Genomic DNA, 68,865 nt, shown 5'->3' on the forward strand with positions numbered 1-68,865 from the left:
GAGGCTAAAAATGGAAGCAATTTTCTTCCAAGATTAGCCAGTGAGGAAACTAAGAAAAAAATTAGCTAATGAAGCTTTATGCCACTTAATGTACCCATTCAGTGGTTTGATTGTGGATTCTTTTGAAAGTCTTTCAGGATTTGATTAAAATTAAGGTTTGTAATTACTTTGCAAAAAAAAAAAAAAAAAAACAATAAAAGAGAGCACTACATATTGTTAGCCTAATTCAACTACAAGCCATTGAACATAAACTGATATTGTACAGATAAAACATTATTATAGGTTATTTATGTAGAAGTCGTTAGAAAGAACACATAAACAACTATGCTGTTGAAACACACATTGTTGACTAAAGAGAGCCATCTGCTGGAGAAACACCTCGACTGTATTTGAAACAAGAATGTGCCTGGTTGTATAAATAGATTATTGATGACTGAACTAAATGTCTCCACAGAAATATAATAATGTCATAAAACTATATTTCACCACAAGGGACAGAGCATACTGTCCTTGGCCATTTCCTCCTGTAGTTATCATCTGTGCACAGCCTGAAACATGTGGATAAGCAGTGTTGTGTTCTTGTGGGTCCATTACAGTAAGTACCCCACGATACCCTTGGCTCCTGGTTTTTCTAATAAAAAAAAAAAGAATGAAGGATCGGCAGTTTGCAGCAGCTGATGTGACAGCAAACAATAGCATGAAGGTCACTGTTAATAGAAATTTGTTGTCACACATTTAAGTTGTACATGGCACGCATCATTCAGTCCAAATAATGGCCACCTGTGTGTGATCTGTCAGTGTAGTAAGTGTTCACGTCGACACTCAGTGTACAGCTATGTGCGGCTCACATCCATACAGCCATTCAACAGCAGCCAAATGGATTCTCAACAGCCCTGCGTGGATGGAGATTGAAAGCTCAAGGCCTTAAAAACATCCAAGACATACGACAACACAGACTCCTTATGATACAATGTTCCGTGTCCACATCCCAGTTATTTGTCTCAATTCATTTGTGAGACACAAGAAACAATTCACTTCACGTTCCCTCAGTGCAGTTTACTCTTTCACCCTGGCTCGTTTCCACCGAATGATTTTGGATCTAGTGCCAATGCAGTCGGTGATGTGTTTGGGAAATAAAGGAATCTTTTTCAAGGTGACGATGACCCTCACAGAGAAAAGGGAAGGAAATGAAGGACTCTGAAATCCTATTACCCAGAGGCCTGGCTTATTTTATTGCCATCAGCAATGCTGGCCCATCAGCTGCACAGCAACTGTATCCAACAATTGCTCACACACTAATTCTATCCTCTGGTGCCAGACTTGCCCAGGGTGTGGATGTTGAACTCCAATTTAATCCGTGCTAGTAATTACATGATGGCTGGGAATCCAATTGAGCTGATGTGGGTGTGTCAGTCTAAATGGCATGAAAAAGACACCAAAAACGTGTCTGAATCCTTCATAAATCATGTAAATCCTGTCCTCATATATTTTAAGGCACAGTCATAACTTCTTTAAAAATAAGACTATAAGTTCAAAAGTATAAAATGTCATATAAAGGGTAAATGCATTAATAATACAAGAAAGAAAAAGTGCAATAACCATAAATACACTAAGACTACTCCTTTAGTAAGAGCGGTTTATAATAGTCCAGCAGTTTGGATCTGCTAATCGATGAATGCAGCAAAGTGGGAGGATGTGAAAGACGGTACAGAGTCTCCTTAAGGTGTCATGTGTAAAAAAAAAAAATCTTCTTTAATGGATTCCACTTCTCGACAAGCAATCCCTTCAATCGTCTTTCAAAAAAAATATGCACATGCGAGGTGACACTCAATAAAAAGAGACCATGAAATTTTTGCCCCGATTTAACAAACTCCAACAGGACAAGTCAGAAGTGTCTAAACGTGATGCTAGTGGAGAGGTGTGTGTGTGTGGGCGATAGTGTCGGGCAAGATGACAGACTGCCAAAACCTTCATCGAGTCGAAGCTTAAAAGAAAACACAGCATGTCCATTGCTACTTCGATTAAGGTCCAATCAACGGAAACATTACCGGCTGGAACTACTACTGTAAAAAAAAAGTGAATATTTATTTTGTATCATCAGAGACTCGAAACAACAGCGAGAGAGAGCGTGAAAAAAGCCAACAGCACGTCGGGTTCCTCCACTGCGCCCTGCAGGGCCTCACACCTCCAGGGCAGGGTGACGCTTCCTGACAGGGGAGCGTGCTGCGTCTGACAAACAGACTGGAGGCTTCTATGTTCCTGTGCAACATTTTCTTTTTGTTTTTATTGATTCAATGAGTGCCATCAAGGCAGTTATAGAGCTCTTCATTACATTATCATATGAGTCAAAAGAAAAAAAAAAGTGTCTGATTCCTTCCTATCATTTTATCTCACCTACATCAATGTAAACAGATTTTTTTTTTTTAAAAGGGTAATTAAATGTTTTGATCGATACCCTCCCCCATCAATACATGTTTATTTGTTATTAAAAAGGCTAAAGGAGTTTATTCAGTATTTATAGGCAAAGGTTGTGAAAAGAAATGGCTTCACTCAGCGAAGTATGTTTCTGAAGTGCAACTCTTTTTTTTACATTTATTCAAATTGAAAGTTCAATTAGTTGTATTATGAACTTTTAAAAGCGTTAAGTTAATCTGGTGGCAAAATATTTGACTTGAAAGAAGCTCTTGTCAGCCCTTATAGATAAAAATCTTCCAGAAATGCTGCAGCTTCAGTATTCTTGACCGAAGTATTTGTTGACTTTAAAAACAGCCACGTAAACATCTAAGCTTTTAAGTAACGTGCGCTTTTCTTCCTCCATCCACACAAGGGTCATCTTCACCTGACCGTCTGAGTCCTGATAGTGGATGAGGAAGTGCTCACCGTCATAGTCATAGGAGACGGGCGTCTTCTGAAGCTGCGTGGACACCAAGGAGCTGACGCACCAGAAGGGTTTCTTGAATTCATCCAGCAGGGTCAGATTCATGATGCAGCAATTCTGAAGAGAGCAGAGACGTGCAGGGTCAGTGCTGAGACTTTTTCTCCAGGGACGATCGTCATCATATACGATTCCATTTTAGACAGCTGCACAAAAAACGTATTTATCCAAGCATGCACTATATGTCAACCAGATGAGAAGTAACACAGAGAGGTTCAACTTTTCAACAGATGTAGGATTGAGTCTATGGAGCCTGAGAACTTCGATACATCGGCATTTCCTTTTGTTAAATTACAACACAGAGCGAGGGAGCGTGAAAGAAGCCAACAGCGCCTTCTGTACCTCAACTGCGCCCTGCAGGGCCTCACACCTCCAGGGCAGGGTGATGCTTCCTGACAGAGGTGTGTGCTGCGACAGGTCTGCGCTGCTAATGGCACTCAGCTGGATTAGACCATCACGGATCTGGGCTGTGCAAGAGACGACAACAAACGACAAGCAAGTCTGAACACAAAAATAAGACCTTTTCAGAATAAGACGTTGGGTTACTTGAGTTGTTAGCTTGGCTTATAGAGCTCTTTAAAATGCAATGAATTCAAGGTTTTTACTTTACACAAGCTCTGAAAAAAACTCAAGTGTTCAATGTACAGTCATATTTCGGATAAATAACAAAGCTAAGTGTAACCCACATGAATATGGAGTTACTAAATTGACATATCTCAGTTAGAGGTGTAATCTCACACCAGAACAGTGGGTGGCGCAACCACTCTCTAACTCTCTGTTAGCGCGCACTCTCAAGGTCTCTTCCTTTTTGGCTGAGACGTCGTCCTGAAAGGTCGTTCCGAACAAGGTTAAGACTTCCCGGTATGAAAACACGATATAAAAGACATATATCAATGAATAATATCCTCATATCAATCGCTGATAAGTTGTCTGTTTAATAGGACGTGATTTGTGTGTGTGAGAGAGTGAAGCTGAGGAGCCGCATCTTTCTTGTTGGTCCCCTCGTGAGCTCCGGTAAGCATAGCCCTATGTTGCTAATAGGCTAAGCCTCCGTGTTAGCTTGTTGAAACTAATTGACATCAAGATATCTTGTTCTGATACTTTTCTTAAAACCAATCGGAGTTATGGTATTGATGCCAAATGTTTAACACTACCGTGGTACAGACTGTATCACTGTAAATTGTGAGAATGTCCTTGAAAAAGATCGCTAATGGCGCTAGCCGCTATGCTAACGGCTATCGTTGTCAATGGAGTTTAATATGAATGCTAGTGCTGCAGTGATCGCAGCTAAGCTAATTTAATAGCACAGCAGTGATAGTGTGGTGCTGCATTGAAGGTGTATTGCACCTATTTCTTGTTTTCAGATCATTTTGTTGAAAGAGTATCCACTCAATATATTTGCATAAATGCAGTTTGAATTATTTCATTGTGGTTGTTAAAATGCAATTGGTATAAATTGAGATAAAGTTCATCTGATGTTTAACAGGTTAAATAGATTAAAAGGGTGTACATTTAAAGGAGTGTAAGTTATATGTAAAAACTGTTTAAAAAGATAAATAGTGCTTCAAAAGAGAAACCAATTCATTGTTATATTACATGGGAATTGTGATATGGAGTTCATGATGTATAATTCTCTCATAGCACTAAGATACTTATGTTGTGATGCATGTCAATTCATTTTACAAGGATTGAAATAATTTATAACCTGAGTAACTGGTTATATCTGATAAGATATTTGAATGATGGATATAAGCAATGAGGTTGAGTGATGAAGAGAAAGAGAAGATAGTAATTTGTACTTTCTGCACTGTGTGTGTAGATTGTTTTTTTTATTTGATCATAGATCTGGACTGGATCGTTCAGAATCTGAACCTTTGTGGGTTCAGTGGCGAGCTAACCCAAGAGACATCGACTGTGGACGGACCAGAACCCCGGTGTGGCCAGCCGTGGGTCCGCCCTCAGAGGACATCAGGACCATCCATTCATTTCATTCATTCAGGAACCAGATAAGAACTAACACATTCAAACTACCCGGGTAGTGTTAGGGACATTTACATAGTGTGCACACAACAAGTCGAGGAAAATCTCCTTTCTCTTAAAGGAGAACTGCAGCAAAAGGAAACCGAACTTGGACCGTCTGTTTTTCATTGTTTTATTTATTTTAGTGAAGATTCTTTTGATACTTTGGAAGAGTGTATTTTGTATGGTGATATCTGTTGTTCATTCACTTGCATTGCCATATGTTTGTTGCTGAGGCAATAAAGGTGGTCACTGTTCACTTCCACGTTTACTCTCTCCTAGTGAGTCAATTAAGTAATTCCAGGTATCTTTTCCCGAACCTAGATGAATGTTAGCGCTCTTAAGTTTAGTTATCAGTGTGGTAAGGCTAGAGGGCGCTACATAAAACTTGGCGAGCTAGCCAGGAGAAGTCTAAATCCTTGGTAGCGTGAAGGTTGAACAGTCTGACATTTTTATTGCACTCCATCTGTGAACACTGGTATCATCCAAATATGGATACAGTTACATCTGAAAATGTTAAGGTGCCAAATTCTCTTCTAGTAAGTGGCATGGGTAATAGTAAAGCAGATGCTGAAGTTCTTGAGCATTTGGGACAGTATGGTAAAATTGGAAGAGTAATTGAGATTACTAGCACTGAAGCTAAGTTCGAAGATGCAGCCATAGTGGAATATGAATCCGGTGGAGCTGTTGAGTTTATTCAGGATAGCTTACCTTGCGACAGACCTACCAGCATTCCAAATGTTATCCACCACATTCAGCTTCTGTCTGAACTATACACTGCTGACAGAGGTTCTACCTTAACTCAGACTTACTTAAATGAACTGAAGGATGTTGCTAAATTAAGTGGGGCAGATTTCGAGAAAGTTTTGATAGACGAGTTAGCTAGAATTCAAGCGTCTACCCAACCTAAGACGACTGAACCAGACACATCAAAGAATCCGGTATCTCAGCATACCAGTTCCCCACCCGCAACTGATCCAGCAGTTAATGGAAGTCCCCTGAGGATAGCTACAGACTTGATCCACTCCCATGAACGTGACTCACTTCTACTCGATGCAGGTGCAGAGGCATCATCCCTTCAAAGGAAACAGCCCCTGTACTTACCTTCTGAGCACCTAACCACTCCAGAGGTGCAAAAAGTAGTAGTCGAGCATGTGATTAAGAATAGTGACTTGCCTTCTCATTTTCATGGCAATACCAGACTCAGACCCTTCTCAGGGAAAATCCCCTGTCCACCTTCAGAGTCTGATTATGACACATGGCGCAGCAATGTTGAGTTCTACCTCGCAGACCCTGCCATGTCTGACAAACATACAACCAGGAAAATGGTTGATGGCCTTCTTCCACCTGCTGCCACTATAGTCAAGCATCTTGGGCCCAACTCTTCTCCTCATGAATATCTTGTTCTTCTTGACTCTGCTTATGGTATTATTGAAGATGGAGATGAACTTTTTGCAAAGTTTCTAAACATGAACCAAGACTCTGGTGAAAAGCCCTCTGGATATCTGCAACGCTTGCAGACGATCCTGAGTAAAGTCGTCAAACGAGGCGGCCTGGCTGCTCATGATTCAGATCGCCAACTGCTTAAGCAATTCTGCAGAGGCTGCTGGAACAATGGTTTAATTACCAGTCTCCAGCTTGAGCAAAAGAAAAACGATCCATCCTCCTTTGCTGAATTACTGCTCTCGATACGTTCTGAAGAGGACAGGCAAGCTGCTAAGTCCAGTCGAATGAAACAGCACTTTGGGATTACCAAAACAAAAGCCCAGTCAAATTCCCTCTCAGTGGAAGAATGTGTCCCCAAAATTGATGCAGCAACGCCTGCTTCCCATAACACACAAAAACTAGAAAAGCAAATGGCTCAATTACAAGCCCAAATAGCTTCTCTTAAGGCCTCCTTAAGTTCAAGCCAGGTGTCTGCTAAACCAAGTAAGAAAGCAAAGGCTAAACTCAAAACTCCTCCTGTAGAAGAAACGTTGTCCCCTACAGAGCTGAAACTCACAAAGAAACCCCGCCCATGGTATTGTTTCAAGTGTGGAGAGGATGGCCACATTGTGCCTTCCTGCAGCAATGAGGCAAACCCTGAGCTAGTTGAAAGGAAGCGCAAAGAGTTTAAACAAAGACAAGCAACATGGGAGGAAAGTTTAAACTGAATGCAGTTCCTGACGAGGGACTACCAGGAACTGGAACTGAAACTAAATGTCCCAAATCAAAAACTAAGACAAAAGTAAAGGCAAAACCTAAGATTAGAGCATTAATTCAATCCAACAATGTAGAACACCAAATTCAACTACCTAAAAAACTTGTAGGACAGAAATGTACAGCTAATGTTGGTGTGTCAGGAGTCAACACAGCATGTCTCCTTGACTCTGGGTCCCAAGTGACCACAGTAACTCACTCTTTCTATAACAGCCATCTGTCAGAGCACCCCATACAACCGCTTGATACCCTCGAGGTTGAAGGTGCTAATGGGCAGAATGTCCCATATTTAGGCTATGTCCCCATCAATCTCAAGTTTCCAAAAGAATTTGTCAAGACTGAGCCCGAAGTTTCTGCTTTAGCCTTAGTAGTCCCAGACCGGCGCAGTACCTGTAACTTACCTGTACTAATTGGGACAAACGCACTCGATCTCTTGTATGAAGAGTACTGCAGTGACAAAAACCCAAACAAGCTGTCCTCTGCTTATGGCTACAGGCAGATCATCCGTGTACTCAAGCTCAGGAACACATTGAATTCTATAGGAAAAGTAGGTTTAGCAACTCTCAAAGGCAAAGTGCAGCAAGTAATACCTGCGCAAGAGAGAGTCTGCCTTGAAAGCTACGTCAGAGCTGACACCACCAGCGAGTGTGCAATCGTTGAACAGCCTGAATCCTCTACCTTGCCTGGTGGAGTGTTTGTGGAGTGCTGCCTCGTCACCTTGCCCAAGCAGCGGCCTCACAAATTATCTGTGTGGGTGAGAAATGAAAATGACCATGATGTTACACTTCCGTCAAACTGTGTCATTGCTGAGCTCCATACTCCTGACGAGATCTATGACCACTCACCAGATCCAAACAAAAACACTGACACAGTGAAGTGTTGTTCTGCCACTCCTCAACCAGTCAATGAACCTGCCACGTCCAATCTCAAATTTGACTTTAGCGATTCCCCCCTCTCTAACAAGTGGAAGGACAGAATAACACAAAGTCTAACTGAGTATGGCGACGTGTTCGCACAAAGTGACTTGGATTTTGGACATGCAACTAAAGTAAAGCATCACATCAAGCTAAAAGACGAAACACCATTCAAGCAAAGGTCCCGACCAATCCACCCAAACGACTATGAAGCAGTGAGAAAACACCTACAAACGCTCCTTGATGCAGGAGTGATTCGGGAATCAGAATCCCCTTACGCTTCACCAATTGTAGTGGTTCGCAAAAAGAATGGAGAAGTCCGTCTTTGCATTGATTATCGCAAATTGAACGCACTAACGATCCGCGACGCCTATGCACTCCCCAACCTTGAAGAAGCCTTCTCGGCTCTTGCTGGATCCAGATGGTTCTCTGTCATGGACCTAAAATCTGGATATTACCAGATTGAGATGGAGGAGTGTGATAAGCCTAAGACAGCTTTTGTATGCCCCTTGGGGTTTTACGAGTTCAATCGTATGCCCCAGGGCATTACCAATGCCCCCAGTACTTTCCAACGATTGATGGAGAGAGTCATGGGTAGCATGAATCTGAAGGAAGTACTAGTTTTCTTAGATGATATCATTGTGTTCTCACACTCATTAGAGGAACACGAAACCAGGCTTAAGCATGTCCTTCAGCAACTGAGAGAACATGGCCTGAAACTTTCGCCAAAAAAGTGCCACTTCTTCCAAAGCTCAGTGAGGTATTTGGGCCACATTGTCTCGAGCAAAGGGGTAGAGACTGATCCTGACAAGGTCAGTGCTCTCCGCACTTGGCCTAGACCTCAAACCCTTGGCGAGCTCAAGTCTTTCTTAGGCTTTGCTGGGTATTACCGCCGCTTTGTCAGAGACTATTCGAAAATAGTCAGACCCTTGAATGACCTCACCAGCGGCTACCCACCCTGCAAGAAGGGCCAAAAAACATCTAGCCTGGGAGGGTACTTCAACCCCAAAGAGCCCTTTAATGAGCGATGGACACAGGAATGTCAAAAAGCCTTTGACACAATCATCGAAAAGCTTACCTCTGCACCTGTCCTAGGTTTTGCTGACCCAAAATTACCGTACGTCCTCCACACTGACGCAAGTACTTCAGGTTTAGGAGCTGCCCTGTACCAGGAGCAGGACGGTGAAATGCGTGTTATTGCCTATGCTAGCAGAGGGCTTTCACCCAGTGAAAAGCGATATCCAGCCCACAAGCTGGAGTTCCTAGCCTTGAAGTGGTCCATTGTAGAGAAGTTTCAAGATTACCTCTATGGAAACACATTCACCGTCATAACCGATAACAATCCGTTGACGTACATCCTGAAGTCAGCAAAACTCGACGCCGCCAGTTATCGGTGGCTGGCTGCTCTCTCCACCTTTGACTTTCACATCAAGTATCGTGCTGGAAAGAGCAACCAAGATGCAGATGGTCTCTCCCGACGGCCTCAAGATACTCTGGCCGACAACCAAGCTTCTCTCGAGGAAAGGGAGCGAATTAAACAATTCACCTCGCACCATCTCTCTTCCTTCCCTGACCAGCAGGACCTACCAGCTGACACAATTACTGCCTTGTGTCAACGCCATCTCTTAGGTAAGGGTGACAACCACATACCTTCCATCACCATTGTGGAATCACTTGCTATTCACTCTGATGCAGTGCCAGACACCTATGTAGATGAGGGAGTCCTAGGTTTTTCCACCATACCAACCTGCAGCCCAGCAGAACTCCAACAACATCAAAGGTCTGACCCCGTCATTGGACAGGTTCTCAAGGTCTTGGAAGCTGGAGGTGAAGTCAAACCCAACCTCACGTCTGACTCCGATGAGCTCAAGCTGATGTTCAAAGAGTGGAAAAAGTTGGAGGTGAAGGATGGCCTCCTGTACAGAACTCGTTGGTCAGGAGAGGATGTGACGTACCAGTTTGTTGCCCCCAAGTCCCTTAGACCCACCATTCTCACGTGCCTGCATGAAGATATGGGGCATATGGGTTTGGAAAGAACACTGGACTTGGTAAGAGCAAGGTTTTACTGGCCAAAAATGGCTGGGGACGTGGAGAAAAAGATCAAGTCATGCGGACGTTGTGTTAGGAGAAAAACGCAGCCAGAGAAATCAGCACCCCTTGTGAACATCCAGACAACTCGACCCATGGAACTGGTGTGCATAGACTACTTATCCCTAGAGCCTGACAGTCACAACACCAAAGACATCTTGGTAATAACCGATCATTTTACCAAGTACGCTGTTGCCATACCAACAAAAGATCAGAAAGCCACAACAGTTGCAAAGACTCTGTGGGAACAGTTCTTAGTGCACTACGGGTTTCCAGAACGGTTGCTAAGTGATCAGGGCAGGGATTTTGAATCTCAACTCATCAAAGAACTCTGCGCCCTTGCAGGTATCACTAAGGTGCGCACAAGTCCCTATCACCCAAGAGGAAACCCTGTAGAGCGGTTTAACCGCACACTTTTAGGCATGTTGGGAACCTTAAAAGACAAAGAGAAAGGCCACTGGCGAGACTATGTAAAACCTCTAACCCATGCCTATAATTGCACCAAGAACGACGTCACTGGGTTTAGCCCATACGAATTGATGTTTGGTCGCCAACCTAGGTTGCCAGTGGACATCGCGTTCCGTCTACCTGTAAAAGATGGCTCTCCTAAATCTCACTCCCAGTACGTCAAAAATCTGAAAGCACGCCTCGAGGAGAGTTATCAGATTGCCACCGGAAATTCACAAAAGGTTGCTGATCGGAACAAACGCCGTTTTGACAAAAAAGTGAGAGAATCAACACTAGAACCAGGTGATCAAGTTCTAGTGCGGAACCTGCGGCTGCGGAGCAAACACAAGCTTGCGGATAAGTGGGAGTCAACTGTGTACAAAGTTCTGGAAAGGATGGGAGACCTACCTGTGTATAAAGTACAGCCTACCAACGGAGATGGACCCATCCGAACTCTACATAGGGATCTCCTACTCCCTTGCGGTGACCTGTCAGAAGTGGAGGAAACTGAACCAGCCAGACCCAAGGTCCGCAGGCCGAGAACCAGACAGAGTCACCCTCAACTCTTAGAGGAACACTCAGAGTCTGAGGACGATTCACCTTTCTATCCCTCTGTTATTCCTGAGGAAAGGTTCATCCAAGTTTGTGAAATTCCAAGGAGACACCGTACAACTGTAACTCGAGCAGTAGAGGATAAACACTTACCATCCATACCAGCAAACCCTGCTGTATCCCATCCCCAGGATGAGCCCAATGACAGCAGCCTTCCTGCTGAACCTGTTGGAACACTTCCTGAGGTGGTTGAAAGTGAGGAGCTGGGGGTCATGTGTGAGCAAACCCCTACTGGAAAAGACATCACGCAACCGGATATGACAAATGAGAATGAAATTGAGACAAATGAGAATGAAATGGATAAGGTAAATGAAAATCAACCGGACATGACAAATGAAACTCCAGCTCTTGCTGATGAAGGAAAGAATGAGTCTTCTAGTGATATGGAGGATCCTGCAGATGGAGAAACAAATGACTCCACGCGGAGGTCAGAAAGATCACGACAACCCCCTGACCGCTTTCACTACGTTCAGTTGGGAAAACCCTTAATCTCTTTTGCACAGAGTCTCTTACAAAGCTTTAACCAAGCTCTTGACACAATAGGTAGCTATGATAGTTCACCTATGAACCACATAACAGCATGAAGAGACTCATGCACATTCAGGAGGGGAGGGTGTAACCCACATGAATATGGAGTTACTAAATTGACATATCTCAGTTAGAGGTGTAATCTCACACCAGAACAGTGGGTGGCGCAACCACTCTCTAACTCTCTGTTAGCGCGCACTCTCAAGGTCTCTTCCTTTTTGGCTGAGACGTCGTCCTGAAAGGTCGTTCCGAACAAGGTTAAGACTTCCCGGTATGAAAACACGATATAAAAGACATATATCAATGAATAATATCCTCATATCAATCGCTGATAAGTTGTCTGTTTAATAGGACGTGATTTGTGTGTGTGAGAGAGTGAAGCTGAGGAGCCGCATCTTTCTTGTTGGTCCCCTCGTGAGCTCCGGTAAGCATAGCCATATGTTGCTAATAGGCTAAGCCTCCGTGTTAGCTTGTTGAAACTAATTGACATCAAGATATCTTGTTCTGATACTTTTCTTAAAACCAATCGGAGTTATGGTATTGATGCCAAATGTTTAACACTACCGTGGTACAGACTGTATCACTGTAAATTGTGAGAATGTCCTTGAAAAAGATCGCTAATGGCGCTAGCCGCTATGCTAACGGCTATCGTTGTCAATGGAGTTTAATATGAATGCTAGTGCTGCAGTGATCGCAGCTAAGCTAATTTAATAGCACAGCAGTGATAGTGTGGTGCTGCATTGAAGGTGTATTGCACCTATTTCTTGTTTTCAGATCATTTTGTTGAAAGAGTATCCACTCAATATATTTGCATAAATGCAGTTTGAATTATTTCATTGTGGTTGTTAAAATGCAATTGGTATAAATTGAGATAAAGTTCATCTGATGTTTAACAGGTTAAATAGATTAAAAGGGTGTACATTTAAAGGAGTGTAAGTTATATGTAAAAACTGTTTAAAAAGATAAATAGTGCTTCAAAAGAGAAACCAATTCATTGTTATATTACATGGGAATGTGATATGGAGTTCATGATGTATAATTCTCTCATAGCACTAAGATACTTATGTTGTGATGCATGTCAATTCATTTTACAAGGATTGAAATAATTTATAACCTGAGTAACTGGTTATATCTGATAAGATATTTGAATGATGGATATAAGCAATGAGGTTGAGTGATGAAGAGAAAGAGAAGATAGTAATTTGTACTTTCTGCACTGTGTGTGTAGATTGGTTTTTTTATTTGATCATAGATCTGGACTGGATCGTTCAGAATCTGAACCTTTGTGGGTTCAGTGGCGAGCTAACCCAAGAGACATCGACTGTGGACGGACCAGAACCCCGGTGTGGCCAGCCGTGGGTCCGCCCTCAGAGGACATCAGGACCATCCATTCATTTCATTCATTCAGGAACCAGATAAGAACTAACACATTCAAACTACCCGGGTAGTGTTAGGGACATTTACATAGTGTGCACAACAAGTCGAGGAAAATCTCCTTTCTCTTAAAGGAGAACTGCAGCAAAAGGAAACCGAACTTGGACCGTCTGTTTTTCATTGTTTTATTTATTTTAGTGAAGATTCTTTTGATACTTTGGAAGAGTGTATTTTGTATGGTGATATCTGTTGTTCATTCACTTGCATTGCCATATGTTTGTTGCTGAGGCAATAAAGGTGGTCACTGTTCACTTCCACGTTTACTCTCTCCTAGTGAGTCAATTAAGTAATTCCAGGTATCTTTTCCCGAACCTAGATGAATGTTAGCGCTCTTAAGTTTAGTTATCAGTGTGGTAAGGCTAGAGGGCGCTACATAAGCAATTTCATTAGGCTTGCTATAATTTACCAAACATATCATCCCACAGACTTGTAGTGAAACAACAACATTTTTAAAAGGTTTTTAAAGCGTGTTTCTGTGTCACACACAGTACAGTACACAGTGAACACTGTCAGCATTATTAAACAGCGTGACTCAGTGTGCTTGAGTATAAATTACTTCTCCGGCAGAAGAGCTGGGAGAAGCTTCTGGACACGATCTCATTTACAGTGTTGTGGAGATCAATGTGGAGTTGGTAGCCATGGAGACCATACTCAGGGTCTATATCATCAAAAGGGCGGTTGAACCTTGGCTCCACATAGGGGCTGGGGAAAGAAAGCAAACGTGAAATGAAAATAAAACTAAGGCTGCAGTGAGTGAAGGAAACATTTAGAAAAAAATTAATTAATTAAAGAAAGTATTTTAGAGCTTTATGACTTGTAACCAGAGTGCTTTGTGACATTGTGCTCTCACAAGAAACCAGCAGAGGGGGCTAGGGCCACACTACGCTGCCACGCACTGTGTCACTACTCTTAAGACTAAAAGGTAACTCCAGGACTTTAATATCACATGGGCTTCTTTTTTTTGTTGCTTGGAAATAAAAATGTGAACACAGTTTGGTTTGTTCTCAACCTTGTTGATCTATGACCTTAAAATAACATCCTCCTTTTACTCGTATCATGGGGAAAGATGAGTATAGAATTTTCCCTCTCAGAGCGTAGTAAGTTTGCAGAGCTCAAGTAAATGACATAAAAAAAAACAACATTAAAGCTCAATTGATGATTTTACCTCGTGTGTGCCCACTGGTTTTGAATCAAATTAAGACAAACTAGGGCGGCAATTTTCTCCTGTTAATTACTGAACCTGTTTCTCAGTTTAAGTGAGTGAATTCAGCTGCTTATAATCAACACCTGCATTGCTTTGCTCCTGATGGCAGATATTTGCTGGAGTAACAGCACCTGACATACGATAACAATAAGATTCTACATATAAACACATGGAGTTCTTCCCCACACACACACACACACACACACACCACTGTGCTTCATAGAATGCTCACATCATGGAGCCTCAAATGAATCCTGTCACTTATCGCACCCTTTGAATTTGAGCTCTAACCATCTGATGGTGATACACAGCACGCGCCGTGAGCATGTGAATAAAAATGTGCCTGTTCCAGTGCAGCTTACCGAACAGAAGAGCCATAGACGCTTCTTTCCACCAGCATATGGAAGTGGAGGGTGAGCAGGATGAAGGCAACAGAGCCCTGGTCCTGCAAAGAGAGGCAATGAGTCATTTGAAGTACTTTTTTTTTTTAAAACGACAGAAAACAAACAAATACAAATGTGGTTACCTTCCATACTCCGATGACGATGCCAGGATGCAGCAGCTTCAGTTCAACCAGCCGGTCCTGACCGATGATCTGTGCGCTTTTAGTGTGAGCCTGCATGTCTACCTTCGCCATGAGGGACCTCCAGCCTGGTCTGACAGAGCAGAGCAAAGAGTCGGTCTCACTGAGAGAAACAGAGGGTACAGTCATGGTAGAGGAGAGAGCGGAATTGGACGCTGGCTGTCTTACTTCTTTAGGCCCGGGCAGTTGAGGGCTATCCTCCTGACGCCGTGCAGTTGAAGGGTGGAGATCTGCTGGTAGTCGGGAAGGCAGCCTCCTCCGCTCCAGCACAGAGTCACAGAAGTCTTGCAGAAGTGGGACCAGCTTGGCTCGTATGTGCCCTCCTGTCCTGACTTATCGGAGACAGTTAGCTCCCAGGTGACGTGCATGCTTCTAGAACAAGATAGCATGACACGGGATGAGAGCAATAAATGACACGGTGTATGGTTTGCAGTAAAAGTACAGTTGCTCACTTGCTGCTGGCTCATACAACATGCTTATAATTTAAAGAAGGGTATCTAATGATCTGCTTTAAATCTAAGTGGGGGAAAAAAACACTTTTCTGATATTTAGTAACAGTCAGAAAAAAACACAAGTGAACTTTATTTGGAGTTACTACAATAAAAAATAATTGGGTAGTGTTTTGGTTAGGTTTGACTCTGGGTTTAATAGCCGTTCTGTTTCCTTTGACAGCAGCCTGCAAGTATCATGACCGTGGTTAAGCTAATGAAGGGATGCAATTGGATAAAATGAACTGCATGTCTTGTGATGAATCTCTCGACCGTATTCTGTCTGAACTGTGATTCAGGGCTGGCCCCTCTGCCGCGTGTCGCCGAGGCGCCATCCGATATCAATGAAGTTGAGGAACAGGAGGGGGGGAGAGTCTGCACTGTCTGTATGTGCGATGCCTTGGGAGATGATTATTACCACGGTAAATTGCATGCTCCTCAGTGTCTCTAACAGACAAAAAAACCCCCATAGGGAATTATCTGAGCTTGTGTGAGGAGGGAGGAAGAAGAAGCATGTTTGTGTAGCTGTGTGTGTGTGTGTTTTTTTTGTGGTGGGGGCTCAGTAATTTATTTCAACAATTCAGACAGCCTCTGCTGGGAAGACAATTATTTCTACTTCCCCTCTGTAACACAGGGACTGCCACAGAACTCAAAAATTGAGTGCTGCACAGCTTCTAATCAGAGGTTATAAAAACACAGCAGAAACCACAGCGAAGTCGTTGAGGGAGCTCTCCCCTCCCCGTGTGCTGGCGTCCCCCTGAGCAGACGCGGCGTTCAGACAGAGACCTCCGCTCTCACCTTTAATAAGAAAGTGTCATCAAGTGCGATATGAAAAACAAGCCAAGCTTTGTTTTTGATTGCCCGCGGCTTCAACCGTCCTCTCGTTTCTACCCTTGAACTTTCTCGACAGTGAGGGTGGATCTGGAAAGTTTGACTGTTTGCTAACCGCTAATAGAGAAAGGGTTCCCATGATACCTCACAGAGCTGCTTCACACAGCTAAACACACTTTTAAGAGGGCAACTGTTAGAGTACGGCTAGCTAAGTATCATCAACAACAAAAATAAGGAGCAGCAAAGCCCAGAATACACAAAGATTCCTGAAAATAAAAGTGAGACTTTTTTTTTTTTTTTCACTGTCACGTTCTTAATAAATTATTGAGAAAAAAAAGTCCAGGACATTAAACAAAGCACACACCTCAGCTCTCGCTGTTTTCTTTATTTTACATAAAGTTGTTTTGCTGCCTCCCTCTGTGTCTTACCTGAGGACCTGCTCTGTTTGGCTCGGCAGCCCGGTGTGACAGCTGATGAGTCCGAGACGTCTTACCCACTTCATGTCACAAGCCGCCATCGTCCTGAAGTGGAGCCACTTCCAGTAGCCCAAGACTCCATCCTGCACCTCCTCTGTCCTCAGCAGCAGCTCGTCCACAGATTTAGCTTTGCACTTTTTATTCCTGCCAAACTCTACCATGTAAATCTTTTTCCACAGAGAGCTGCAATGACAGAGGTTCAAGAAGAACGCTCAATATACGGTACGCTGTTTCATAACACATCTGCCGATTGTGTGTGTGTGTGTGTGTGTCATTATGTGGAATTCATAAGCAAAATGATGCACAAGGTTTCACGACAAGAGAACTTTGGGAAGTTTTTCTCCGAGCTCCATGTGAGGTCAAATAACAGAAGATATTTTCCTTCAGTAGCAGGTGAACGATTTAGCATTCTTTTTTAACGTCAGGCTTCATTTTACCAATAGTTTAGGTTTGAATCTAAAATGATTTGGCTCATTTCCACCTCTCTAGATCAACATCATCATGAATATCTCTAATCCATCCTGTTTAGTTTGCACATACATAATCAAGCACAGCGCTACACCGAGGCTAGGGGGCGCTATAGCCCCATCACAAATCTATCTAGTCCCCGCAGGTATGTCTACTTTGATTTGGAGAAAAAAAAAAGAAGAGCGAATGTAGAAAGTAACTTTGATCAACTATTCAGAGCGCCCCAACATATTTCTCAAGCTCCCCCCTCAGCGACGGGGAGAAGACAAATCCTGGTGCCATCCCTGTGTGTGATCTACTGCACATTAAACCTGGACTGCACAAATCTTTTCCTGCAAATTTATTTCCCCACAATTCCCGCCTGAACTTGATCCATAAGTGAGTCAATCGCTGGAAGGAAGACAACATTTGTCAGATCAGACGATAAACAGTTTTTTGAACAAGAATTCAAGGAATGATCTTGTTGGGTTGTGTTTTTTTTGTTTTTTTTCTAAATGCGAGTTGAGTAGATGTTTTTGCCACATTGAATTGAATTGATTAATTAATTAAATAGGCACAACAGAGTATAACATAGTTTCAAAACACAGAAAGAAACTGATGTGCTCCAAGGAGAATTTAAAGCTATCGCTAATTTCCAACTATTTCCCCGAGGTGGGCCTTTGTTGTCTTGCATGACGCACAGAGGCGCTGCCTGCTAATAGGCAAAGCATGCAACAGCTTGGGGCCCCAGGGCCGATAGTGGGGCCCCCATAGCAGTGGCTAAAAAAAACAAAAAAAAAACGTGCTAGTTTTGCAGTGACAGTAGAAACTCTAAATGGGCTCCCATCAGACAACACTCGCTGTCCTTACGTCACATGCATGATTGCTGTGAAAACCAAAGTTTGTCAATGAAAGTCAGAGAAGGAAAAAATGAAGAGGAATTATCTGACTGGGAGTTTTAAAAAAAAAAAAAAAAGAGAGAGAAAAAAAGAGGAGTGTGTGCCAGGACGCTGACGGACACATTGTTGCCTAGAGCCTCGACAGATTGTAGGATTGCCACTGATCGTGCATTAACAACACCTGGATGACACTTACTTTTCATTTGCGAGCTGACAGAGGTGCTTACTGACGTGGCCCAGGACGAAGAGAGCAGAGGCATCTAGGTATGACAGAATCTTCATCAGGATCTCAGAAGGCAGTCTACAGGAAAGTTAATTAGACATCACTGCAAGGAAGGGAAAACAGTGTCTGAGTGCCACCTGTTGTTCTGCGTGCTGTGTTCGAGAGAATCACTTGATTATGAGAGAAAAGGGGTTTTTTTTGGACCGGCTACTTTTGCAATTTTGTCAAAAACTCATTGCAGAAACCTGATACGACCCATGCTGATGTTCCTAATGAGCAAAATCCAGTCAAATGTCATGTGTTTGTTTATTTTTGTCACATCTATCTTCTCAGTTAAGTATGCTAAAAACATTCAGCTCATTTTACATGCTTTTAAGACATGCTGCATATCTGTGATTTAAAAAATATCGATCGGGTTCTTGACGGCTCTGCAGTCCAATTAAACCACCTCGGTAAGTGAAGTATTCATGACATGTACTCATTACCTACCTGGTCAATCACAAGCACTCCCACAAACAGCCGCATGGAACGACTCGTGAGTGCAACGCTCTCTGAATAAATCAGCGCTAGTGCAATTTTTTAATGGGGGTAGCGATACATATTTTAGCTCGAACATCCAAAATACTTGAGTTAACCTCTCGCTGACATTTGGAGCTGTCAACATATAGCGACTCTGTTTGAGGTCCTTCTTGGCATTTTGAGAGTTTTGGGAAAAGAAGCAGATGGAAATGAGTCAGTCAAAGAGTCAGCATCCAAAACATTTCCTCTAAAGATGCACATGCAGACACGATGCATTAATGGACGAACAGAAAATCGATCAGCATTAATTGTAACATGTTTACTTCGCTGCTGCGGCGTGGTTTGCTGCTACTGGATGCTTGAATTTTCCTCATGATCAATAGAGTATCTATCTTTAAGTGTGTCTGTCTACCTGTCTGAGTTTTGGGTCCACTTGGATCTCTGTTTACATGCCAACATGCACATAATAATAAAAACTAACATGCTGATGGTTTGGCATGTCAGCAAGCTGGTGTTTGTTAATTAGCACTTAACACAAAGTACAGCAGCCTGAAACTGGCAGGCATGTCACATAGTTTTGTTCGAACCTTACAAAATGAGCAGATATCTCCTCCAGTTGAAATATCAAGGCCATCACTAGTCATCCTTATTAATAAAAATGAGTATCTGAAAGCTTCAAATTTCAATCAAAGTTATGATTAAAAATGTTTTTCAACCTCAACATAACTTTGACAAGGACGGAGTGATTTATCCTAAGGGGCATATGGATTTAGTTTTGAGAAATATTTCACTAATTACCAAAAATGGTACCAAAGGTAACTCTAGAAAAACGTATAAGTCTTTGGATATCACCCTGTTAATGATGACCATCTGTTTAAACTTTGTTGTGGTAAGCTCTCAAGTACAGGGCAATAATGCTTTGAGGTGACACAATGTGTGAACACTGCAAACACCAATCAACACGGTCACACTTTGAACGACAACATCCTGCTAAATGAATAACATGTTCTGATAGGTTGGGCCTACCTTTCTAGAAAGTTCCGAGTGGACGTTTGAGAGAATTTGTCTCCTCTTCTGAACGTCCTCACTGCCCGCAGACTTAAAGGAATTGCTTTCGGTGCTGCTGCTGCTGCCATTTGTTTTATTTGGCTTGACTTCTGTGAGACAGAAGATAGGCCAACGTGTTTCAGGAAGTTGAAGCTGTTAAGCTAAGCAGCGTGGTTGTGTGACTTTTGATTATAGACCGAAGAATATATTGCTACATGCAAAAAAAATGGGATAACGTCAATGGTAGACTCTCGAGGTAAACTTTGTTAATTCTTTCACATCCATGTCCAAAAACCGAAGTAATAACGTCAGTTTCTAGATTGTCTGCGTCCCGTCGCCATGGTGACGTTTAAGTTCCGGTCATGTGCAGTCAAGGCGAGTGGGGCATCCTGTGTCCACCACCAGAGGGCGCTAAGTGGATTGGAATTATGACCTTTTAATGTGCAACTCAAAGTTTTCTTAAGTTTTATTCTGCTTCTTATTATTATTATTCAGCTTATTACACACAGCATTAATCATTGAAATTTGAGGTGAGAACATTTTTTTTATTTTTCAAACATATAAGAAGAAAAATGATAATGTATGTTATAAACAATTGATTAGTAAAAATGCTTAACCAGGCATATTTTGCCCAGAATAAAGGACAGTGCCTTTACTATACATTTTCTACACATATTCTGGCTGCAGAACTGCAGAAACCAACTTTTCTAGTTGTTTAAGTTTATTTTTGCTATGCAAGATACTGCTCCACAAAGTATTGTTGGTAGTCATTCATTTGTTATAAATTACGGCCACAAAATGGTAACAAAAAAAATGTATACAGGAGGGTGTAGTTTAAAACACACACTGTAAATTGATGAAATCATTTTTTTTGTATATAGGATATATCCAGGCAGCAGGAAGAATATAAAGGACAGAAGGGAAGCCAGCAAAAGAAAATTGTATATAATGCAAGATAAATGTATTTACGTTTGTTTTGTAGTTCGTTAGGTGTTTTGGTTTGCATCGACGTATACATCTGTTTTGCTCATGCTATTTGTTCAATTAATTATTTATTCAATTGCTTCCATGGGTTGTTCCTGTTTTTCACATGAAGCCCTGATGAACATTTTAGGAAGTCGCTATATTTAGGGCTACTGCTATTGAAAACTGCTGTTTCAATAAATCAGACTTTCAAATGCAAGAAAAACTGTGTAGGCTACATTCTTATTTGTTGAAAAACATGATGAGACAATTTTACCCCACATAGTGTGACAACATACCCCGTGATGAGGCAACTTGTCACAAATGCACACTCTCAGACTCTATACTTGATCATGTATAATTAGTTATTTAAGTAACGAGTGAAAATCTGAAGATTATATATCTGTCTACAATAATTTAATAATCAATTGTATATGAATATTGAATGACATGAAATACCTATACTGAGAACTTTAGGTGAAAGATAAAAAAACGTGTGAAAAGATGCCCCGCTCTCCCCTACATACTTTCAAAATAAAAGCTGAAAATGTATTCCTTTGAATCAATGTACATGTGCCTTTATGGTTAAAGGTAGCCTAATCCCTCTGATTATACGGGCTTTAATTCTTCAGAACCCTGAACGAAGCTGGATAGCAACCTAGCCCATCCCACAGAGTGATCTGCAGTGTATGATTGAAGTAATCTCTTATTATTGCCTACTTTTGAGTGCAGTTGTGTGATGCTGTAGGCCTACCTTAACTGACTTAATTTACAACAAATTTATACACACTTACTCACACGTTTTTTTTATCTGTTATGAATACGTTAATACTTTTTTTCCAGGTCTAATCCTGCTAATCTATTTTGTCTAAAGGCTACAAATCAGTTGCAGTTTATATGCTACATCTGTTTCCAATTAGTTAATTTACTATAGGCTATTTACCAGTACAGTCCCCACTAAATAAACACAGAAAGAAGCATGTCTTCATCACTTGCCTGACATTTCAATACAAACAATACAACCTATGAAAGAATAAATATATGGTAACAGACTCGTTCGTTGAATTTACTTGCTTCATTTAATATACCCCACTTTCATTCAAGCCTTAAGCATTTATCTAAGTTAACAACCCCCCCTTTTCCCTAAAAGAAAGTAGCCTTTATAAATATATTGACCCTGGCTCCACAATGAGATACACACACCCACACACACACACACACACACACACACACACCCACACACACACACACACACACACACACACACACACACACACACAATAATCCTAGTTACTGTAAACTCGAGCAGTATGTTCAGTAGTAACCTTTCTCCAGGTTAGCGATATAACTGCTCATAAGGGTGTTAGTGCGGCACTAGCAGGGGAGGTACAAGCAGGATTGGTGGTATTTGTCTTCTCCCACATGTTAGGATAGAGGTCACATCTTATTGATGTATGACAAGAGAGACATAACACAGTCTCCCTTGCTTTTTACTCAGACTTGCAGTGAAAGAAGTCTTTTAAATGAACCCTTTGAGAGGCTGACCTCATTTCAGAATGAAGACTCTTTTTATGACTGTGCTTAAACAGATGGACAATCAGGCAGATGGATGGACAGTTATCTATTTTAAAGTTGGTATTTTTAGTTCTTTGAAAACATATGGTGGTAAGAGCTCAAAGGATGGACATCCTTTGAATCGTTGGTCATTTTATTTGATTTCAGATGTATTAAGAATGTCACAAGCTCTGAAAAGTAAATGGATTCATTATATGCTAACAGCCAGGTCACACAAAAAAAGCAGTCATTCTTAATGCAAAGTCAACTCTAAGTCATGAAGGGAATCATGTTGTTATAAATACTTGAGTGATTTGTGCAGGAAAGTCACAACCAGACTCATGCCGAATCCTTTTGCCTGCAAAAGCAGATGCCTAGCTTTAAGAACCATCACATAATCGACCTCCCTTCATTCCTTGAAGCCACTTGTCTTTACTTAGCTGTCAGGGAAAATCACCATAAAACTGTCAGCCTCCCCGATCTGCACAGTGAAGTCCCTTTTAGGGCAGCGGCCGCCCCTGGTATGGTAATGCCATGTAGGCCACATCCCCTCTCCCTTTGCATGTCCCCTTACTTGACATTTGATGTTTTGTGTGTGTCCTCACGGGGCCTGGGGTCAGTTGTGGCTCTTGGACACCTGATGTCATTCCTCCTTCCGCATGGTTGGTCAGCCAGCTCTGACAGTGCAATGTTTGTCAAATGTGGGTGAGAAAGACGGGAAGGATCACAATGATTAGGTCCTAAGTAATGTCTTCTGCAAAGTTGTGGATCGTAACACAAGGTTGTATTTTATGGAAACAGCTGGTAGACGTTTCTGAAGTGCATTCTGCATTTTTGTTCCAAGATGTTTAATGCTTATTCATGATGGCAGTCATAGATGAAGTAAACAATTCAGTTTGTCTGTCTTTTCATTTGCTTGAATGCATACAAATTACAGATTGGATGACTATGTTGAAGGAAATGCTGCCTTTTTTCTCATATTTTCCTGAGCTTAAATATTAAGTGGAGGACAGTCTATAGTATAGACTGTCCTCCACTTTATAAGTACTGTATAGACACCATACAGTACTTTCCCATGCATGATGTAGCCACTACTATTAAGTAGAGAAAATGACAGCTCATTAAAGGTCTAACAGGAGGGTTCAGCCTTTATGAAGCCCTACTTTGCAGACTCTTCAGAGGTGTGGAGGGCTGATAGGGACCCTTTACACAGCTCTTCAAAGGATGATGACATGTCAGGAATTGAAAGGAAGAAAAAAAAAGGCCAAAGGGGTGGTATACAGAGGTGCTGGTCATTCTCTGTGAAGTGGGCTTTTTCTGAAGTGTCCCCTGCTATTCAGTTTGCTTAAGGAGTGTTTGTAAGTTTGATGTGTGTGTGTGTGTGTGTGTGTGTGTGTGTGTGTGTGTGTAGGTGTGTGTGTGCGTGCGTGCGTGCGTGTGTGTAGAATAATTTGCTGAACTGCCAGAACACGCTTTTCTAATAAGAAAATACAGACAAAAATCCAAATCCACTTGTGGTTTTAATCATGTTTTCGATTTCTTTAGTTTCCTCTGAAATGCAGATGCAGCACTTTCTGCAGAAATAAAAATCCGCCACTGGATGGCGCACAAGTATCTTTATTGAACTTATAAAGATGCTAGTTTAAGTCTCACATTAGCAACATACTATACATGCATGCAATGTAGCATAACCCCCCCCCCCCCCCTTTCCGGTTTAATCAGGAGGAGGCATGAGAAACCTTCAGCATATAAATGATAGGCATTGAGAACAAGTGATCTCCGCCGTCCTGTGGGGCCCCTGAGCTAAAAAAAAACCAAAAAAAAAACCCAACAACATTATATTGAACTGATGAATATGTAAACAAATCCATTAAGTCCACGCAAGTGCTCTTAATTGTGGGACACTTGTGTGGAGTCTTGTTGCAGTGGCTACGCACATATGAAGAATGGGCGTGAGTTGTGCCTCGAAAGGGAGCCCAGAGACTCTTGCTGTTTGAGCACCAGCGATCTGAGCGCTCAGTTTACAGAGTGCGCGAGACAGAGAGGAGATATCAGCGGGATGGAGCGCACAGGTAGGTCGTGAATTTCCTTTTAATCAACAGAAAGGACATTAGAAGAGCTTGTTTCGCCACGATTAGTAGTTGGAAAGAAAGTGGGGCAACATATTATAATATAATTGTTCATGGGCATTATAAGTAGTTGTGCTTGAGTAGAAACTGTCGTTGAACAAATTGTTGATCAGTACCAGACGAAAAGAACTGTGTTAATATCAGATTTTTGGTACAGACAGCCTTTCATTTTACGCACGATTGTCATTTTACGCACGATTGTCATTTTACGCACAGATAACATACTGAAGTTTAATAACCAAACTATCCAAGGTTCTTTATCTCTTCTATCTGATATTGAAATTGTGTTTTCTTCTCCTATATAATTAGGATTTACAACAACACTTGTGTGAACACGCTCCCCAAATCCACTAAGACGCACAAGAGGGAGGGGAGTCACAGCCGGAGAGAGTCTGTGTGTCAGAGGCTGTTTGAGACAGTGAGGAAGCACCGCAGATAGAGGAAGACTGAGAGAAGGGACTAAGTCTGGACCAGGTGATCGAGTACGATCAAACCTCCAAGGAGCTGTCGGGTTCTATCAGTGTGCACAGGATTAGCAATCCAAACCATGGTGCCCTCGCGCTGCCCGGGACCCTGCGCCGTGCTGGCGCTGACCCTCCTCTTGGGATGCAGCGTGGTTGTCTGCCTCGGCCAGAACGACACCGAGCCCATCGTGCTTGAGGGCAAGTGTCTTGTGGTGTGCGACTCGAACCCCTCTTCGGACGGAGGGGTCACCTCGTCTCTGGGCATATCAGTGCGCTCCGCTGGGGCAAAGGTGGCTTTCTCCGCCGTGCGTGGAACTAACCACGAGCCGTCAGAGATGAGCAACACGTCCATGACCATCTACTTTGACCAGGTCAGATCTAAATTTAGCAGTTAAATAGTGTTGCAAAGTTTAATATCAGTCAGATTTTGACTATTACGAGATCTCGATTGCCGTATTTTCTCTTTTCTGTCCAAAACGTATGCGTGTTGTGTTTGTTGCCGCGAAGGAGGGACTTATTTCAGGTCACGTTTGAGTGGATTCCTATCACTGATTAATTTCAGTGTGATCTGGTTTTTGTCTTTGTCGAACACAGACACAGTGCTGTTATTTCTATGAAATGGCTTTATTTAATGCTATGCGTAATTGGCACGAAATAGAGATACGCTGCCAAAACCAATGATCATCCATGCGCGATCATTTAACATATGCGTTTTAGGCCTCTGCCGAATTGACATGTGGATTGTGTTGCTTTTGCGCAGATAATCTAATAACTTTTCACGGCTGAGGTCTTTCCTCAGCGGCCTTCAAGACGCATCAAATTGGGAAGGATCCCAAAACTGTGACTGAAGTGTAACCAAAAGATTTGGCGTAACAGAAGCAGAGTATGAATGATACGCATCTATGTAGTCACTGTACATTGCAGAGACAAACAATGCATTACGACAAAACCAGCTGTTGGAAAAATAATTATCTTGCTTGTTCATAGGTTTTAGTCAACATTGGCAACCATTTCGATCTCAAAGCAAGTGTTTTCCAGGCTCCAAGGAGGGGGATTTATAGTTTCAGTTTTCACGTGGTGAAGGTCTACAACAGACAAACTATACAGGTAAGCAAATAATGACAAGGCTTTCATTAATATATGCTTTTAAGTGATGAACAATAACTTCAAACCTGTCGTCTTTTCTTGCAGGTGAACCTGATGCAGAACGATTATCCGGTTATATCAGCCTTCGCCGGTGACCAGGACGTAACGAGAGAGGCGGCCAGTAACGGAGTACTGCTGATGGTGGAACGGGAGGACCGCGTCTATCTGAAGCTGGAGCGGGGTACCCTTATGGGCGGATGGAAATACTCCACCTTCTCAGGCTTTCTAGTCTTTCCTCTATAATTTAATCCGCGATGATCCACGTCGCACTTTTCGGACTCTTCTTCTAGGTTGAGGAACAAAAAAGAAAAACAACAACTACGACAACATGCCATTTATTTTTAACTTAAATAAAAAACTGTCAGCCAAGGAAGCCGACGAATATCTGTATACTTACATTCGTCCACTACTTAGTCAAATATGAACGTTTTCTTGGAGTTTCATATATTCAAACCAATCAGTCAACTTTTACGCAATCTGGATGATTCAACGTATTGATCGGCTAGTGGCGCGCGCTTGTCGAGTATGTGGATTTTTCTTGCTTGGAAAAGAAACTTTGCCAATAGACAAAAGGGTGTATCTTGGCAAACATGGACAAGGGAAAAGGATGAGGAGAGGAAGAACTGAAGTCCCGGACAGGCCGACTGTGTTATGCTCTATTTTATGTTTGTATAGCCTTAAAGAATTTATGGTTTCCGTCCAAGTGAAGTATATGGAATAATGGACAACCAGAGAAGAAGTGCTCTCACGCCCAAGGCATTTTTTTGCACGAGTGGAAGTTTTTACTTTATGTTTTTGTGCTGTCAATGGTGTTGCGTTTGGATGCTGAACATATTGAAAATAAGCCAAATGTAGGCCGAAGACGAGTTTATTAAAACAGAAAAAAGGCGACATATTTCAGCCACCAGAAACGACTTAGAGCCCTTTTATTAAAGATTACTCTATCATTTATAAAGTACATATTCACATTATTGTGTGTTCTACATTTCGGAATCTGCGTAGCTTTGACTGATTTAATGTTCAGTGACGTTGCTCACCAAATGTACATTGTGGAAATAATAGAACAATCCCTATATGTCCCGCTTAATAAAAGATATTGTATTGTATAGGCTAAGCGCATTTATCGCTTTTTGTTTAAATTTTTTACATTTGAAGGGAGTAGAATGAACGTAAAACTGTGTGTTAATAAGAAGTAAAAGTTCTTTTAATTAAGCGAGAGGAGACCAAAGGCCTCGCGAGGAACGGTTTTCTGGGAGCAGCTGGCTGTAGTCGCTGTCCAAGGTGCTGAAATACACAACTAAAAAGTCTACCAGCAGCAACATGGCAATAAACACCTTAACTCAGCAACAACAAAAATAGCAATATATCCCTACAGTAATCATCTTTCAAATGTTATCTTCATGAACCGTCCTAATTGTGTTACTGACTCGAAAGTTGTTCTTGAACTGCAGAAAACAGACTGCAAGAGGGCGCGCCTAAACAGCGCACGATGTAGAGAAAAGACTCTCACTTTTATAATGCAGAGGAAATCCACAAGTTATGCTTGTGAATATATCAGAGGCGGATCAGTTATTCTAAAGGCTGATATGTGTAAGAAGGCAAAAATCCTCCCAACTGCAGTCAGAGTTTCTCCCATACGTGAGTTTCTTTATCATCACATAAGTTGACTGTTATCTTGTACTGAGAATATATATATATATTTTTAAACATACACACTAGCATCAAACAGATATACACACACAAATAGGCACACACACACACACACACACACACACACACACACACACACACACACACACACACACACACTTAGAGCCACAGAACCCCCTCCACCCCACCAAACTAAATCCAAGGCCAGATACAAGCCACAATGAAAGCAAAGCCGAAAATACTATTCAGAAACATTCACCACAGCTCACAGTTGATAGAAACATGTTGATTTAGAGCAATATGCCAACAATGTTAAATCCAATAGCCATATTTGAACAGTTTTAATGAAGACTACAAGGCTTTAAAGATTAAAAAGAGTGTTGTGTAGGAGATACACGGTGAACACGTTAAGAAGGGGAGGCTCACTTGCTGGTTTTGTGATGCACAGTGATGAGGGGAATCTACTTGACTCATTTTATGCTGAATTGATCTTGCTGCTTGTTATAGTGCCAGTCACAGATGAGCTTGGAGCAAAGTAAAATAAGGAGCAAAAACTAAAGGCATTGCAGCCACTCAATTTCAGAGAAGAGTGTTTTTCAAGGTGAACATTTTTAATTGCATGATCTTTACTTTAGCAGATTCACTGTGATGCGAGACTAGAGGTTCAAAAACTGTGTGAACTGGTGCTTTTTCCTATTTTAAATGTTCACTGAGTTTGACCTTTTAGTGTTTTGGAGTGGAGCTCTGTTGTATTATGGGAAACAATAGAGGTACATATTTAAACGTTCTGTTTGGGGGCTCTATATGGCTTGCTAATGCCTTTACAGGGTCATCTGTAGGAGGAGAAACGAAAGAGAAATAACAAAACAACAGTCACTGGTGAATACAAAACATAGCTTCTTAATTAGCTTGCAGGAAGAGAAGAGGGGATATACTGCAGAAATAATGAAGTTTGGTTTGAAGACTATTTATTGCTTTCTCACTCAAGCTTAAACAAAAGAATTTAGACTGCAAAGCCTCCAAAAATCCTCTCATTTAATTTTCTCTGCTTTTTCTTTTTTAATCGACAAGTTCCTGAAGTGACTAGACGGTGGCCGTTTGATTTGTTCTGTACATCTCTGAATCCAAACAAAAAGTTGCTCTGGTAGGACATGCAAGTTTAAAACAAAGCCACCATGACCATAACGATAAAAAACAGTTTATGAACGCTGCCAAAAGAGTTAAAAGTCTTCCTGCTTCACTTGATGATAATCCTCTGCTTGTTGAAACAAATTCAACTGTTGTACAGAGTCAAATACAAATGTAGGGGGAAAAAACTGAAAATAGCATTTTCTTTGTCTGGGTTAAGAGTGAAATCCAACAGCTGCTTGGCACTTTAAGAATTAGCATTTCAATTTTTTTATTCCATACATGTGAGCATCTGTAACGTTGTGTGTGATGGCTTCCCTCTTCCATGTTGTTGTTGTTGTTGTTGTTGTTTTTTTTTAATCATACCTTCATCTTGTTTGTAACAAAGCACAACAGCTGAGAACAAAGAGGAAGAGCTGCTGATGCCAGCAATAGTGTTGCACAGAGCTGCACAAACTGCCAGCCAATCAGATTGATTTGGAGAGTGGATTAAAATGGCCTATAAAGTGCTAATTGTGCACATACTCGGAAGAAAAGGCTGCACCTGAATGATTCCCTTAGAAAGTTTGGATAGCCGTCAAACTCACACTCACTCACTAAAACATTGTTTTGGGTTATTACATAGCATCAGTTAGTCTGACACAAAATACTCCATCAGGCGCATATCCTCCAGAGATTGGATTTTTAAAGCAGAGAAGAGACATTTTTCTTGATTTATACCTATTTTTTGAAAACTATATGCAAGTCTTTGCATATGATCTGCACATTTTATCTTTACTTGAGTTTCAAAGATCTTAAAGTTTTTTCCACTACCCTTAGTCTAATTGGCATTCATTAATGTAGCAGTAAATATGGAGCCTTTTTATGGATCAGAGTATAGATGTGTCCACCCAACTCTACAATCAGTCTTCAAACACAGGCACAGATGGTGTTTTATTGTCCTTTTTGGGCCTCTAGCATGTCATTACAAAACTTTTTTTGTGCTATTTAAAAGCACCAAACTTCTATACGGCAGTGCATTTATTTTGTTCTTTCACGATCAACCTTTGAGCATTGGTCCTTTAACATGCATGACCCTGACATGCAGCACATAGAGTAAGATCACATACCGGCTGCACCTGTACTGTGCTCAATACTTCAGAATCTAAATGATGTAACAGGCTCATCAGATGGATGCCATCTTTGGTTATCATTCGCAGACTATCGTATAGCACGTCAGGTTTTTATTAATGAGGTGGTTTGAGAGTGTAAACACCCACGCAGGATTCATCATTGATACATAACCATTATGTATATGGGAAAACACACACACACACACACACAGTAACACACATACACACAGTCACACACGCTACATAGTGTAATCCCTGCTCATTTAGCCCTGAACAAAGTGGCTCATATTGGGAAACATCTTAACAAATCGTCAGTCGGATGCAGAAAAACATTGAACCAATTTAGCAATGAGAATTAGAGTGTTGATTTGAAAGCTGGCCTGTGAACATCAAGACAGCTTTGACATTCATTTCCTCGTGTACTCTCGAAGCATTTAATCATTTTCCCCTTTGCATCTCTTCTAAAAGTCGATTTGTTCATTTTTAACAAGGGTAATAGTTGGAAGGTAGAGTGTCATCTTTTCTTCTTTTCTTTTTACACATTATCGCAAAAAAGAAGAAAAGAAATGGATTCGATGCATCAGTTTTGCGAAGATGAATGCCAGCCTCCTCCTCCGTACTTAAAAACATCACCATAGCTTTGTTTTTATTTCTTGAGTTTTCAGTACATGACAAGTCTTTATTGAGAAAAGAGGCTTAATGTAATTGAACTGAAATGCATTATCTCGCTTCAAGTGTTCGCATGAAAATAATTTTGGCTCTTTCTGAACTGGGACATAATTAGCTGTGTCTTATATGTGAACATTATGACATTAGCTTCATAATTACACTTTCTCTTTTTTGTCAAAAATTCTATATCCTCTTCGAGCCCAGAAAAGGAGACACAATCTCTGATTCTCATTACATTTTTAAAATTTTTGTACAGACCCAGGGTTTATTTTTCCATGAAGAGGCCTGAGGTCAAGAAAACATGTTGATACTGTTGGCGGATTGCAAGACCTTATAAAACAGTTTCCTGACCCATCCTAAAACACAACCCATTTGCTAAACCTTTTACACAGACAACCAAGAGCTGTAGTTTGTAGATGTATGATTTACAAAAAAAAAAAACCCTCAAGATTTATAAAGCAATTATCTATGAATCTGCATTTCACTGCATGGTCAGTTTGATAAATGAAGCTAAATAAGATGCAGAGTTTGTGTTTAGATATTTCCTAAGTTTCTTCACCTTCCCTCTATTTTAAGTAAGAGGTATCTTTCTGCAGCCACACACTGCCAAAGGAGGGAGACCTTAACAAGATTTTCAACCTTTCCTTTGATTGGAGAGGAGTTAAATACAATGGTATGCATGAGAGAGGGGGGAAAAGAAGGCCTTCGAAAAAGTGTCTTTTTTTTTTTTTTGCAATAGACTCATTTTGTGCTTGATCCTGCTCCCTGTTATGGCTGAAATTGCCTCATGTGTGATTGTGAGTGTGAATAAGATTTTCACAGCATTAGCTTTATTCAAGCTGTTCCCAGGCAAACCTGCAGGCAGGTTTCTTTTGGCTTTGAAAAGACACTTCTGGGCCCCATTTGGTCTAATATCTAATGTGGCAGCAAGTTAAAAGGAAATGTCAGAATTTATCGCCACTTCTAATGATCCAGACCTCCTTATATCATATTTAAAACCTCTCGCGTAGGTTTTATTCCAAATGAGGCCTACTAATTTTAGAGGGCCGTGGTAATGAGAGCATTATGTCGCCAAAGCATGGAGACATAAAATCACCTGTGTGCCCTTTATTCTAGGGCGTAAAGAGAGTTGTCACATCTTTGGGTGCTAAGATGAAAGACAATCAAAATGCATTAAAAAGCCATTTCCGCAAGTCAAATTTCACCTTTATCTTGTTCGATGACTTTCTGTTTTGACCTAGCTCATTTGCACTTGAATAGGATGAAACTGATGCAAGCAGAACTTACACTGGAAGGATAACATGTGGCAGTGGCTTGTTAATAATGCATTTGTTTGCCAAACAAATAAATAGAAGCGTAACACAGACAAACATCAGTCACAGAGGCGCCTCTATGAACAGGCCCATCCCTGAAGGAAAGTGTGTGTGTGTGTGTGTGTGTGTGGGGGGGGGGGGGGGGGCGGAAGACAGAGAAAGTCTGTTTATTCCTTCTGCCACAGCCTGCAATATCCATACTGCTGAAACACGCAATTCCCCAAAGAAAATACAACCCTCGTCCAGGCTCAGCACCCACTCCCCCACCCACACCCAACTCTACCAAGCACAGATAGTAAGAAACGTGGAGCCAGGCAGCATATGAACAACTCCTTGATGTGACGCTTCCAATACATCATCTGTCTATGTATTAGAACCCAGGGACAGCAAGCCAGAGAGAAAAGAGCATCCCAACAGCTTACCAGTTTAACCACAATCATTAAAATAGTGAGAAAAAGCCTCAGCACAACTAACAGGGCTCCATGAGAAAACGCACACCGAGGAGTTGACGATACTTTGAATAAGAGAGACCCACAGAAAAAATATACACTTTTTGATAAACATGCACAAATACAGAATTGTAGCAAAAATGGCAGGAAGACTACTTTCCCAGGTGTACTGTAGGTATGGATTGGTTGTGTTGATGATTTTATATGATCATTTGGAAGGGGTATAACACCAGGTTGAATAAAATTACATGCCTTGTCTCCTTTTCTAGAAATAGACAATCACGCAGCTAGGAAACTAGAAGTTATATTGTTAATGCAAACCTATACATAATCCAATATTTGAGGTAATTCCTCCACAGGATGTTGGTTTTCCGAGAATATGGAGCCAGAGAATACAAACCAGATGTCACAGGTATGTCTTTTTTATATGCATGCTTTTTGGAAGAATAATAAGAAGAATGTGCTTTATAAAGAAAAGAAAATATGTCTAAAAATAAAGCCAAGAAACATGTCTAACACCTCCATAATGTTGACAGACTTCTCATTAGATTCTTTCATTAAATTAAAGAAGTTTTCTTTATTGCATTGACCCAGCTCTTTAAGGGCATGTGGAGAGTCTACACAACTACACAAGCCAGCAACAAAGACATGACCTGATTACTTAGAACTCCATGTATCCCTTTATAGATGCACCTCTCACAAGATTGCATGCAATGACCAATGCACAAGTCATCTCTTTTAATACAACACAGGGATAATAAGTGTCCAGAGAATAAAACAAACAACATGAAGTCAGTATTGATTGGAGTCCCGCTTACACAGACATTCTTCACATCTGTGATGTGATTCTACATTGGCTTGTTGATATAGGAATTAGTTGAAGTTACAAAGTTTTTACAATGGAGTTAATCGATTGAAATAACAAACATCTATGCAGACAGGAAAGTTGTTTTCACCCTAGACACTTTAGGGCAATAAGAGCTTATTTTTTAGCTCAATCTATCAGTCGGTCAAAACAAGCTTTGTAACCTCATAGTGAGTTGTTTTTTTTTTAAAGCATATTAAGTGTATGTAGTGTAGCACATAACAGGTAGCTCGGTAGCTAGAGGTAGCTTTCGGACACGTTTCCAGTTGCTCACTGATAGGTTGACCTACTGTGTAAAAAAAAAAAAAAAAAAGACTGAAAAATCAGACAACAGTAAATGTACCTCTTCCTACTATTCATTTATTTTGGCCTTTAAAAATAAGTGTAGTGTTTTTCTTGGACATTGATGTGAATTTTAGTAACAAAACTTACGTGGCACTGTGAACTGAAGTTTCAAACAGTCACTTTTTTTTGGACCTTGACGTAAATTTAACATTATTGATAAGCATTGGCTTTTTGCAATTTCACACATGTACAAGCAGTAGCTCAATTCAGCTGATGTGTGCTATGTAAGTAGATGCAAGTGATGTGATGCACGTAGCTCTTAGCTACTTTCATTTTGTCAAAGTAGCTCTCAGATGAAGAAAGGTTGGAGACCCCTGATCTCAAGAATTCGGAATATTTTCAGAATATTTTCCGAATAGAAATGCTAAATGTTCTCCAACACAAAGACTGCGTGAAGCAAACAACATACTAATTCCACACAGTGGCTCATGTCCTACTTACTGATGTGTTTGAGCTGTTTATTTCCAAAGTAACTAACACATTTTTCCATTTTATATGAACAGGAAATGATATAATAAGTGTGCCACGGCTTGTCAATCAAACGTCGGCTTTGGAGTGTCACTCTAAATGTGAGCAGGTCCTCCATTTCCTTTGTGAGTTGCACTGTGAGAGAACAACAGCACACTCAAAATGGTTCATATTTAGTACACACACCGTCTGCTTTGAGTATATACTTCAGAATTTGGGACACAGATGTTGTTGAATGGAGTTACGTTTTACATTTTTATCGAGCTTATAAGCATAAGTCTATGTTTACTGGCATTTTTTCAAAGTTAAAGCTGTGATCTTAAAGAAGATTTGGGGTAAAGTAAAAGTCTGTTAAGCACTATGTTTTGGAGAAAGCTTTCACTCAAAGGTGGTGAGCCTTTGAACATGTGATGAAATCCCATGAGCGTAAATGGTTATTATGGATGATCCAAGAAAGAGCAGGTGGTCGACTGCAGACAACAAAGTTTAAAAAACAACAACGTATATTTGACTTCCAGATAAAGACTGACAGTCAAAAATGTTACCAAGCACGTTGTTTGGATCTCTGTCAGAAGGCTGTCTCAAAAACAAACATGCTGTTAGAACTTTTCACCATATGGACGCTAAGTAGGATGAAAAAGAGAAATTTGCAATAACAATAATAATAATCCAATTTATGTTGCTGTATGTCTTTCAAATGGACCTTGAGTCTTCCAATAAAGAAATGTATATAATAAACTATTCTTCTAACTGGGTCCATTTGAATAGCTGGGTGCTCAACAGTGCGTAACTTCACCATCATAAAGGTATTGACACAGCCAGCCCAGCCATCACTGTTGTCTTCCGTCTTTTAGCCTCACCAGATACAAATAGAACTGAGGCAGCCAAAATGGTTTCTTTTTAGCTGAATGCTGGTGTGTAGCACCATGTAGCATAACGCCACAAGCACTTCTCGCAAGAAAACCACAGCCTGCTTCCAAAGTTACATAGTGCAATTCTCCCTCCTGAAAATAATTGTAAGATTAGATGAAGTATGAAACTACTATTTGAAGGTGCAAAAGTTACATATTGTTGTTTTTGATTTAAACGATTTATAAAGTCAGCCAGTCCACTGAAGAATAAAATTTACCAAATAGAACTACTTTATTACCCTGACTCTTTCACATTCATTATGAGTACAAACTTTTGCTTCAACACTTTTGATAGTTGGGACCTTAACTACTTTTCTTTTTCACTTTTAAACAAATAACAATGTATCTTATTCCCTTTCCCCTTTAACCACATTTATTTAACATTTAAATTCGTTAAAAAAAGGGGATTTAGATTGGCAATACCTCTAAATTGACAATTTCAAAGAGGTGTTGAAATCATTTTAATCACTGCGTATTTATGGTGTTGAGAAAGTAATTGGGTTTTAGGTCTTTCCATAAAAACTATTTTTATGATCATTTACAATGTTTTAAATGCTGCCAGAGCAATTAAAATATCCAACTATGAATTACAGAATGGTTGGAAGAGGTGGAAAGAATATAGCATCATATCATTATCACTTGAGTTTTTAGAGCCTTTTATCACCTGCAAGGATTCGTGAGGTACATCACACTCTAGTGTGTATCGTTTATTTGGTGCGGTGATTTGAGGAAAGTGGATTCAGTTTGGTTTGGCCGGTCAGGTCAGCTTTGGAGATAAAGCTAAGTTAGACTTATTTATAGAAGTATGAAAACACAGAATTAAAGTTGACTAACTAACCAATGACTTACAGGTAAGCTCCTACTGTCACTCATCTTTCACTGTAACATACCTTTTCTTAACATATAGCATATTGTCATTAGGAGCTGGAGCTAAGGGTCCTTTTACAAAGAGAATATAAACCAATGGACCACTCAGGCATATATGACTCATATCTAAGTGATGTCTTTTAGACAATGAGAAAAATGATCAAACATTGAGGATTTACCACAAATCTCAAACGATGTAGCAGTTAAGTAAAAAAAAGATGTTCTGAAGTGCACTGGAATATATACAAGATGTGCCAATGGAAAGGTCATGTAGTGAGTAGTTTATTAGCTAATTTTTGGTCGTGTACAGTGTCGTTCACTCAGAGCTACTTACAACACTCTGAGGTATCATAAGTGGCTGGAGATATAGGCAGACTTTAAGATCCCCCTGTATGTCTTAATAAAAACATTTTATAAGGAAAATGTACATTTCAAAAGGTGCAAGTGCCATATGTTTTCATTGCGCATAGAAGCCATGTCATTACACTTTGCCTATACATCATTTAAGTATTCCAATATTGAGAAATTGCATGTTGCTGCAGGACAGATCAATGTCTCTACGGACAACAAAATAAAAGCCTGAGCGTGTCAAGTTCCTCCTATCATAAATAGACGGGAGGAGAGGCTTGAATTGAGCCCTGTGTTCATCCGAGTTTCTCCACAGCCTCAGGCATCGCGGGGGACCTTGAGGAATGCTAGAGGCACGTTTAAGGGCGAAAAAAGAGAGTGGTCTTTGGTAGGCTGGAGAGTTAAGGCCGGCCTGCGATAAGTCCACTGCAGCAACGATGATAATTAATCTCACTGTCAATAATTCCCTACATTTTCCACCACCCTGACAGGGTTTGTTGGAAATATGAATGGGAAGAAAGGTCATTTTGATATTAAAATGCTTGTACTAATAATGTTTTCATGAGAATATTCAAAATAAATAAAAGATTTGATTCATTTCTTTGTCAATTATTCAAATCAACAAATCTGTTGCAGAGTCAGATGAAAAGATCAACATCACTTACGTGTTGGAAAACTGGCTAAACCAATTACTCTACAGTATCTGCCTCATTCAAGCAGTAACCTTGTTGAAATCTTCTTACTAGCATCTATAGGTTAGTTCAATTACATGTAATAGCTTGCTTATGTTGTCCTTACAAAGAGTGCAAAAGGGACAATCTTGTGTTTACCAGTGGCTATTTCGCAGGTGTGAGCAGTTGCCAGGCAACCAGTGGAGATTCAAGGAAATAACTGCTAAGTCAGATGCTGAAACAGTACTTCAATAGCAAATGGATAACCTACACTGACAAGAGGTGTTAATTTATCTGCTGTAAAGAAATATTTCATCTACCTTTTGGACAAACAGACAAACACTTTGCCCCTGATTCAGCTGGTTATGCTAGGTGGTGTTTACGCTAACTTGTTGCTTGTGGCACCTAGATATTTAATTTACACACCTGAGTGTGTTTTACCAGATTAAAATCTGGGCAAGAAAATATGTCCCATTATTTTAAATATTCCTTTAATTCATAAAGGTAAACGGTTTAATTTTGTTTTTCTTTAGAATATACAGGCTGCGATTTTATAGTCAGAGGGATTCCTTTCTTTATTCAAGGGAAGGCAAGTTTATTTATATCGCATATTTCAACAACGAGGCAATTCAAAGTGCTTTACACAAGACATCAAAAGCATCATGACAGAGGAAAGAAAAGATACATGAAAAAAGAAAAGTTAAAAACCCCTGAAACTATTAAAACTTAAAATATGTTCAAGTAAAAATAATTCAAATATAATTAGTATAAGGAAAAATATAAAAGGAATTAAAAGTTACAGTGCAGAGTGAAAGATTAATACCTAAACTGAATGCTGCTTCTCCATGTTTTGTTCCGACTCTGGGGACAGACAGCAGACCTGCAGACGGCACCAGACGACCTGAGCAATCTGGATGGTTCATAGATAATCAGGAGGTCACTCATGTATTCTGGCCCTAAACCATTAAGTGCTTTATAAACCAGCAGCAGAATTTTAAAATCTATTCTCTGACAATTAAAAACCCAAATATTTGCTTGTACAACAGTGTTATCCAAAAACATCTCATACATTCCTCCCCTGGCCCGTGCCTGTGCTCTTGTGTTTTCTCTGGCTGCTCCATGGCTGACAGAAAGAGCCTCTTCTTGGAAACTGGGGCGTGCATTGGCTCAGATAGCATGTTTAAAAAGAGGCGTTAGAGCCAATCCACTTTGGGGAGAACCTTGTGAGGGATCAATGCTGGCATGCTGATGAGCTTTGCTCAGGTGTTGCCAGAGGCACCATGATAATGGTCAGAGCATGCAGAATCATTTCAGTAGCACTGAGGAATTAATGAAATACCCACCCGAACGCACATACACTAACACAGTACAAAGGCTCATTATTGGTAACAGTGACATCATACTCAAAGGTGAGAGGTCAGAGACACTTTCTGTGTCCAGGAAATTAAACACAGCCATCACGTCTGACCCTGAGATTGCAACTCTAGAGAGCTGAATCCTTAACCCAAAGTCTAAAATCAAAGCTGAGCTGTGCAAAGTGTTTGACTCCACACTGTATTCCAGCATTGTGAATGCTTTAGTATTCAGGATATTCAATGCAAGCTGAATTTAGAATGATTTAAAACCATTTAGAATTACATGACAGCAGAGAAGCTAAGAGCTTGGGAAATTCGTTTTGTTCTGACTGTAGTGTCTAGTTTGTGTTGAGATTTGCCCAATCAGAGTTCCTTCCCATCCACTCTGCCCCAATTCTACACGAGTCCCCATCTGGTTTGACAATCTGTTTTGATGGAAATCAGTTGTTCTCCCTCCTCTCCCCTCTCTTATCTCCTGTTTCTGCTCTTGCAGCTTGTTTTCTTACTTGAAGTTTCCCTGCGATCATGCCTCTGACGCTTCAGATGTAACTTGGGCATGATCACAGGCTCTCCTTGCGTCGCCACCAGAGCCTCACAATGCCCCCCCCCCCCCCACCCCATGGGAATAAGACCTCGTACAATAGGACCTAAATTTCACCTAAAACAGGGCTGTGAGAGTGTTGGGATGGAAATGTAAGTACTCAGTCTCCATGCTGTTGTAGAAAGAGGCTTTTATACCATCTGTTAATTTTTAAAATCTTTATTTTTTTTCCAGGCTGTTTCATCTTTTTCATCTTACAAGACCATTAGTCAGACTAATGGTCTTGTAGATCTTTATAGGAGCTGAATGGTGGGTTCTGTTTTATTTCTTTTAATCTACATTCCCTGAAATACAGATGGGCTTTATTGTTCTCTTGAGTAGTTAAGTGATTGACAAGATAGCTCTGGGGACAATTTAAATCTTTCTTTATTGGCTGAACTGCACTGTGAATTAAAAAACACAGGATTCAACATTTCTTATTCAGAACGATTCAATGCTAAAGCGTAACAAATTCTGCATTGGAGCAATCACTTTTTGTAACACTGAAAAGCCAGTCGTCTTTCTCTTGTCTGGATTTAATACTTAATGAATACTGACGGAATATAAGGTTTGAAAAACTGTTAAATTTCAGCTGGCAGGAAAGTTTTATCAGCTCTGCATACCTTTGGATGTCAATGTTGAAAGAGTAAACACAGTTAAGAGAGTCAGCAAGAAAACAAGAGGGGGAGACGACTCCCCCTCTCTGCCCCTCCCTCGTCTATCTCTGTGGAATAACTGCAACTACCATCACAAACTCTGTCTCTGTCAACAAATGGCAATGCATCTTCAGACGGTAAATCGTGATCAACGTGGAGAGAGACTCAACCCAGGCAGAGAGAGAGGCGAGGAAGCAGAAGAAACAGTTTTTTTTCTCCTTGCAGAGGCATTGTGAATATTCTTTTGTGTCCTGCTTTCCTACTCCTGCCTTTTATATAGCAAAGTTTTGAGTGTTTTTAAATGCAAAGGTGGTGCGCTTTTTCTACTCCCCAAGTATATCCCTCCTCCCAAAACACTTTCTATATCTGTGTCTTCCTCTCCTTCCCCCTCACTCTCCCCTCTTTCACCCTACACTTTTTTGATTTTCTATCTCCCACAGGTTCACCAGATGATACCACTGCCTCAACTGTTCTTTTCTTCCCTCTTTCACATCTTTCCTCGTATAATTTTTGAGTTCTTACTTTGAGGAGGTTTCAAGGCAAGTGGTTTTACCTTTCCTGTCTTTCATTTGGATATGAATAAGGAGGATATTGCCAGCTGCTTAGACTTAGCTTCTATATTGTAAAAACAGCAAAAAGGCCTTATAATGCTTCATTTGCAGGACATACCAACTTCTGCAAAATCTCTCACAGCATAACTATTATATCACTGCATACTCTATACTCTATTGTACAGACTTTTCTATATCTAAAGAAAAGGAACTGACACTTCCTATGGTCACTCTTAGTTTCCTTTAAGCCTCATATGATGAAGAACAGAGGTTTCCAGAGTGATAACACATAACACATGAACTTTGAAACATGTCGTTAGCCAAAAGATCCCCCTGTACTGTGTTGAACCCCGAAGAACACAGTAAAACTGTTCAGTTGGCGGTGGGCAGAAAGATATAAAAAGAGCTCTTGATCCATGTCGAAAATGTGGGCTGTTTTAAATCCTTGCCACAGATGATAAGGGAATCCTGTTACAGCCTTCAAAATAGCAGGGTTTTTTTTAAGGGTGGTGCTTCCAGCCGTCCCACCCCCTTCCTTTTCCTTTCTCCATATCCTCCTTCATGGACTGTTGCAGGTGTTGCTGCATTTATGTGGTTTAATAATTGAAAAAAAGGAAAGTGCTGGGGAAGAAAGAGAGTCCTTGTGGCCACTCCCCACACCCTCAGGCTGCTCCTCTTTTATCTCCGATTGTACTTCCTTTGCTCCACAATGCGTGTGATGCTATTCTGTACTTCTCTGCTGCATGGGCTGTTTCTGTACAACTAACAACAGTCCCCATGGTAAATCAAATCAGGAGATTATAAGAACAAGAATTGAGAGATGCCTTTGGGATCTTTGGTGGAAAGAAGGAAGATCTAGACTGGGAGGTTTTGGGGCTGGTGTTGAGGGGAAAAAGACACAAAGGTTCTTTTGGGTGATGTAAGAGTAAAATGCCAAAGCATCAATTACTGAATGATTGAGGGCAATTTAACTGTGTGCTGCCATTCAGCAGGAGAGAGGGGAATATAATGAATAAACAGTGATTATTCTGAGCCCAGATTGAGAATGTTCTTATTTACACTGTGACAACAACAGCTGTATTATTGCCTGCCATTTATGCAATTATGTATTTCATTACAACTCCTCTCTGTTTACCTCGTTCTTAAAAGGAGCACAACACAGACACTCCTGACTTCGAGAACTAATACATTTTTGACTGTCATCTGCTGTCATCAATTTTACTGTTTTACTTCACTTATTTACTAAGAGTATAATGTGTCCACTTTCTAATTTACCTAAATGCCATACCTTATTCACATGGGGCCATTTTCCTCTGTACTCAGGTTGGGAAGCTTGCTTTTCATCGTTGTGTTGCTTCAATCCAGCTGGCAAAGAAGCCTAACTGTGAGTAATTAAAAAAAAAAAAAAAGAAGAAAAAAAAAAGTTAGATAGTTGAATGGAACTTTTACCAGCTTACAGAGATGTTAGTTAAATGTAGGCTATTTTAAATTAGCAAACGGGGAGTTAGCCAAGTGCATTGCTAACTAGCTGACAGTAATCTTAGCCAGTTAAAAGTAGGCTAAGGATAGCAAGCTAAAGGTATTTATATTAACAAACAGTTATGTAAGCTATCTAAGGATAATGATAACTAGCCTACAGTATATCTAATTAGCCAGCTTAAATAATAATAATCTAATGTTAACTAGCTACTGTAAAGGTAATGGTTATGTTAGCTAGCTGAGGATAATGTGAAATAAGTTGCCTTGGGTAATGTCTGCATCTGTGTATCATTTGGTAACTAGATTTGTGGTTCTGAAACAAATATTTAAAATATGGAAAACAAGTGTTTTCTGATTTCTAAATGTTTCTAAATGGAAATAAAGACGTTTTTTCTCGGTCACAAATAGATGTGAAAAACAACTTTAGAATAAGAGAACAAGACACAATGAAGGAGAGAGAGAGAAAGAAAGAAAGAGTGAGAAAGAGATTGTTTCAGAAGAAATATCATCAGACAATTATTTTATTTACGTTTTTTATAATGGCTAATAAAAGTCATTTATAACTAGTGTTGAGACATTTTCTTCTTTTTTTGTATTTTGGCCTTATCCAGGTGTGTTTTCATGAGTCTAGTAACAAGTTTGGGGTTAGGCTGATCAGAAAACTATTTCATTTTGGTAATTAACAGGGAGCCTACTTTGCATTCAGTGCAAAAAAACAACTCTCCGAGCAATGGAGGGAGAAGTAGAGATAAAGAGGGGGAGATGATTATACCAAAAGAAACATCACCCTAACCTGGTGTTATTTAACCTAATTAGGTTATTTACACCAACTTCTTTAAGCATGTGAATTTTGCCTTTCTTTTTCTGTCAAAACATTTTCCTGGGCTCAAGCCAATACGTTGTCTTGTGAGTAACTTGATTTAACAAAAAAACTGTCATTGAACAACTTCAGAATAAAAGCATCCTGTACAATCAAAGGGAGTTTCTTTTCAGGGAATAAGATCACAAGTATGAGATGTATCGGCTGTGTCTCCCTGCTGTCAGTCCTGTCTTTCTCAATAAGGTTTACCTCAATAAAGACTTTGAGTGTCTATATAAAAGTTTAGGAGCTGTGCTTATCAGAAAATGGTTGTGCTTACAATATTACTGGGTTACTAGTGTTTTCGATGAATCAGAATCAACTTTATTGGCCAGGTATGTTTAACACACAAGGAATTTAACTTTGGTAGATTTTGCTCTCTCTGTACAATGTAAACATTAAATATTAACAATTAACTAAAAAAAACAAGTAATTAAAGACTGATCTGTACAAGGCTAAATAACATAACAGGGCTCTTTTAAAGAGTTTTGTGGGACAGGCTCATGAGAAAATGATCTTGATTTGCCTTTATTCTCCAAGCACAGGGAGAGATAGAGAAAAGACGACAGGAAAACACACCTATCACAACATATACCCCCAGTAAATGTTATATTTTAAATATTGTTTTATATGGGGCACTAATAAGTTGCCTTGAGTTAATCAATTTAACAAACAATTGTCCAACTTTAGAATAAAAGCATTCAGAGTTTCTTCTCAGGAATGACAGAGTGGGCTTTTACTTTGAAAGCACAACTGATGTGTGACAGTTCTTAAATATCATGTTTGCCATATAGTCTATTAATTAGACATCAGTATATGCAGATATGAACATGAATAGACACCACAACCCATACGAGGCTCCTTCCCTGTTGTTGAAAACCTCTGGTCATGTATTTGCTTCCCCCCCCCCAGAAATAAAAAATGAATCATGAATAAAATCATATTTAAACTTGTCCTCATCTGTCATTGACCATGAAAAGAACATCACTTTGTATTTAATTGCTGCAGCTTTTTTCAGATTCTCTCTGTTGATAAGATTTGTAAACATTATAACCATGTGATCCTCTCAACCTTAGTGTTACGTCATAAATAAATGGCGACCATGTACATTATGGTATAATGCTAATGAAAGTCACATCTTTAGAACTGTATCTACAATGGAAATCCAGTTTTAACCTGCCTCATTTCAGCTTGAAATTCTTAAAAAAAAAAGGGACAGCTTTCATCTACCAGAAGCCTAAACCTACACCATCCCACCTCTGTCTGCCTCTCTTTCTGTCTTTGTCTCTCGCTCTGTGTCGAACCCACCACCCCCTGCTTTGTTAAGCTTGCTAAGTGATAGGCCTTGGCATGGGCTTCTTCGTTCAAAAGACAGACGCATCATTAGGGAGCTGTAGAGTGCAGTTCCTGCCCCCGGGGGAGGGATGACAGTCCGTCACCGCCCTGGGGCTTGCCTCACTTTGGACTATCGATATCAAAGGTGGTGCAGTGGAATTTGAATAGAATAGGATGAAATACTCGCACCGCTATTTCCTCTCATCTAGCATTAATTCTGCAGTTGGAGGGGAGGTAAAAAAAACTCTAAAGTGGTAATGATTAATCATTGAGTGCAGGCCAGGCCACTTCACAGTGATAAGGTGTTTTTGAGGTTAGTGAGAGTAAATAAAATGTGAGCAAATGGTTTCAGATAGAATGCTTGTGTGACTGTTGTCCATGTGTGGCTATGGGGGAGTAAACGCATTGACAATTCACCTTTAACTCCGCAAACAAACACTCCTGCAAGACTCTTTCCAAGTGTCACAGAGGAAGACTTCTCCTTTTCAGAAATGAACAAGCCCTTTGATTTTGCCTTGTGAGTTGAGTTAGCGTGGTTCAGCATCTTTCTGCATCTCTGAGGTAACCTTGTTCTGTCAGAGCCTTAGTTTTGCTAAGACTTCTGTAAGGTACTGTACTGATCTGCAGCTATTCATGCCAAACAAAGCCCCTCGTCTTGTGTGAACTGCAGCACCATGGAGAGCACAAGTTTGGATCAAAGACCTTGAATCACTTTGCTATTGTATGGCTCCCTTCACTCCAATTACTCAAAGCACTTACTAGAAAGGCTCATACATATGTAAATACAGTATATGAGAATATAAGTGAACGTATCAGTAACACTATATAGTTTACAAAGTCCTGAATAGGGAAGGGTTTACCAAATAATATGGGTGTGATTTCATTTTACTGTAATAGGGATTTAAATACACAAATGATATTTAATTTCTTTACTTGCGGCCGGAGCTATTTTTAAACCAATGGTCCATATACAGCTCTAAACTCAAACTTGCTGACAGTTTAATAAGGTGTTGTTTAACATGAGCGGAGACATAGCGGGTGAGAATTGGTGTAATAATCTGGATGAATCATACATAGTTTAATTGTGGGTTACCTTTTCAGGGGTCCAGAAATCTGTGCTGGATTGTCAATAAATCTCAAATAAAACAAATGCTTGAATTTGTTGTCAAAACCTGCTGACAACAAATCCCAATGATGTACAGAAGTTAACCTCGAGGAGCCAGCCCTGCACACCTCATCATATTGACGTTAATATTCCCAAGATATGTATTAATCCATAGCAGAAAAAAATTAAATTAGATAGGTAGGTAGGTAGGTAGGTAGGTAGGTAGGTAGGTAGGTAGGTAGATAGATAGATAGATAGATAGATAGATAGATAGATAGATAGATAGATAGATAGATAGATAGATAGATAGATAGATAGATAGATAGATAGATAGATAGATAGATAGCTCTTTGAACCCTTGTTTAGCATGTAAAGCAAACTGTGATCATGTTGTTTCACTCTGAACAACATGTTGCCACAGTGTTGTTAGCAATGAAATCAGCGTGCGCTCGACAAACAATTAATTTAACAGCTCAATATTCTCAGTCACTTAAGCATCTGTTTCTATTATCTACTATCATGTAGAAGAAGAATCTCAGTTGCATGTAGTTGATGCAGACACATGATTAAACTACTATTAGTGTGTTTGATATTTATTTTGCATCCTTAATATACTAATTGTCCTTTTTTTTTTAGTAAATTTGTATTGACATTCATTGCCCAGCTGTTCTAGGAATGAACATCTTGTTTCATAAATAAAATAAATCATTCCACTTAAATAAATGATTGGTTTTTGAAATGTACATTTTAATCTTCAGCAGGAACAAATGAGCTTAAATCCTACAGGACAGGCTGAGGATGTTGGAGAGTATTCAAAAATGGACCTATGTGTTGTTAGCTTTAGTTTTATGGATTTTGACAATGCAAAAGAAAGATACCAGTCAGAGCGTTTAATCCCTATCAAATTAAATGTCCTGCTATTACATTTGTTGGCAACAGGGTATTTCATTTGATAAGGCTAAACTGCTGTGATAACATGACTTTAACACTCACTTAATCATGCATACAGAGAAAGAGAGAGTTTCCTCCTCATCTAAAGGCACAGAATTAATGACTCAATTATTAATATTATGATTTGCTATGATTATTGTCCAAAAGAAGGCCAATCAATTTCAAATTCTTTGTTGGTGTTTGAGCTCAAATAAGCAGCTGAATCTTAAAGTAAATTTTTCTATTTTACCTCTCCTTCCATCTCTTCTTTTGCCCTACAGATGCTTCCTCTTTGACATATCAGGTGTAGATGGTGGTTTCAAGATGGCTATTTGATTAAATCAGCCACGGAAACGGTTGATCCATTATTTGCATCTATATGTTGATTTATGTGCATAAGAACAACTAAAAGCAGATAAGAACTTCCTCATGTGCCACAACCATAACTGCAAATAAAAGGATTCATTTGCCAGAATTTTTGTGCAAAACCACCAGATCATGCCGTAGTCATTCTATTTTCAAAAGTTGAACTTAAACAGATAGCTTTTGTCCTGCATAGAAAGTGTTCAATATCATCACTGATGAAAATGTTTCAACTAAAATGAATAAATACATCATGAATGTAAACTCCGATGTTTCTTTAAATTAATTTAATATGTTTATATTAATACCATATTCAGTTATATATAACACATTCATTGATAAGCAATGGCTTTTACACTTCTCCTATTACACCAATACACTTTTTAATGTGTACTTGTGTTTTCAGTTCTAAATATGAAATGTACACTCTTCATACAGACTACTGATTGTATCTCTTACCAACAGTCCAGGACAGCCTAAAAACATATGGACAAATGGTAATTCATGTAGCCTATGTGTGCAACTGTACATAGACTGCAGGTATGAAGACTCAATATTCATCAGGTATGATGAATGAAGGTGCAATTCTGTTTTTATTTTTAAATTCAAAACATTATTCAGTGGCAGTGGCGATTAAAGGACCCCCCCAGTTCAATACATTTTTGGCTCGTGAACAGACCATGTGCTATCTGGGTGGTGTTCAGCCTGTATTTTCTCAAGGGAGTCTTTGTCAATGCTAATTGGCTAGCCTACCGACCATCGAAGTGGAACACAGCTTCCCAAACACATCACGCCTTGTTTGTTATTGAGTGAATCCAAATGGTACTGTGCCTGTGGCACTGTGAAAGCCACCAGCAGCCCGATGATCTAACAGGGGAGTTAAACCTGTACATTTCATACCTACATGCTGCACGCTGTCAGGGAGAAGTCATCACTTCACTGAATGTTGATTTTAGAGAGAAAAATGATTAACTGGCTCATCCTCCTCTGCACAAATAGGAAAATCTCAATCCTGTGACATTCAATTCATCTCAATTTATTGTATGTTGTTCCATGGAGAAGCTATTATCACATTAGGTGTGTGCTCATTCAAACTGCCACTGATCACAGTGAGAAATAAATTCCTCTACAGTGTTATGTGGTGTTAATGTCAGAAGCTGCTGGTTGGTGGTAAGACAGGAAATGCCCCCTTCTAATGTGTAGTGATGCTTTCTGTGGCATTTTGCCTCCTCCTGTTGTCTCGCCTCTCTTATTACCATGCACTTAAATTCCCTTTGTTCTCTCAAGTGCTCATTAAAGAATTCAGTGCCTTCTGATGTCTATAGTTTTACATAATTAGAACCCAAGAGGGTTCCACATGCACACTAAAGTTCTCCATTTGTTTTACTCTGCATTAGAGGAGCAATTTGTTTAATTTCTCTTGAGTTTAACCTTGCTGACTGTGATGGAAAAGCACCTGCACATCTTGCATTCAGTCAGATCACTGGTGAGAAAACAATGCTTGTGAGTGGTTAATTCTAGTGTCTTGAGACATAATACATCCATAGCTGTTGTATCCACTTTAATTTACATGTACTGCTGCCACTAAAACAAACGCACTGTATCTGTCTACATTATCTATACTTTTGGATGTGATAACTAACTTTGAAACATTTGTATTGTACTGTTAACACCGGCTTGGGTTAATAGCTTTGGTAATTCAGTGAACAATACAGGCTGTCCTCAACTGAAAATCTTGAATCTCAAAAACATCAGAAAGAAAGGTGGACATTTTGAACATGTCAACCATTTAAATAAAAAAATAAAAGAAGATTTTCCATGACAAAAATGGATGCCACTTCATCCTCTAAATTAGCTTAGCTTAGCATAGCATAAAGACTGAACAAATAAAATCTGAAAATATCAGGATTATCTCACTCTCGCCTCAATGAATTAAAAATGGCATCTTGGCGCCTTGCGCTTTAATATGTGATCATTTAGGAACCCTTTTTGTTTAGGTTTAGTAATGTGGTTATTTATGACTATGACAGTTCTGGTAAGAGATTGAAAGGAAAGCACTCGAATTCGCAAAATGAAAACAATCTGCTCGGATTTAGGGGTTAGGGTTAGAAAATGACATTCATTACTGATTTCTGTACTTTCAACAATAATATTGTGAAAGTTTAAACTATAGTATGTAAAAAAATGGTTATTGTTGAGAAATGTTCATCATCAAGAAGTTTCCCAAAGGTCTATTATGAATATTAGTTTCACAGGGAAGACGAACCACAGTCTCCTGAATAAAAGTCAGTGTTTGTTGGATCCATTTCTTCTTTTGGACCACCATCCCAATGGACTTTTGTGTTTTTTAAAACTACTTAACCTAAATTTAGCAGCACATTTCAATAGTAAGCTGGACATCAGCATACAAATAAGAGAATGATCAATACCTTGCATCGAGTTCTGCTTTAAATGAATATCAAATGGAATCTATCATATGCTCCTGCCTCTTGATGATTAACCCCCTGTGCAGTGCAACCACAGGATGTCACCACAGAGCCTGAGTCATCCTACATCCAGCTGCCAGGTCTTTTCTGCGAGGAAGGGAACTGGGAACTCGTCAGACATGTCCCCTTGGAGCTTTTCATTTCTTAAGCCAATATCACTGAGTTTCTCCTTGGTAAAACCGAAGCCATGAGACAAAGTGAGATTGGTTTTCCAACCTCTTCTCCTCACTTTTCCCTTATGATCCTGCCACAGGAATAAAAGAGAAGCACTTGGCAGTATTTGCCTACTACCACTGGTGCCAACATGAGGGACAAGGACATAGATTATTGTCGTTATGTTTCTTTAGCCATGAATTTTCTATTGACATCAGCATTCCACCCATCATCTTAAATGCAAAAAATCCTGGCATTCCATTATTTGCCTTATAGCTTAAAAACACTAAGGGGTGAGAGCAATACATGTGTGCCGATGTGTGTCCATGTGCAGTCGAGCTTGTGTTCACACAGTTTGACTGTAGTTTGTGCATGTCGGGGGTCTGGAGTACGGAGAATGGAAGGTGGGGAGGGCTTGATGTGGTGTTCCAAAGTGAGTGGCCCGCCGAGGAAAACAATAAAGCACGAATGACAGGAACAGATGGCCCTCTTTATTGTCCCCTGAAATGCAAACACTGAATATCTTTGCTTGGTGGGAGGCATTATTATATATTTATTTTCTCCCTCCTGTCCCTTTCCCTCCTAATAGCAGCCATGGTTGGCACCCACCCACATTTAAGACTAAAAGGCCTGATAAAGGGTCTGAGCCAGATGCTTATTATTGGTGGCTTACGATTTAATGGGCAGTGACACAGAACAAAGACGATGAGGGGTGGAACAACTGTCTGCAACTGCCTTTGGTTAAGAGAGCACAACATAATGACAGACCCTCTTATGGTCTGTCCAAAATCACTCCTTGTCTGTAACCAAGTGCACTTTTCTCTTTTTTTTTTTTTTTTTTTTTTTTTTTACTTTTCTGTGAAATGATGACATTGATGTTGAAAAAAAGATTATAACTTGTTATGGTGTAAACTGGAATTATAATGAAAAGATTGTAAGTAAAGGAAATATCTTAGTCACAACATACGTCAACCAAAAGATCTGCTTTCACTTTGCATTTATAAGAAAGCCAGGCATCTGGAAAATATTTCCTCTATTTACACTCTTATTTAACATCTGATGTGTTGTTGAGCCTGGACAGTGTGATCTACGATAATGCAGTTCTATTGTAGGTATACAAGCTGCATGCTAAACATAGCTACAACCGAGAGACAAAATACTTATTCTCCCACAAGTAAGATTAAAATCAGGAACTGATGTGTTTGTAGTCTGAATTATTTGACTTACAGCTTGATGGTCATAAAATCCAAAAAACAGTTTTGTATGCTGCAGATTTAGAAAACATGTTAATGGTACACTATATCTTCCAAACTGCTACTCTTGTCTTTGGAGGGCATTATTGCTAATCATATTGATGAGCTTCTGAGTTGGGCCCAAGAAGTTTACTGTATTACGCTATATGTTGGATGGAACATCACAGCACAAGCTTTAGGCTTTATATAATGTTAACGGCAAAAAACTGTTGAAACCTGCTTCAACTGTGAACACAATGAAAAAAGTGGGTTGCTTATTTGGCACCCCGGTTTGACAGAAGCATTCAATTTAGTGCAGGTTTTGGTTAAACTTGTTTTTTTCTGTCACTGTGGACATACAAATCATCATTTCATTTTTTTTTTATGTTCACCTTTGTCTTATGTTACATGTTCGGAATAAATAAATCAAAACATAGCCCTAAAAATGTTTTTTCAGAGAATAGATGTCATTATAAAGTTCTCACCAACATCTGTGCCTAGCAACAACCTAAGCCAATGAGGAAGAATAGCTCGATGAGTGTCTGCTTGAGTATGGCTAAAAAGCCCTGAAAGCCTGGTACAAAAAACCCCATCTTCATTGGTTAGCAGTGCTGCTACGGGAGGGATGATTTTTTAAAACTCACCTGTTTTGCTTATATTAAGGCTAAGAGCCATGCATATTTTCTCATAATTAAGTTCAGTGTGGTAGACTCACAAATGGGCGTGTTGTTGCTGTTTGCTAGGAGGCTTAAGGCCCACCTGAGCTCCACTTCTTGCTTCAGACAAGAACACACCTCCTGCTATAGGTTGACGGAAAGTTAGTTTGAGACAGCATTTACAACATGGCAACCTCCACTGCTGGGCTCCAAAACTCTGTTTCTAAAACCAATAGATTACTGAGACAACATCCATGTTTTAAACAGTCTTTAATCTGTGGCCAGGGATCAATCGTGTTATAAGTCTTCAATTGCTAATCATGCCATTACTGGATTTCACTAGAATCTTCTTTGGAAAGAGAGGTGGGGATATTGGTTAAACTTTAATTTGGACTGGCATAGCTAACGTAAAAAAATATAATATGCAGCTTTCACAGTTTAACAACCTCTGACTGATTCTGTAATGAAAACAATTACAGATGGCTTTAATTTGGATTAAGAAGATACTGGTTTAAGCTCTTCATTACACAGTGTTTATCAAAGATACTTTCTGTTTCTCTGGGGTGATAAAAAAGATCCTCACTCTCAAAAAGGATTTTCAATAGAGCAGAGTTCAAAAGAATTGTAAATACCTTGCTGCCCTCACACTGCTTTCTGTTAAATCATTACCTCATTTGTCTCTCTTACTCCTCTTTACCCCGTACTCATTGCTCTTCCCGCTCTCTTGCTTTTATGTCGAACTCGACTATACCTCGCTCCCTCTCACTTTGTATGTCTCCTCCTCCTCTGTCTCTCATCTTCCACCAACTCCCCCTTCTTATCTCACATGCTCTCTTATTGCCCCTACCTCTCTTTTCATACCTCCCCCTCCTTGCTCACATTACCTTCCTCTCTCTCTCCGAGCTCTACAACCGAGGTGGCCGCCACGCTTTTTTTGCTGGGTTCATCGCTCCTCTCCCTGATAATTCCCCTGTATTAACTGGCTGGAGTTATTACCCGTTATATGAGATGTCTATGTTGAGAGCGCTTTATGAGATCCTGGTCTCTGTGGATAAGATGATGGAGTTGGTGAGTGCTGTCATCCCCCAGCAGTATAATGGCATCAGTTGGGAAATACACAATGCCATGGATTATTGATAGAACTATATCTGCACTTCTGCTGACAAATTCTTGGCCTGGTTTGAAGGGGCAACATAATCCTGAAGAATATCTCTACTAATATGGCCGCCTCCACGCAGTAACACCTCTGTTCTCTTTGGGGTACTTTGCTTTCTTTCCTCCCTTGGGACAACTGATCGAGCATTTCCAGTGAGTCATACGGGAGGGTAAGGATTTATTCCAACTCAAAGGCTCTCCCACACCGTCTGGCAAAGAAATAAGTAAATACCCAATTGTCTTACAGCGGATTTGACTCCCATTTCCGAAATATGTTCTTCTTTTAGGACAGGCAGCTGGAAGGGGTGCAATCGAAGGACATATCATGAAACATGCTCTTTGAATCTCAAAGGTAAATCCTGAGCACAAGAAGACAATTTGGCAATGGAGAGATTCCCCCCTCTCATTAGCAGTTCACCACCCGTCAAAACAAGTAGCTAAGAAAGAAGGTAAACAATCCTGCACTCCCTATAAATAGAGTGTAGTAATTCCCCTGACTCTCATTACAAGCCTCCTCCCTCTCTTTTCCTCAATCTGTCTGATATACTGTGCTGGGACTCAGACTCAACAGTGTTTAGCCGGCGTCAAGACCACAGGCTGCATTCTCAGTTAAGGCCGTGATTTTGATGGCAAATGTGAGGATTACTGTCTAGCGCGTGGGGGAGGCGAGAGACAATAACTGATCAGATGCACGCGGTTGACGAAGCTACCAAGGGATGCTACGAGGCCAAAAAAAAAAAAGAAAGGCCTTGTTGAATGGTGTGACGATGTATCACAGGCTGTTTAAACAAGCGCACAAGTCCTCCAATACCTCCACTCCAAAACTAGTCACAACAGATTTGCACATTTGTTCCAGAAATTGTATGTAAATGACCAAACAAGCATCTCGTTGTGGATCGCTCTTCATCGCTCATCTCGAGACTCAAGCCTCAGTAGCCATGTTGCTTTTCAGAGGAATATGAAATTACTATCACATTGAGGGAAATCAAAGTCTTGTTCTGCTGCAGTCCTCTGGGCAGTATTGTGCAGTATTGCTTTGGAAACGGGCCTAATTGGTATGTGTGGGCCAAACTCACCCCCACTGCCTGAAACTAGCTGGCTTCATGTTTACAACAATTGGATTTTGGAAAAGCTGCCCTAGATTGTTTGTGTTTCGCAGTATGAGTTTGTGTATGCAACATCAAGAGTGCAAAAGCTAATCCCAGTCTCGCCTCTGTCCGACATATTAGGACGTTTGTAATTGCTTGAAGTTGATTGTAGCCAATAGCGTCAATTGCATTTTTTTTTTTAAGTAGAGGGTAGCTGACATCTCAAAAAGAAAATGGAGCAATTTGAGTAGAACAATTAGTGGCAGTATTCATCTGACAGACTGAATTTTTCAGCCTTTTTGTACGGCCTGGCAGTGCACCAGAAAGCTGGAAAAAAGGGAACATTAAGTCACCTATAATTTGCTTCCCTACATTCAGAACCTGAAACAGACACATGACAGCTTAGTGAATCATCTCGTCCACGCAACATGTCTGCCTCCTGAACAATGATTGGCTCTGGCACCAGGCTCGCCCCCACCCTGCAAGGGTTCCCCAAGTCTAAGCCTGTGATGTCGTCTGTTTTTCTTTCACTCTGCACTAAAGCAAGTATTAACCTAATAGCTCATTTTGAAATATGGCGGCTGGGAGTTTCTTCTTTGCATGTGTCCGCATTCTGGCAATCTCACCACCTTACCGTACAGGGGGACATGTTGAGTGAAAGCCCCCCTGCCTGCCTCTCACCTCTCATTGGAGGATATAAATGCACAATGTGTTAATAATTTGGGGAGCATAATAACTCTCATTCTGTTGTTCAGCAAAACCCTAAGCACTGCTGGTAATGTGCACTGTGCTCACCTCCAACATGGAGGCTTGCTGAATTAGCTTGCGCCAGTAAGTTTTTTCCTCCCTAACGCACCATGGTGCAATATAGAGAGGGAGAGAATGTGATTACAAACAGTAAGTTATTGCCTCGGGCACAATTAAAACTTTGCAGACGAGCATTTACTGATCGCAAACTGAATCAGGTACGGTGTTGGTGGGGCATGTTGCTTGTTAATTGGTTAATTACAGAGCAGGAAGGGCTTGCTATTCAAGTATTAACTGGGAAATCTGCTCTACATTTTCTGTCAGTCCCACATGGAAAGCAGACACTGGGGCAAACCCCTCGACTAAAAATAAGCTCATCAGCAATTTGGAAGCTGTGTGGGCTGTCTCTCATCATGATGGAAGAGCTCGCCGCTTGCACACCACAATGCTCCTCTCTCCAATCCATACAATCTCACCAGATGTGTTTGTAATTTACCATAGAAGCCAAGATACAGTTAAATTCGGAGTCAGAAAACAAACGCCTTCAGTACATCTGCATAATTATACCAAAAATAATGATAGCTGCAGTTGGGTGGTAATTTCTGTAATTCTGGGTAGAGTAAGAAGTTGGAAATGCCGCTTTGAGGTTATTTTTTGTTATGAAGCTGTTCTGCGCAAGATAAGGAATAAACCTGGTTAACCATGGACTGGCCCAAGGACTGTGAAGTGCACAGCACCAATGACTTAACACCATGACTTGCAGGTGTATTGCTGCATGCCACATGTTTCTGACAAAGTCAGGGGAAAAAACAGCCCAAGGCATGGACTCGCCACAAGGACAGCCTGCACACATACACACACATACACACACACACACACACACACACACACACTCGCACGCACGCACATATATACACACACACCTCATACCTCTGGAAGAAATGTTGTGATTTCTTAGTCAATGCCCTCAACGCAACAAATCCTACAGGTCTTACTCAGAGCCAGTGTTCACTGTTGCTTGAATAAATCAGAAGTGTTTTCAGACTGCAACTGCATTTGGCTTTGATTAAAGCAAAGCCACAGGCTAAAAGCTGTCTACATCCCTTTATGAGCATGCTTTTCTGACCTTTCCGTTCAGCGAGTCTTCTTAGGACTGAGGACTTGACACAACATGACATGTTGCCAGGTCAGTAAACATGGTGTTGCAGGAGATGAAACGGCATGAAGCGGTGAACAAATTGGAGATCAGATGTAAGCTTTGATTTCTTTTCATCCATTTTGTACAAGCAATACTTTTGATTGAAACAACTGTAGGTGTGAGTGTGTAAGTGAAGTGCTGTCATTATACAGAGGGTATTCAATGAACACATATGGATGATTTTATTAGAAATGATTGCTGACTTTCCTTCACATCTACAGGGAAAGGAGACACATTTAACGCTTTTTGGCCCTTGTCCTTTTCTCTTTTACCTTTTGTTGTTGAAAATGCTGACTCACAGCGTATTATTCATGCACCTACAGTATTCACTAATTAAAAGGAAATTTCTGGGTAAGTAATTCGCTTTCAACCTTATGGCAGCATGTGAAATATCAACACACTCCGCACTTCAGCTGACAATACTCAGGGACATTATGTTGTTACTTTTCTTTTAATGACATGGTTGAAGGCTGCTCTACTAACAAATCTAACATATGAATATAGTTTAACTAAATGTAAACAACAAAGAATTATGGTTTTTGCTTACATGTTCTACGAATATTATTTGACTTTGGAGTTGTCCATGTCATAGTTTGTCCTCCTTGTTCTTCTATTTTTTACTAAATCAACAGGCTTGAATAATCCAATGTTCCCTAACATTTCTGATCTATCACATATAACTTGACATAAGTTATATGCCTTATCACTTGGCACTGATAAGTACTTGATTTTCTTTTAAAGCATAAATTCAGAAATACAGAAAGCCGTTACCTCCCCTCTCACAAAAAACATTAAATGTCCCCATCTCATAGGTATATTAGTATTGGCGAGTTAATCCTGAAGGTATTTTTATAACACACCTTTTATCTTTAAACTCACAATAATGTGCAATGACATGTGAACAAGTAAAGGTAAATGAGGCATTTAACTTAGGAAAAAACGTTTGCACATTCACTTCACAAAACAGGTGCGTAGGAGAGCAACCATCAGAAACTATAAAAGGTGAACACTGTCTAGCACACTGTCTAACGTGCAATAAAAATGTAATGGCAATGTTTCGGTACTGGACTTTCATTAGGCAACACGTTTGTCAAAAAGCTGTTATGCCTATGTTTGACAAACTTTTTGCCTGTTGAAGGTCTAGTACAGAAATGTTGCCATTCAATTTTGTTTGCAAGTTAAACAGTGCGCGGGACTTTACCTTTTATAAAGATGAGGCATTTAACTAGAAAAATAGAGGCCAGTTTTTTGTTAGTTTATTCTTTGGGTAAAATATTTTGGGAGAGTATCAATGCAGTGACGAGGATGGACGTGCTGTCTGGTATTGACGTCACCTTGGCAAAAGCTTGTATCTGGATTTTGGCAGGCAGACAGCAGCTAATACCAGTGCAGCAAGCAGATAAATACAGTAACTTTTCCTACACTCCAGGCTCTCCATCTCTCTCCTCTTTGTACTGTAGTCAGATTGTACATGATCTAGTTATATCAAACCAAAGGCTCTGTTTTGCATTCTTATATATTTCTTGAGAACACCCCACCACCTTGGAAACCAGATCCTCAGCTGATCGTGTTCGTGTCTCTGCCAACATGTCTGCAGTCTGGCAATGTCACCCATTGGCTCACCAAGCACAGGCTTACTCAGGTATGCCAAAGTGCCCACCACCCACACATTCCTCTTATCTATCGCCAACTCAGCTCAGACGAGGTAAAACTGCTGTTATTTCACTTAAAACAAGCCTGGAGATATTGGTGGGAAGGCAAAGGGGTGAAATGATACTTTCTTGCAAATTTTTTTTCTGGCAGTTTTCACACATTCACACACAGCTTGAATTCGTGATGGAAATTATAAAGGAGAGCAATACACAATTAGCTATTGTTTGGGATAGATTGAAGCTTAAAAATATATAATCACTTAACCCAGATGTGGCTCAGAGGAGGAGAGATTTTTCATCCAATCTGAAAGGTGATGGTTCGATAACCATATCTTTCAGCAATATAGATGACCCCAAGTGCCCCTGAAGTCACAACTTACAGTGTGAATCTGTTGTGGACTGTGATCTGTTAGTGAGCTGCCTGGCACACTACATAGTATAAATATAATAATATATCACATAAATATCTCGTAAAAGGCAGAATGCTGACATGTAGTGTAAAGAACCTCTTGTGTTGGAAAGACTGAACAAACGGTCCTAGAGTATGTACCGGTAAGTGCATTTACTGTGTGCAATCAAGTCAATATACATAGTATGTTTGTGTTTGATAAATAGGTTTGTAATTTCATTCTGCATCCTGTTAAAATAAAGCAATTCTCCCCTTGTTCTAAATGATCACAAATGAATAAGACATGATTCTGTCAAAATTTAAAAAAAAAAAAAAAAAACACTTAACACTGCCAATTGGGTTAAACAGGGAGTCAAACGAATGACTGTGTTAGTTTCACAATAAATTGTCACTACAGTTAGGGGGTAGAATTGGCTGGGGTTTCCGATTCAGACATCATTCACTGCATAAATGATAAACCCTGTACAATTATGGCCTGTGCACAGTTTTGTTTTTGGATTCCCTCTCCCCCTCACACAGTCTTAATCACCATGCTGCCACCGCCACAACAACACAATCTTAAGCCTGAAATCACACAGCCCACACAGAGTGCTATCATCTGATAAAAGCACTGGATGATGTGAAGTAATTTATTATGGCACTTGCTCATACTGGCACAGAGGGTTACATCATTGGCAGTATGAACGGTTGCCTTGCAGCTAATATCCTGTAGATTGATAGGAGATTTTCTTCACGTCTGTCACTGAATTCCCTTAACAATGCCAGGAGGGTATAGACTATTGAGAAATGTCTGAAGAACAAATCATGATGTTGTTCTTGCATTGTTTCAACAGTGCTGGAAAACTAGGGCTGGATTGACTCAGACTTGCATATCATTTTATGGAGACTAAATAGAAAATGCCAGGGGTTGAAGTCAAGGCAGAGTGCCCCATGAATGGGCAAACAAATTTAACATGCACAGAACCGACAGATGGTGCAGGAGTGGAAAAAAGACAACAAAAAAGGTAATAAGAGTGATAATAAGGCCCACATCAGAGGGAAAGAATGGCAGGAGAATCCCCCTGGTAAAAAGTTGTTTTGCACCACAGCTCTCAGATCTCTCGTCCAGAAAACATCTTCAAATACAACAGGAATAGCAACACGCACAACACCTTCCAAATGTTGGAAGTTGTCATTATCCTGATTTGTTAAGGTATCAGCTTTGTTGGAATTAAAGCCAGCACCTCTGACTGAATTTTAAAAGTTATGATTCAAAAAAAGGATAGAGCAAAAAAGTTGATCCTCCTCACGACACATTTTAGGGACCCATAAATGCATTCAATTTTGTGACAAGACATAGGGGACATTTCAGACTCCACAATTAAAACAAGGGTTATTAAATCAAGATATGGAAAGACTATTGCTCCAAACTGCTAAGCCTTCTCCCAAACATTTTATCCATGCATTATATATTATTGGGCTGTATCAAACATTTTCTGCACAATCTTACCTTTTCGCTGATATGAATGTCTTCAATAACTTGAGCCATTTGGGGAACATTTGGAACAACGGAGGGACTGTTTTTGCTTCTGAGTGAAGGCTTTTCAAAGAGGGCTTGCAAGGTAAGAAGTGGTAGACGCTGAGGTGTCTCCTGAATGACACATTTAACAATTAAGAAGAAAGAAATGAATGATGGAAAAAAAACCTCATCAAACTCAATCTAAAACAACACAAACAGAGAATATCCTTGTCTGAATTTAAAATTTCCCTCAAAAACACAAACACTTTCGGTAGAACCATTATCTCAGGGCTGTCTGTCTCCCGCGGACAACAGAATAAATCACAAATTTACACATACCATCAAACATCCTCTGTATAGAATTTTTTTTTACTTTTAAACCCCCCAAAATAATCGAATCATCGCAAACCAAACGCAACAAATCATAAACTACTTTAGTTCGACACCCCTACTCTTGGTATAAACCAGGAAATAACTGATGACATCAGCAAAAGCACAAAACCAGGAAGTGTTTAGTCACCATCCCCTTTAACAAGATCCTGGACAGCATGGTGAGTTTACATCTACAATCTTGATATCTTGATTTAAGCTCGCAGAAGAAGCTTTCTGAAACATTTTGATGTTGTCATGTTGTACTTGAAAAATTCAAAGCTTCACAACTTTACTCACAACAAAAGAACAGACATACATATGGAGTCCATAAAACTTGTAGACCCTTGAAGGCACAGAAGTTCAGAAACACAACATTTTTGCATTTCCGAGGTCAATATTTTGCTCAATATTTACCTTCTGATTATTCTTTTACATTTAAGCCGAACATTTTGAAAACGTTTACGCTTTTACGTAAGAAAGCAAAGCTGCCGTACAAACTCTTGACATTATCAGCTCAGACAGACTGAAAACAGAATACTTTTTTGTGCTAGAATAACAAACAGGTTGCCAAGTTATGTTTCATAAAAAAGGATTGTGACTAAAATATAAAAATGAGAAAACTGGGACTAATGGTAGCAATGCAACACACAAAGATACAGACTGAGCAATTATACTAGTCACATGGTTTAAAATGCTCAAAACAAAAGTTAAAGGGGTAAAAAGTCAAACTTGCTCGAGCTTTGTGCATGTAGATCTGAAGCATTAGAGATGGGAAGTTTGGCTCTTTTCAGAGCCATAGAAGAGCCTGCACTTTGACTTCCAAACGGCTCTTAATTTAGTATCTATTGTGTACCCGATGATAGAAGCAGACACCCCATCAATTCTCTTTGCAGTGAATCAACATGCTGTGCAAAGTAAGACTGCAGGGATGTTTGTAAAAGCTCTCAAGTTTTTTTTGTATTCTGATTGTTGTGCTCAGTTGGTTAAATATAATGACGTTTTCAGACTAAATAATTGTCTTTTTTCTAATAGCTATTGTATACAATAGGTACTAAAGAAAAATATATATAGTCTTTAGAATAGTCTAATTTTAGCAAAAATGTTCGTTCAGTGTTTTTATGAGGAACCCTTTAATTGTTCTGTGCATTTATTCTATTATAAGCTTTCTTACTCGTGTTTAATATCATACTTTTAAATTGCACAAATGCAAAAATGCAAGTAATTACAAAAAACTGCAAACGAATCCACAGAACAGAACCAGAACTCTTTTAACCAATTATCTGCTGTCTAACTCTGCTAGAGATGCTGCCATTCTGGCCAATGAAAAGTAAGAGCAACTGTCTGCTTACAATTATATTTTTGAATAACCGGTATATTTTTCTTCAATAACATGCACTTGGTTCATAATTGTATTTCTTCAACTCTCTGTCTTGTACTTATTGCTTTATCGCTTATTTACATCCCATAACATATTCATATTTATATTACAGTATTACTGCTATACTCTGTGCAGGAGCAACTGTGACAACTTTTTTTTTTTTTTTTTTTTTACATGCAAACATATGTAAACTTTACCTCAAAGACCAATCAGGAAGCGAGAAACTTGTTGTTGATATTGGCTGCTGTACCTGAACCTTTTTAGCCCTGAACAGAAAATAATGCAATGCATTTACATATTATTGATTGGTGGAATTATTGTGTGCTCTTTCTGATGTTCATACTGAAGGGCTCCAATTGTGTTTGCTGTCTTTTATCTTATAAAAGTAGAAAACAACATTGTCGATATCAATCAGTTATTGAAGTGAAGTAAAGAGCTTGACGTCTTAAAGATACATTATGCTTAACCAATATATTTGTGATCTAACACAATGTTTTAGGGGGCAGGTGTGTGCAGGCTCAGGTGCTGATTGTTTTCATCATCTCTTTTATCACCTTCTAAAGCCTGATTGTGGTGGTAATCTCCTGGGATTTATCTCCAACAGTAAATAAATTATCTCAGATATGCTATTACTACTTCATGTAAAATCAGAGATAATCAAATTAATACCGGCGTGTAGTGAGGGACAAAACCAAGCACCAACACATGTCCGGGGTCATTGCCTTAGATCAGCCTGCTCCAACTGCTAATAACTTCGTTTGTATTCAGCTGTGATACATGCTCCGCCTTTTACCCCACCAGAGGCCTTGTGTGTTTGGAGTTAGCTCTACTGAGAACCATTAGGCTAATTTGGATCCCTGTGTGCATATGTGTGTGTTGAAATGCACATGCAAGCTAATGTAGACTTTAAACAATGCGCTAGCACGACACTTCAAAGGGATTGCAGTTCTGCAGCCTACATATTTCCTGCACATGGACTGTTTTGTGGCCACACAGTATTGATATTTGCATACTTGAAATATGAAAATGCTCTCAGCATAATTGTACCCGCGGAGAAGTGGCGTCTATGAGAGCGAGTGAAGAGGAAAGTAGATGGCATACGACCAACTCAATAAGATTTTCTGTCTTCCATACATTCATTATAATATTTTGACGCATTAAATTGATTATTTCTACATATTCATCATTAGAACGACTGGCTGCGGTGTTATAGGCCTAGTTCTCAGCTTTAAACAGACTAGTGACCTTAGGCTTTTTCCTGTATAAGTAAAAAGTAAGCTATGACATATCTTGTCACACACACACACACACACACACACACACACACACACGCCTAAGTACACACACACGCACACACCTCAATGCTGACTGTGGAGATAAATAAATGAACATCCGTGGTCCCTCTCCACCCATAAAATATAACCCACAACCCTTCCCCAGGTTGTTGTGATTTGGAAGCAGCTGTTGTTGTGGTGGATTCGCCCCTCTCTTCCAGATCACGTTTCCCCTGTGCTGCTCCCCGGGGAAGCTCTGGTAATATTTTTGCGGTTGGGAGGGGTGTTGAAGAGAGGTGGGGGAGAACCCTCGTCTAGTTTTCTGTCAAAGCTTTAAAGCCCAAGGAGATACTTTGAATAATGGAGCACCTGTACCCATTGCGAGCACACATACAACACATGCATGCAGGCTTCCTCTCATGGATGTGCCTGCTAACAGAAGGTGTTTCTGGGTTTGGTGAAACAACCAGAAAAAAGGGGGTTATCAAAGGATCTGTGTATTTCAGCTGCGTAATATATTCCCAGCCAAAACACTCATTACTTTGCTATTAAACTCTCATCTACTGCAATTTGCAGATGTATGTTCCGTTTTCTCAAGAGATGTAACCATGAACAGCACATTTATAAATTATCCATTAGTAACAATACAGATTTCTCTCCTTCTTGTTCCTTTCCCACCCGACATTACTACATTACTGTTAATCACCTGCACCATCTCCAAAGATATTTCTCTTCTAATACTATTCATCTTCCTTTGCTGAAAACTATTTTAATCATAACCTCCACCAAAGTCTCCCAGAGAGATGCTTGTCTGCAGTGACTGCCAAATTATTTCTCTAAAGTTGAAGTTTTGGGAGTTTATAGCTGGTGTTTCATTGCTCTTGTAAACTATGTCGAGGACTCAGAGTAGATTTTTTTTTCTCCCATACGTATAAATAGACATTTGGAAATGTGTCTTTTTTTGAGAGTCAATAATTGTTCACAACTAAACTAGTCAGGTTAACTTGAAAACCATCTCTCAGAAGATAATCTTCTGCTAAGCACATTGAAAGCTCACAAACTTAACAATGTAGCTCTACTTTGTTAAATCCGAATAGAGCCACCATCACACACTATATTTTACTTTTATATTTATATGGCGGCCATTTTTCTTTGACATCAAACTCAGGTGAAGAATTTATAGCTGAAAGCATTCTAGTGTTTTCCTGCTGCAAATCTATTAAAACCACCATTTAATTTATATGTTTATTTAACTTTATTGGTAAAACAAACTCTACTTTTGTTCTTGAACATATAATTACTTTTTGCCCTTTATCTTTCTCTATTTATTGTGCATATCTTTTAAAATGCATCATGATGTAATTATTATTATTGGTAATTCTGTTTTATAATAAAATGTAAATACTGAACATAAATAATTTGCCTTGACTATCAGAAATAAAAATAACAATTAGAAAGAACTTCAGAATTGTTCATTTGATCATCAACAGATTGGTCAGTAACTCTTAAGACCTTTAAAATCTGAAAACAGGCCATTTTAAATTACATAGACAAGCATTCATTTACCTATTAGCTATCGGTGGATGTCTTGTTTTACTGTGAGTAATATAATAGCAAAGAGCTATAGTTGTAATGTGTAAGTAAAAAATGCTAATATTTGATAATGTATAAGGTAGCTAATGGGCTACTAAATACTCTTAAAATGTGGCCAGATTTCTCTCCACTTTTTACCATACAATATTTTTGTTTAGTTTCTTGTCAATCAGGAGAGATGATATTGAATGTACTGATTTTCTACAGACATACAGTGGAAACCCTGAAGAGCAGCCTTCCCAGCCAGAGCAGGATGTCAGAGAGGAAAAAAAGGCATTCATCCAGGAAGTCACTGCCCCTGAGATTGGAAGAAATGTAACCAATGAAACTAGAATGATTAGTCCAATTAGATGTAACAAGTTGAAGAGGCTGGTTACTTCGGGACAGAGCTAGGCTAACTGTTTCCTCCTGTTCCCATACTTCAGTCAAAGCTAAGCTAATCGGTCATCTGTGCTAGCTTTTTACAGAAATAAAAGTGACAATAAGACTTAACCTAACTCATGGCAGGAAAGTGAAAAAAAGGATTTAAAAAAGTACCCACACGTTTTTGGACAGTTTGATGTTTTTCATATACAAAATATATTGTTCTTTTGACTCCGCTGTTTCAAATGCAGATCTCTAACCTTTGTATTCATGCATTATATGCAAATTGTGTGCATCCATTTCTGTTTGTGTGTGTTTGCAGGCTGTTTTTGTGAAGTGGCGCATTTAAATGCACACACCGAATTCTCCATTAATCCAAGGTTTATGGTTATGGTTGGTGTAAAAAAAAAAGGATTTTCTTTTCCTAAATAAGTCATTTTGAATTCAGCACCCTGAATATGTTTATTGCCATTGTCTGTGGAATACGCTGCAGCTTTTTTAATAGCCTGCCCGGTGTGCGCTCATCAATCACCGAGCCAGAGCAGCCCTCTCTCTCTCTCCACAGTCGCACGCTAACCGAGTTACAGACCTCCAAAACTAACTCCAAGTTTTGAAATGTGATAAAAGTAATCACATTTCTCCCAGTCAGTATCCTTACAGATGTGAATCGATGACATTAATTACTGCATCTTATTATACGCCACAAATGTGTTTTCGTTTATTCTTATTTATGAAAGAGGGTGTGATAATTTGCCACAAGGGCTGGGAAGCCATGGGGATTGGTGGCTGGGTTAGCGGGAGGAGAGTCTCATCCATAACCCTGTATCCTGGCTCCCTACTCAACCACATCAGCATGCAGCATTAACAACGGAGGAAAAGAAAAAATAATACTTAAGTGTGTGAAATACTGCTTTTTTATTATCTCTGTTATATCTGACATCATTTTTTTCGTGGTGGAAAAAGAGACTCCAGGTTGTGTGTCTGATGGATTTTTCTGAAGATTGCGTTACCTCGTGGGACTGAGAGGCTCACACACACGTGTCAAGAGACTGCATCAGAAGGAGAAGATGAAAAAAAAAAATACAAACCTCCAGGGTTGATAGCAACAGTTAGCAGCCAGGAATCCAAAGGCCTCGGGGTGACAGAGCTCCTAACTAAGACAGAACACTTCTCCCCCTTCACAGACAAGTGACATTAGCACGGCTGGCGATGCGCGACTAAAGCCTCATAATTGTTTGGCTTTCCTTTATTATTCACTCCTTACTGCTAAGCGCCCATATGGAAAAGAAATTACAATCACATAGAGACATGTGATGAAACATGAAATATAGAGAAGGAACTCAAATTACGGCCCGGTTCATTTCAGCGTAGCGACAGAAGACATCCTTGTAACACCAGAGCTGATTGGGCAAGGGGGGAGGGGGGGGGAGGATTCCCCAGGGGGAGGCTCTGTGTCTCTGCCATTTATCCTTGTTAAAATTTCAATAACACAAGTCGCTTGCACATGACACTTTTCAGTAGACTCATCAATACAGATGGGATTTGTGTAACTGTAGATGCTCCTCTTCATCAGGGATTATTACACCGTCCACTCATTCATTTTTAAGGGCTGTATTGTTTTGTTTTTTTTATTTAATCTTCATTATCAAGCTATCAAGATAGTGTCTTCCCCTCCCATAAATAATTTATTTTCCTGCTTTCCGATAAGCTAAATGCAAGGTTGTGTTACACTGATGTCTGTGTCATAAGAGGTTAATTGGATTTACCGTTTTCTCAGGATGCAAATTACAAATATTTATCTGTAATAATTTATCTTGTTGATGCAAAAAGACTCATTATAGTAATGACACTATCTCTTTGTCGTCTTTTTCATCATTTTCTACCCATATGAAGATGTATACCTCTAGATTTAACCCTTAAATCAGCTAATTGGTTATTATTTCCCCTCTTCGATAGGTATAATAAAAACAAAGGTTTTAATTGGATTTGGTTGTTGCCAGGAATGTAACTGTACTTCAGAATGATGGTGGTGTACAAAAAGAGAAGGTCTGAATTCATATTCAGCAGGGCCACATGCTGTTGAAGGAGTGGACAGGTTAAGAGGGTTCCAGGCCACTGAAGGAGGCGATGCAGGCTGTGATGGCTCTGAATGAGAAGCGGCATGCTGTGCAAGCGTCAGGCTGGCACTCGCAACAACTGGTGGTATTAATAAGAGCGGGCTAAGATGAGCTCTGGGACGCGGGTGACTTGACATGTGCCGCCGACGCTGATGGGCAAGTGCAAATGAAATTAATGGGTAAGGGAAATCAAGTGAGTGAGCCCGAAATCAAATTACCAATCCAGGCCCTCGAACAAATTAGTTGTGTGCCAAAGTTGTAATTGATAGCAACACATGAGCACGTGATTGGATCAGACAATATGATCCAGAATGTGTTGCCTCTGATGTGATTTGCTGCTGTATTATCATTATTAAATATTAAGGATGTGTCCTCCCCCCTCGCCACCCACATGGTTTTCATGGCCTCAGAAGAAAAGGCTATATTGAACTGTGATTGGTCCTTTGTCTCGGCTGCTGACAATATTTTAAACTCACCTTGTTCCTTTTGAAAAAAAAAAAATCATTCACAAGGATGAAAAAAATAAATCCCCCTTTTCCCATCTAATTGGAAAGGAAGCCAGGCTCTGGAAGAGCGACCCACGCAGAATCCTGTGTGTAATATCTGAATAAAAAGAGTACAACTCTGACTATCACAGCAATAATACATTACGTCTGACAGCTACAGCAGCTGTTGTGGTAGCAGTTTTATTTGTTTGGTTCATAAATGTGTAAACTCCGCTTCCTATTAAAGGCTTAGATTCTGCATGTGTGTGTGGCTTTTGATGCAAAGCTTTCTTTTTTTTTCCCCTTCCCCTGACGCTTGAGAGGGCTTTTATATAATGAACCGAGATGCTTTAATAAAATATAATGATCAGCTAAAAATTGGTTTGAAATCAAAACACTCCACCGTGGCTCAGCAAAACTCGTATCTCAAGGCACATCCACCCTGACTGCATAAGAGACGAGGGATATATATTTATATATGTATATATATATATATTTATTTATTTTTTTTACTTACGCAAACCTTCAAACCCCCTAAAAACATTCAATCTTTACTGCTCCGCCAAAGTCTCAGTCTTTGTCCTCACAACTGCTGAGAATTTATGAGCAGATTCTTTATGATGAGGAAAATATCTTCCCACCAGCGATCAGCTTCATGATTCATAAAACATTGCATACAATCGGAATACCAATTGGCCTATAGCACGCAAAGATGACACAGGGATGTAACTCATTCGGCTTAATTCATAATTTAAATACTGTTGCAATTCCACGTGATGTCTATTTAGAAAAAAGCATCTTTACAGTGACACAAAGGATCTAAATTTAAAGACAGAAAACACACCGAGGCTTTGTGCTTAAGCAGGAAAGTAATAAAAGTCGGCCCTGTCTCTGTTTTCCCTTTATGATCCACTCCTGCTAATAATGGATTATTTGAAAAGTTCATCCTAATTAAATAGTGCAGGCAGGCGCACTGCGCAATCCACACGATCCATTTGGGTAAACATCGGATGAAAAATACTGTAAACTATGCACAAAAGCTCACAAGAATATTGCTCTGTGAGCGAGAACACGTGTGGCCTCAGAGAAGCACTTGAACACATCAAATAAACCTGCCTGTGCTGTTTTTAAGCCGAGCAAGACAATTCCACCTGACTTCACCTGCAGAACAACTTTGTTGTGTTCAAGTTAGATGCATTCTTCTGGTTGCATACAGTGGCCACTCCCAACAATACATTGATGATCGAACTATTTGCATCCTTGCTCACCTGAGAGTTTGTTTTTGTTGTGTGTGTGTGTGTTTGTGTGTGTACTGTTTTTTTTCTATCGCGCATATGTGTCCCCGTTTCCAGCACAGAGTTGTCTCCTTTTGAAGTCTGTTTATCACGCAGAAGCCGTGCTGAGAACACTGGGAAGGCAATCTGTGACACCATTGACACCTGGCATGTAAACATTGACAATAACTCCGTCACAAATCCTCCTGCAGGTTTGCCCTTTCTTACAGTCGTAAGCTTTGGCTGCAGACTCGATGCCCCCTCTGTTCATAGAAACCTCCCTCTTTTTTTTTTTTCGTTGAACATTGAATGCCTTGATGTTTTTGGTAAATACTTCAGCTCTCAAAAATGTACTCTTTGTTCACTTCTGTTGCAGTTTTAAAGTGCGTTTGCTCTGAATGTAGTCGCTTGTACAGGGACTGTAATATGCAGTGAAAAAGCAAAAGGTCATGTTGTACCCCAAATCTGAAGTAATTATGATATTTCAATACAAAAATAAAGGAGCACTTACTACTGTTTGTCCTGACTAGTATTCAAATGGTTTCTAACCAATTTGTCCTTTCAAAAGGTCAGCATACACTAACTCCAATTACACACACACACACACACACACACACACACACACACACACACACACACACACACACACACACACACACACACACACACACACTTTGATGCAATCAATGGGAGATTAAAAATACTCACCCCTCCTCGTACCTACATCTTAGTACAGCACAAACAGCTGGGACACATGCTACATCAGAAACAGTTTGGTTTCAGGTCAAATTACCAACAATGACTCTAAATTTGAAGAAGAAAAAAAGTTGTGTAAAATGAGTCCATTTTACTTGAATAGTGACTGTGTATATCACATTACCTACATAACTAAACTGACACCACTACTGTTCCAAACAACAACTCTTCTGGACTTCTGTGGAGATAGGACATTGGACAGAGTTGGAAACCAGAGAGAAAGAGAGAGTGGGGAATGACATGGGGGGAGACGAGAGCCACAGGTCAGACGCAAACTGTGTTTTTTGTTTTGGATTTTCAAAGAATTGGAAAAGACCAATTGCTTTGAGTTTTCTGTTTTGTCTCTAAAGGTAAACTGATTTACACAAGGAAAGACGAACCCGGGTTGGAAGACTTCAGCAAAAAAAACAAAACACTAAAACAAACAATTCACAATGACAGAGAAGAACAATTTGGACATTCCTTGGCATTTTGACTACTTCCTTCAGATCTCAAGCACAAATTTCGATTTTCTCGGAAACCTGAAAACGTCTTCACAGGATGCATTCTCCTGATATTCGAGATTTATTAAAGGCCAAATTGTGTTTAGAGTTCATCCGTGCCACAAAGTCAGTTTGCTTTTCTGTAACCAGGACATTTTTTTTTATTAATCATGAATATTCAGTTTATTGCTTCTTTCCTAGCAATCTTCAATTACCCAGTAATTGGTATTCCTTTTTTGTTAACTCGGCGAATATTTTTATGTTATCACTCTCCTGATATTTGAGATTTTGTATCAGTAGTTATGTTATAGCAAACATAAAAAATACTCAAAAAAAGGG

At 39.9% G+C, this 68,865-nt stretch overlaps 2 protein-coding genes across 3 annotated transcripts; one reads left to right on the forward strand and one right to left on the reverse strand.

Annotated features, from left to right (window-relative positions):
- Window positions 1-2,667: 2,667 nt before the first annotated feature.
- fbxo15 (F-box protein 15) lies at window positions 2,668-20,252 on the reverse strand. 2 transcript variants are annotated; one of them, XM_079360866.1, is made up of 9 exons: window positions 19,873-20,252; window positions 18,301-18,405; window positions 16,711-16,941; window positions 15,132-15,335; window positions 14,907-15,036; window positions 14,743-14,825; window positions 13,733-13,878; window positions 3,278-3,402; window positions 2,668-2,995 (listed from the first exon to the last, which is right to left on the reverse strand). In XM_079360866.1, the coding sequence occupies exons 1-9, from the start codon at window positions 19,980-19,982 to the stop codon at window positions 2,729-2,731; spliced, it is 1,401 nt and encodes a 466-aa protein (XP_079216992.1). In that variant the 5' UTR covers window positions 19,983-20,252; the 3' UTR covers window positions 2,668-2,728. The 2 variants fall into 2 exon arrangements, with proteins under 2 accessions (XP_079216992.1, XP_079216993.1); XM_079360867.1 differs by having other exon boundaries at window positions 18,301-18,430; window positions 19,873-19,964.
- A 3,920-nt stretch (window positions 20,253-24,172) lies between these two features.
- On the forward strand, window positions 24,173-27,293 carry cbln2b (cerebellin 2b precursor). Its single transcript, XM_079360868.1, has 4 exons — window positions 24,173-24,482; window positions 24,849-25,374; window positions 25,991-26,110; window positions 26,195-27,293. The coding sequence occupies exons 2-4, from the start codon at window positions 25,087-25,089 to the stop codon at window positions 26,390-26,392; spliced, it is 606 nt and encodes a 201-aa protein (XP_079216994.1). The 5' UTR covers window positions 24,173-24,482; window positions 24,849-25,086; the 3' UTR covers window positions 26,393-27,293.
- The last annotated feature ends 41,572 nt before the right edge of the window (window positions 27,294-68,865 follow it).

The sequence above is a fragment of the Symphodus melops genome, assembly GCF_947650265.1.
Source record: "Symphodus melops genome assembly, chromosome: 14".
NCBI classification, from domain to species: domain Eukaryota; kingdom Metazoa; phylum Chordata; class Actinopteri; order Labriformes; family Labridae; genus Symphodus; species Symphodus melops.

Excerpts from the sequence above, each read along its gene's own strand:
- fbxo15 (XM_079360866.1), bottom strand. The coding sequence starts at position 19,982 with ATGGCAGCAGCAGCAGCACCGAAAGCAATTCCTTTAAGTCTGCGGGCA. Across the intron at positions 15,336-16,710 it reads CAAACAGAGCAGGTCCTCAG|AAGCATGCACGTCACCTGGG; the intron begins GTAAGACACAGA and ends ATCTTGTTCTAG. Across the intron at positions 14,826-14,906 it reads TCGTCATCGGAGTATGGAAG|GACCAGGGCTCTGTTGCCTT; the intron begins GTAACCACATTT and ends CTCTCTTTGCAG.
- cbln2b (XM_079360868.1), top strand. The coding sequence starts at position 25,087 with ATGGTGCCCTCGCGCTGCCCGGGACCCTGCGCCGTGCTGGCGCTGACC. Across the intron at positions 25,375-25,990 it reads TGACCATCTACTTTGACCAG|GTTTTAGTCAACATTGGCAA; the intron begins GTCAGATCTAAA and ends GCTTGTTCATAG. Across the intron at positions 26,111-26,194 it reads ACAACAGACAAACTATACAG|GTGAACCTGATGCAGAACGA; the intron begins GTAAGCAAATAA and ends CTTTTCTTGCAG.